The 72,089-nt window shown below is 43.7% G+C and overlaps 1 protein-coding gene across 1 annotated transcript; it reads left to right on the plus strand.

The window, feature by feature from the left end:
- The first annotated feature begins 1,684 nt into the window (after positions 1–1,684).
- On the plus strand, positions 1,685–35,136 carry LOC149443330 (early activation antigen CD69-like). The gene is made up of 5 exons (XM_089655670.1): positions 1,685–2,098; positions 6,971–7,088; positions 13,851–13,999; positions 15,279–15,388; positions 33,769–35,136. The coding sequence occupies exons 1-5, from the start codon at positions 1,997–1,999 to the stop codon at positions 33,866–33,868; spliced, it is 579 nt and encodes a 192-aa protein (XP_089511796.1). The 5' UTR covers positions 1,685–1,996; the 3' UTR covers positions 33,869–35,136.
- Positions 35,137–72,089: the final 36,953 nt, after the last annotated feature.

Here is a 72,089-nt window from a genome sequence, read left to right on the forward strand (position 1 = left end):
AGGTTCTCTTTAACGAGACATCTGGGGTCTAAAAGACCCCACATGCCTCCTCTGGGCTTCACTGGATGTATTGCAACACCTGCATTGCTAATTCGGATCAATTTATTACGATTAATGATCAGCTATATGTCAGTATATCCAATACATGATTTGTATAATATATTGATCTGTTTGCTGACATTCTGTATTGTGTTTGTTTTTCTCAATAAGCCTCTTTCTGGGATAAAAACAAACAAACAAACAATTTTGTTTTCATCATGTGATAATTTTTTAGGTGACAGGTTGGGTCTCTTAATGAGACATCTGGGGTCTAAAAGACCCCACATGCCTCCTCTGGGCTCCACTGGATGTATTGCAACACCTGCATTGCTAATTTGTATCGATTTATGTCAATATATCCAATACATGCTTTGTATAATATATTGATCTGTTTGCTGCCATGCCGTATTGTTTGTTTTTCTCAATAAACCTCTTTCTGGGGAAAAGAACAAACAGAAAAAAAATTTCTATTTATTTTTTTCATCATATGGGGGTCAAAAAGTCCATTATGTGATCATTTTTTAGTTGACAGGTTCTCTTTAATGAGATATCTGGGGTCTAAAAGACCCCACATGTCTCCTCTGGGCTTCACTGGATGTGCTGGATAGCATTGCTAATTCAGATCAATTTATTACGATTAATGATCATCTATATGTCAGTATATCCAATACATGATTTGTATAATATATTGATCTGTTTGCTGACATTCTGTATTGTGTTTGTTTTTCTCAATAAGCCTCTTTCTGGGAAAAAAACAAACAAAAAAACAAATTTTTTTCATCACATAGGGGTCAAAAAGTCCACTATGTGATAATGTTTTAGTTGACAGGTTCTCTTTAATGAGACATCTGGGGTTTAAAAGACCCCACATGCCTCCTCTGGGCTCCACTGGATGTATTGCAACACCTGCATTGCTAATTCTGGTCAATTTTTTTACGATTAATGATCAGCTATATGTCAGTATATCCAATACATGATTTGTATAATACATTGATCTGTTTGCTGACATGCTGTATTGTGTTTGTTTTTCTCAATAAACCTCTTTCTGGAAAAAACAAACAAAAAAAACACATTTTTATTTATTTCATCACAAAGGGGTCAAAAAGTCCACTATGTGATCATTTTTTAGGTGACAGGTTCTCTTTAATGATACATCTGGGGTCTAAAAAATGATCACATAGGGGTCAAAAAGTCCCCTATGTGGTCATTTTTTAGGTGACAGGTTCTCTGTAATGAGACATCTGGGGTCTACAAGACCCCGCATGTCTCCTCTGCACTCCACTGGATGTATGGCAATGCAGATCGCATTGCAATACATTCTTTCCTGGTTATGCTGTCCAGGGAAAGTGACAGCGGTGACCTGAAAGTGATGTCACACACGTCGCTTTCCGGGTCATAGCAAGAAGGGGAGAAGAGTGGACATACATCAGCTCTCCTCCCTCCCCTCCACCCACCATGTCAGCCCCGGGCCCGCAGACGGGCGAGGGGAGCCTGGAATACATAGCGGGGGCACGCACATGGGGGGGTGGTTTTACAGGGGGTGTGTGGAAGCGATTGGGCGTCAGCCAAATGCTTCCACCTGACGGGTAGGAGTCCTCCACCAGGACTGTGCGTACCCCCCCCCCCCCCCGCTGTCGGGTCAGTACAACGTACAGACCTGGCAGCGAAAGGGTTAAAGCTGATCACCACTGTGATGCTCCAGGGAAGAGAACGGGTGGACGTGTCAGGTACGTGTCATACTTCATGCCATGCGACTTGCAAATTGCAAGCCAAGTCGCACCCTATTGTCTGCTATTAGGATGGTCATATCACCATTTCAAAGTCAGGATCGATGTGCCCGGGGCTGAAAAATTCACTTGCTGAAAACCTCTGCGCTCCTCGCCACACCCATCACTACTAGGTGGGGGGAGGGGAAGTATATAAGGCACGGCAGGAGTCAGCAGAGCTCAGTTTCAGCATGACGGGGGACGAGGACGAGGAGAAGGGCGAGCAAGCCTTTCTGGAGGATGGCCAACAGAGCCGGGATATGGTGATCGAGCGCAGATCAGCACGTAGACAGGTAGGGTCCTGGGGGAGGGAGAGCAGACTCCATGCATCAGACGGACATGTAGGGACATGTTTCTACTCTGTTGCACAGTATGGCAATGCTAAATAGGAGCAGTGAGATTTATTGCAACTTTTTCGCAGATTTTTCGAGAAGGGTGGAGAAAGATCGTACCTGGGCTGACTTACTATACAGGTCTACTGATAACGGTGACCATACACGGAGTGATTTTATATAGTACTGGGGTCGTTGGTTCGAATCCCAACCACGGCATCACCTGCCTGGAGTTTGCATGTTCTCCCTGTGCCTGCATAGGTTTCCTCCGGGTACTTCAGTTTCCTTCCACACTACAAAGACATGCTGGGAGGTTAATTGGCTCCTGTCCAAATTGGCCTTAGTATGTGTATGTATGTATGTGAGTTAGGGACCTTAGATTGTACGCCCCTTGAGGGTTAGGGACTGATGTGAATGTACAATATAGATTGTAAGCTCCAAGGATCAGGCCTTCCTATCCCTCTTGTATTGAACTGTATTGTTACTGTATTGTCTCCCGTTATATTGTAAAGTGCTGAGCGCTATATAAATCCTGTATAATAATGTACAATATATGTGTAAAGTGCTGCATAACTTGACGGCGCTATATAAGTACCTGTAATAAATAAATATAAGAACGTAATGTCAATCAATTTATTGTCAGGTAGTGATGGGCTGAACACCCCCCTGTTCATCTCGCAAACATTCGAACCTAAAGTTCAGCCGCGAACTTCGAACAGAGGGGACAGTTCACTATTTATTTTAGGTACCTATATCGCGCCATCAATTTACGCAGCGCTTTACATATATATTGTACATTCACATCAGTCCCTAACCCTCAAGGGGTGTACAATCTAAGATAAGAGGTATCTTCCTGCATCTGTGGTAGGATGTGGTAGGATGTGGTAGGATCAGTTACTAAAACCCGGCATCTGTTCTATTATGAAGCCATGCGGTATTTTAGCAGTGAAACTGGTATAGCTGAATGTGGTTACATGCTCTGATACCTTATCTAGTGGCTCTGTCCTGAAATGACACAGGTCAGAGGGCACGGCAGCTATCTTGGGTAGTCAGGCAGTAATAGAAGAGAATGTACGCTGCTGTATTCCTGTGATGATACTTATAAACCTGATTATAAAGTAAGAGTGCAGCAATAAAGGAATAGTGCATCCAACAGCAAAGGCCTCATCTCTCCGCAGACAGAAAGTATAACAGAAACATTCATTCATGTTTCAGCTGTCAGTGGGGTGTAAAAAGGTTTGCTGGCATTTAAACATTTAAAAAAAAGCCCAAAAAACTGCATCTTTCCCCCCCTCCCATCCATACCAAGCCCTTCGGATCTGGTATGGATTTTGAGGGGAACCCCATGCCAAAATTTAAAAACAAAATGGTGTTGGTGTCCCCCTAAAATCTATACCAGACCCTTATCTGAGCATGCAACCCGGCAGGTCAGGAAAGGGGGGGTATGAGCGAGCACCCCCCCTTCTGAACCATAACAGGCCACATGCCCTCAGTATGAGGGGGGTGCTTTGGGGCAGGGGGGCTGCCCCCCTGAAAGCACATTGTCCCCATGTTGATGAGGACAAGGGCCTCTTCCCCACAACCCTGGCCAGTGGTTGTGGGGGTCTGTGGGTAGGGGGCTTATCGGAAACTGGAAGCCCCCGTTAACAAGGGGGCCCCCAGATCCCCCCCATGTGAATGAGTATGGGGTATATGGTACCACTACCCATTTACGAGAAAAAAAAAGGATAGTGTAAAAATGACAGAAGACAGTCTTTGACAAGTCCTTTATTAACCCCTTCACGCCGGCGCCTCCCGGCCCTTTAAGGGTTTCAGGAGGCGGGGTGGGGTTTAGGGTCACATGATCGGGAAAGGTCCCGAACGAAAGAGGAGATCGGGACCTTTCCGTGAGTACCGGACATGTGTGCTGGGAGCGCGCAGGGAGCGTGCTCTCAGCACATATATTCTTTTTTAATAGAACGAAAATGTGCCGCCACTCGGCGTCTAGGCGCAACAAAAATTTCAAATAATGCCCCCAGAAGTAGATCCAACGTCAATCATGAGCCGACCCGAAAAAAGAGAAAAAATAAAAGGCTCCATTCCCGACGTCTGACAGCTACGTTGGGATGACAGATCTTAAATACTGTGGTGACGTCACAAAGGGGCAGGGTCACCCCCCGCCCCTTGTGACATCACAATGCACTGTGATTGGCCAAAGCATTGCATTGGTCAGGTGTATTGCTTTGGCCAATCACAATGCACTGTTTGGGCGCAGTGCAATGTGGGGCACGGCAGGCGAACAGCCCATCAAACGCCCTTGGCGTTCGTGTGTTCACTAAGCCCAGCACTACTGTCAGGGAGTAAAGTACGATCAGACGATCGATAGGGCACCAATTACAATGCACTACCTAAAATGACTCCATATTGAATAGTTCGTCTACTCCAAATCAATGGAAAACATGCCTGGAATAGCTCATTAACCCCTTCCTTTACCTTAACAAGTAAAATCGATTTCACAACTTCGACGTGTTAGTATAACTGTACCTATCATCGTAATTACTTAGTGGATCCAGGTGGAATATAACGTGTTATTTTCAGGACAGATTGGGCTTTCATTTGGCATCCTGGTTCACACCGAATTCGATTTCAAAGTGGTGCGATTTGGTCCCGTTTAAAGCGTGACCTCAAAGTAGCGCTGGTATAGACACAGGTGCTATTTCAGTGCCATTTCCCTTCTAGTCTATGAGAATTAAATCGCACTGAAGTGGTGAAAAGGCAATGCGGGAACTATTTTTCAAATCGCGGTAATTGACATTGCGCCTATAAAGACCGTGACATAGAAATACATGCGACTTCAGGTACGATTTGTAAATCGCATGTTGCACCTGCAGTGTGAACCAGGGCTAAATGTTAATTATAATCTCCTGATTTTGTTTTATTATGAAAGAAAAACTGGGCCAAAATAATAATAATAAAAAAAAATTTACACCTTAGCCATTACCATGAACCACCACCAAAAAACCTGCAAAATAAAATCTACTCCTGACGACTGCTGCGATACTACATACACTCACCGGCCACTTTATAAGGTCCACTTGTTCAATTGCTTGATAACGCAAATTGATAATCAGCCAATCACATGGCAGCAACTCAATGAATTTAGGCATCTAGACTTTGTGAAGACGACTTGCTGAAGTTCAAACCGAGCATCAGAATGGGGAAGAAAAGGGATTTAAGTGACTTTGAACGTGGCATGGTTGTTGGTGTCAGACGGGCTGGTATGAGTATTTCAAAAACTGCTGATCTACTGGGATTTTCATGCACAACCATCTCTAGGGTTTACAGAGAATGGTCCGAAAAAAGAGAAAATATCCAGTGAGTGGCAGTTGTGTGGACGAAAATGCCTTGTTGATGTCAGAGTAATTTTATCATTGAGGCTGGTACTTTGAAACTGTCACCAGGAAGCCTCCTTAGATGTCAGAGATTTGTGAACCGCGATACCCAGGGGCTTATATACACTCACCGGCCACTTTAATAGTTACACCTGTTCAATTGCTTGGTAACACAAGCTGCTAATCAGCCAATCACATGGCAGCAACTCAATGCATTTAGGCATCTAGACGTGGTGACGTGCAAAACCGGGCATCAGAATGGGAGAGAAAAGGGATTTAAGTGACTTAGTGCCAGACGGGCTGGTCTGAGTATTTCAAAAATTGCTGATCTACAGGAATTTTCACGCACAACCATCTCTAGGGTTTACAAAGAACGGTCCGAAGAAGAGAAAATATCCAGTGAGTGGCAGTTGTGTGGAAAAAAATGCCTTGTTGATGTCAGAGGAGAATGGGCACACTGGTTCCAGATGATAGAAAGGCAACAGTAACTCAAATAACCCCTCATTACAACCAAGGTATGCAGAATACCATCTCTGAATGCACAACACATCCAACTTTGAAGCAGATGGGCTACAGAAGCAGAAGACCACACAGGGTGCCACTCCTGTCAGCTAAGAACAGGAAACAGAGGCTACAATTCGCACAGGCTCACCAAAATTGGACAATAGAAGACTGAAAAAACGTTGCCTGGACTGATGAGTCTCGATTTCATCTGCGACATTCAGATGGCAGAATTTGGCATAAAGAACGTGAAAGCATGGATCCATCCTGCCTTGTATCAATGGTTCATGGATGTGCAGTCGACAAATCTGCAGCAACTGCGTGATGCTATCATGTTAATATGGACCAGAATCTCTGAGGACATGTCCTTGGGGAAAAAAAAACAAAATCCCCCAAAGTGTATTAATTGGTTTGCGTGAAAGTGATAGCGTCTACAAATGGTGGTATTATACTGTAATTTTTTTTTATATACTAGTAATGGCAGTAACGGCGGGCATTCTGACACTAATTGATTCTGGGTGGGACATGCACATGCGCCCCCTACTCAGAAATGCAATATCTTGTATATATACCTGATTTTGCACAGAGTGGCTGCCCTGCAGCAGTAAAACTACTATAGGGCGGCTGGGAAGAGGTTATTACAGTAGATTGTAGTCCCTAACCCTTAACTGGGCCTTAAGACCAGGGGGGCTGGACAGACTTTCCAATTATATGACTATTGTGATAGTTTGTCATAGTGGTCACATAATGGGAAGCTCGTCCCACCAGCTCTCAATCATAACTAGAAACCATCTGCTGTCACTGACAGCCAATCACTGTGCTGGGATTACACAAATTACTATTTATCATGAAAAAGGCTATATAACTGTTCCATGCTGAAATACTTTTTTTTTTTTTTTTGCTTTTTTGTTGCCACTCAACATCACAAGTTTTGTTTTTCACCACATGTCTTGTTTTGCAGATCCAGTCCCGCTGCCCTGTGTGTTGGAAGAGACCTCTGTGCATAGGGGTGATAGCAGCCATTATTGCTGTAATACTCATTGTAGTAGCTGTGGTTATATGCAGAGCTACATCCCCTGGTAAGCCAAATATCTGAATAGTTCTGTTCCACTGCAGACACTTTGCTTGGCTGTGAAATCTGGAAGGTGCAGGGGTGTCTCTAGGGTTGGTGTCACCCGCTGTGGTAACACTTGGTGACACCCCCTCCGACGATCCCTGCAGGATGGTTTGGATCTGCAGATTGAGCATAATGGATCGGAGATCATATCCCCCCCTTATGTATTATACATGGAGATCATATCCCCCCCTTATGTATTATACATGGAGATCATATCCCCCTTATGTATTATACATGGAGATCATATCCCCCCTTATGTATTATACATGGAGATCATATCCCCCCTTATGTATTATACATGGTGATCATATCCCCTCTTATGTATTATACATGGAGATCATATCCCCCCTTATGTATTATACATGGTGATCATATCCCCCCTTATGTATTATACATGGAGATCATATCCCCCCCCTTATGTATTATACATGGAGATCATATCCCCCCCTTATGTATTATACATGGAGATCATATCCCCCTTATGTATTATACATGGAGATCAAATCGCCCCTTATGTATTATACATGGAGATCATATCCCCCCTTATGTATTATACATGGTGATCATATCCCCCCTTATGTATTATACATGGAGATCATATCCCCCCTTATGTATTATACATGGAGATCATATCCCCCCTTATGTATTATACATGGAGATCATATCCCCCCTTATGTATTATACATGGAGATCATATCCCCCCCTTATGTATTATACATGGTGATCATATCCCCCCCTTATGTATTATACATGGTGATCATATCCCCCCTTATGTATTATACATGGAGATCATATCCCCCCTTATGTATTATACATGGAGATCATATCCCCCCTTATGTATTATACATGGTGATCATATCCCCCCTTATGTATTATACATGGAGATCATATCCCCCCTTATGTATTATACATGGAGATCATATCCCCCCTTATGTATTATACATGGAGATCATACCCCCTTATGTATTATACATGGAGATCATATCCCCCCTTATGTATTATACATGGTGATCATATCCCCCCCCTTATGTATTATACATGGTGATCATATCCCCCTTATGTATTATACATGGAGATCATATCCCCCTTATGTATTATACATGGTGATCATATCCCCCCTTATGTATTATACATGGAGATCATATCCCCCTTATGTATTATACATGGAGATCATATCCCCCTTATGTATTATACATGGAGATCATATCCCCCTTATGTATTATACATGGAGATCATATCCCCCTTATGTATTATACATGGAGATCATACCCCCCCCCTTATGTCTTATACATGGAGATCATATCCCCCCTTATGTATTATACATGGAGATCATATCCCCCTTATGTATTATACATGGAGATCATACCCCCCCCCTTATGTCTTATACATGGAGATCATATCCCCCCTTATGTATTATACATGGAGATCATATCCCCCCCTATGTATTATACATGGAGATCATATCCCCCCTTATGTATTATACATGGAGATCATATCCCTCCTTATGTATTATACATGGAGATCATATCCCCCTTATGTATTATACATGGAGATCATATCCCCCTTATGTATTATACATGGTGATCATATCCCCCTTATGTATTATACATGGAGATCATATCCCCCCCTTATGTATTATACATGGAGATCATATCCCCCCTTATGTATTATACATGGAGATCATATCCCCCCTTATGTATTATATATGGAGATCATATCCCCCTTATGTATTATACATGGTGATCATATCCCCCCTTATGTATTATACATGGTAATCATATCCCCCTTATGTATTATACATGGAGATCATATCCCCTCTTATGTATTATACATGGTAATCATATCCCCCTTATGTATTATACATGGAGATCATATCCCCCCTTATGTATTATACATGGAGATCATATCCCCCCTTATGTATTATACATGGAGATCATATCCCCCTTATGTATTATACATGGAGATCATATCCTCCCTTATGTATTATACATGGAGATCATATCCCCCCTTATGTATTATACATGGTGATCATATCCCTCCTTATGTATTATACATGGAGATCATATCCCCCCTTATGTATTGTACATGGTGATCATATCCCCCCTTAATCTCCTCTTCTCAAGAGGGAATAAATTTGGTTATTCAGTTCAGGTATTCATTGTATACTGTATACTTTAATGTGATATTAATGACAATGTTTTTTTTTCTTAAATTGTAAGCTCCCAGGATCAGCCCTCCTAAGCCTCTTGTATTGAACTGTATTGTCCCCCACTATAATGTAAAGCTCTGAGCAAACTGTTGGCGCTATATAAATCCTGTATAATAATAATGTTTAAAAAAAGAAAATGTCATACTTACATGCTCTGTGCAGTGGTTTTGCACAGAGCAGCCCCGATCCTCCTCTTCTTGGGTCCCCCACCAGGGCTCCTGACCCCTCCCCCCTGCCTAGTGCCCTCAGAGCGAGCAGCTTGCTATGGGGTCACCCAAGCAAGCTCACACCCTAGCCACTGATCCATTTCCACACAGAGCCACCGTCCCCTGTTTCTCCTTGTTGGCTCACTGACTGTGATTGACAGAAGTTGAAGCTCTCCAGGAGGGTCCCCAGAGAGCCGAGGTTGTCATGCACATCGTTGAATTGTGATGGGGCTCAGGTGTTGGGGGGGATGCTGCACACAGAAGGTTATTTACCTTCATGCACAGAATGCATGAAGGTACAAAACTGTGACCTTTTAGAACCACTTTAACATCAAAGAGGACAATGCTAAATTGTTTACATTCCAAGATATATTTATTCTAAGTGTCTGGCAGCAATAGAGTTGTTAGTTTGAATCCCAACCATGGCACCTCCTACTTGGAGTTTGCATGTTCTCCCTCTGCCTGCTTGAGTTTCCTTCCACACTCCAAAAACATGCTGGTAGGTAAATTGGCTATAATATATGTATGAATGTGAGTTCAGGACCTTAGACTGCAAACTGCTTGAGGACAAGTACTGATGTGAATGTACATTATATATGTAAAGTGCTGCGTAAAATGTCACCGTTATATAAATGCCTGTAATAAATAATATTTTTACAATTTTGATTACTTATGGAAAGAAGTTGATTAGCATTCAACATACCCATCATTGATACAAGCCAAAACCACTTAGGTACCCTCCAGAACAACGGTGCTCAACATAAATCAGTACACCCCAACAGATTTGTCAGAAAACCTTTACTCTCCTTTCAGAATCAACATTTTCTATGGGACACTATACTACAAAATACTCCCACAAATGCCGGCCAAACAAGATTTGTTAATTTGCAAACACAAAGTATTTTTCCTAACAAATTCATTCACGACCATGTTGCAAAAATGAATATACCCCAATGAAAGTCTTAGGAGCAAAGCTAAATTTTAGACAACAAAATCCTAATTAATATGAATTAAACTCCAAGTGGGTCTAATTATTCATTAAACAGGCATCCAGCAGACAAGTGATTATAAAAGGGCGTTACTTAAAAAAGAAAACCCCTCCCATTTAATTCTGTCAGCAATGGCAACACATGGAGGAGAAATGTCACAAGGCCTGAGAAAGAAAATAATTTCTTTACACAAGAAAGGTGAAGGCTACAAGAAGATCAGCAAACCTTTACTTATCAGTGAGAATACTGGAGCAAAAGTGATGCAAAGATGGAACTGCAGCCATCTCACAGAGCCATCGAGGCTGTCCATGGAAGTTAAACACCTCTTCTGATGAGAAGGGTTGAACAAAATCGCCATGCAAGTTCACTGCAGTTAGCTAAAGAAGTAGAAAGCCAAACTGCGGTGATTGTTTCCCGTGACACAATATGGTGTACACTGCAGAGGAATGGCATGCATGGGTGTCATCCATGAAGAAGGCCTCTCCTAAAGCCCATACACAAAAAAGCCCGCTTGGAATTTGCCAGGGCCCATGCTGAAAAAGAAGACTACTACTCTATACTCTGGACTGATGAGACCAAGATAAATGTTTTTGGAACTGATGGCTTCAAAACTGTCTGGCGTCAAAAAGATGAAATGTAAAAAGAAAAATGCACGGTGCCTACAGTGAAACATGGTGGTGGCAGTGTCCTTCTGTGGGGCTGCATAAGTGCTGCTGGTGTCCGGGAGCTGCATTTAAATTGATGGTATCATGAATTCACAGATGTACTGCTCTATAATGAAAGAGAAGATGCTACCATCACTCCGTGTCCCTGGTCGTCGTGCACTTTTCCAACATGACAATGATCCAAAACACACATCTATGGCCACTGTTGCATTTCTGAAGAACAGGGTGAAAGTGATTCAGTGGCCAATATGTCTCCTGATCTGAACCCAATCGAACCCCTATGGGGAATTCTGAAGAGACAAGTTGGGCATCACTCTCCATCCAGCATCCAGGCTCTAAAATAGGTCGTTCTTAAAGAAAGGAAAAAGATGGATGTTGCAATATGTCGCCAACTTGTTCATTCCATTCCTAGAAGACTTGGTGCTGTCTTTACAAATCATGGAGGTCATACAAAATACTAGATGGAGTAATTTTTGTTATGGGGTGTATTAATTTTTACATCAACCAATTTGAGTAAAACTGAAGATTTTGTAATCTAAGTGTTATTAACCTTACTTTCATGTAATGAGCCAAACAAATGTTCTATAAAACAGTTTTGTCAAAATTTTGGAAATTGATCTTGTGTTGATTGAGATATTGATTCAAATCTTGCTTTTCAAAAGGGGTGTACTCATTTATGCTGAGCACTGCATGTGAAATTCCAGAAAAGAGTATCACTAGGCCTTAGCAAGCTCCCTTGGATCAAGGTGGCCCAGGGTCTCCCTTCCCGCATAAAACAAACAAACAAAAAACTATACTCCATCCACTCTATACAAAACTGGAGAGAAGAAGGTTAATGACATCAGGTCTGTAGTTTGACTGAAGCCATGTTTCATAATTTTGCAGCACAAACAATCATCTTCCAATTCCTTTTTTTTTTAAGATCCAGATGGATTTTGATGCTTGACATGGGCAACAATAATTCTTTATTATTATTAATATTATTATACAGGATTTATATAGCGCCAGCAGTTTGCACAGCCCTTTACAGCTTGAGGGCGGACAGTACAGTTACAATACAGGAGGATTTAGAGGGTCCTGCTCATTAGAACTTACAATATAAAAGGGAGGACCAAGTGATACAAAAGGTAATAACTGTGGGGGATGAGCTGATGGAGAAAATACATGTACAGTTGTTAGGTGAAGGCAGGATAGGCTTCTCTGAAGAGAAATATTTTCAGGGATTGCCTAAAAATTAACAGAGTAAGAGATAATCAGATTGGGGGTAGGGAAGACCATAGGATGGCAGAGACTCGGGAGAAGTCCTGGAGGTGACTGTGGGAGGAGGTGACAAGGGAATTTGAGAGCAGGAACTCTTGGGAGGAAGAGAACAATTTGGTTTGAATTTGAGACTAGATTGAGTCTTGTCTAATCTCAGACTAGACTGAGATTCGTGATGCATCTGGGTGCCGAGTTGTGGATGGCTTTGTGAGTTGTTCGTAATTTGAATTTAATTTGTTGGGTGAGTGGCAGCGAATGCAGGGATTGGCAGAGAGGGGTGGCAGACGCTGAACTGTTGGCAAGGTAGATGAGCCTGGCAGCAGCATTCATGATGGACTGGATGGGGCATAGCATATGTAAAGGTAAGTCAATGAGGAGGGCGTTGCAGGAGTCAAGGCGAGAGATGACCAGAGAGTGAAGTAGGAGCTTTGTGGTGTTATTGGTTAGGAAGGGGCATATTCTGGAGATGTTGAGGTGGGATGATTTGGACAGTGATTGGATGTGGGGCCGAAGGGAGAGTTCAGAGTCAAGTATTACTTCTAGCACCCTAGCAAGCGTGGACGGGTTGATAGTTTTGCCATTGATCTTCCCAGAGAAGTCAGGGGAAGGGGCATGTGGGAGAGAAAATATTAAGAGCCCAGTTTTGGATAGATTGAGTTTGAGGAAGTGGTGTGACACCCAGACTGATATGTCTGTCTGTAGGTCAGTGAGGAGACTGATGTGAGCTGAGGGGTAGGGAGATAGATTTAGTTTTTGTCGGCATAGAAATGATATCAAAAGCCATGGGATGTTACCAGCTGACCCAAGGAGGTGTAGATGGAGAAAAGGAGGGGTCCAAGAACAGAACTTTGGGGGACCTTGACGAAAAAAAAGAGGAGAGGAGGAAGTAGAATTGTAAATGACACTGAAGGTACGGTGAGATAGATAGGATGAGAACCAACAAAGAGCACAGTCACAGAGACCAAAGGACTAAAGTTTTTAGAGAAGGAGGGGGTGGTCAATCGTAATGTCCATTGGTTTTAGCTGTTAGTAAATTGTGAGTTTCGGATATGTTCATACATCAATGAGGCCCTCAGCAGTTTGGCAAGGCTGGAGAGTAGGCTACAGGAAGCTGTAGAGCTGAAAGTTCTGGATAATTGTTATATTTTTATGGATAATTGTTATATTTTTATAAATATTTGTTATATTTTTATGGATAACTGTTTTGGATAATTGACATCTATGGATAACATTATTGCCCTTTGACTGCAAAATGTGGCCAAGGTGTGCAAGACTGGATAAAGTTATACACAATTTACCAGAAAAGACTGGAAACAGATGTGTATTTTCAGTCTTATCTAGCTGTCTGTCTTTCACTTTAAGTCCATATCAAGTTGATTTTTTTTTTTTTCTTAGTGCATGAAAATTTGTTCTGCCCTGATAAGTGGACACGGCATGGACGTACCTGTTATTTTGTATCGAAGAATGCCACTGTTTGGAAATCTGCCCAGGAGTACTGCAAGGAGGAAGGGGGGTCATTGCTGGTCATGGACAACACCTCCCAGGTAGGTGAAAGCTCCTAAAACTAAGGGAGGTACAAATGAACTCAAGACACAAAAACTTTCATTGAAAAATGTTACTTAATAGCCACAAAGGATACAAGTCCATGTTACGTGTGCCAAATGTTGTCTGTAGGCAGTCCTTAAGGATGACACACTGAAGAAGGGACAAGCCCCCCAAAACATGTTGACTGACTTCTCTTCTTTGGTTTGAGTGCTCTCCAAGACTTCCACTTTGCCCTCATCAGCTGACATTCAGATTTCTTCTACTAGGTGTATGACATCGCATCCAATCTTGGACATGTGACTTCCGGCAGACTCACCATCTTGGTGACACCGGTGGTCATAAACCACACACTTCTCCCTCTGTCCTTAGGCTGTGGAATGTAGCCTACTGTTGGGTCTGGGATCATGTGTGATCCTTCAGCTTCTGGGATTATGTGTTTCTCCTCTCCACTGGCTTGGTGATATATCAGTCATACCTTTTTAATTTTACATTAAATTAAATGTATTTTATCTGTTCCTGGGCTTGTGTCTCTATTGACTTCCACAGGGTTGGCTGCACTCCTTTTATTTGTTTTGTGCTCATGCCTCATTGCTGGTTGAATGAGTAGTTGGAGATGCCCTTAGTGTGGTTATCTACATATCCCCTTGGAACCTCCATTGTGCTTGATACTTGCTTTGCTTTGCAGAACTGTGGGAGGGGCCTAACAGCTCCATCCACTTCAGGCTGCCTGCAGAAAACTACAGGGGGGGGGGGGGGCGGAGACAAGACCAGTCACTCTGCACAAGGAGAGAGAGCAGCAGTGACCGGTCTTTATTACCGGAAGCTCCCGCACAGAAGTCTCACACTGGATTACTGCACAGATTTGGAAAAAACACACAAAGCACACCAAGATTCAAGGAAGAATATACATGATGAATGGATTTAAACAAAATGTACTGATCCCTGAGTTCTGCTTTAACGCAGCAGCGTTAGTTCTTAGTCCACCCTGTATTATAGTTTTATTACTTGTTGATCCTACCAGTATATATTTTTCCACCAATTCTAACAGACCAAGCTGTCCAGGAAAAGGGGCAATGACCAAGTTGCTTGGCTGGCATTCTCCTAAATGAGCCCCTATAGTATGAATGAGGTTTGTATGAATTTGATAGTAAATTCCTTCAAAACACCATGACTGGGTCTCTGTATTCTGCTTACCAGGATCTCGCATTATCTTTATGTTCACATGAAATATAGTTTATTGAGCCATGTGAATGTCCCCATCCCTCCTTTGTATTACAGCGACACATTGCAGAACTGTGCATTCTGAAGGAAGATTATTGGATCGGCCTAAGAAAAGTCAGTGAGGAATGGAAATGGATAGACGGATCAGTCTACACAGGCCAAGTAAAGTAAGTGCTATAGACTGTGTGTGTGTATGTATATATATATATATATATATATATATATATATATATCTGTATAGAACATTTAATGTAAAAAAATTCATATAAAGACAACTGTGTATTTAGCTACTTGCCGACCGCATACTGTAGCTTTATATCTATATACGTGACTTTTATCATTTCCGGGTAGGGGGAGCGCGCCCACCTAGCCACACTGTCATTGGCTCCCTGATACGCCGTTCAGCAGGTCCTGGCCAATGATTCACAGTCACTGATTGTTGGACCTAGCTTCAGGAGAGATATCTGTGTATGGTAAACTACTATACTGATTTCCAGCTTCCTCAGCGGCCCCTCACAAGTATCCATACTTACATAGGTCCAAGCTGGACCGATGTAAGTATGCAATGCAGGTCATAGCTGGAGTTTGGCTTTAATGGACCAAATTCATCTTGTGGTTAATATTCAGTACATTTTTATTAAAATGAAGTTGCTGTGGATGTCATTTTCTGTGCAAAGGATTACCTATAATTTTGACATTAGGCACTCTTAGCAATAAAGCGTGGGTGTAATTTGGGAAATCCTATGTATAGACAAACTACTGCGACTAGAGGAAGAATTTTTTTTTATTCAATTTATTGAATCAGAAAGTTAATTGTGACAGCAATAAATTGCAAAGCAACAAGTCTGTACTCACAAATGTCTTCAGATGTTGGCTGCCTACGGCCAAAATCTTCCAGACACCTTTTCCCAGTGACTTCAGACTAGATCTTTGGACAACAGCCCCTCAGTCAGCTCTCAGCGACTTTCAGCATCCAGGCCCGTCAGCTAGCCCAGCCTCAATGAGCAGCCAGCACATGGCAGAGTTGCCTAATGGAACAACCAGCCCCCCTTATGCTGTGATCGCCTCCTTATTACATTATTGTACAGGATTTATATATCGCCAACAGTTTGCTCAGCGCTTTACAATATAAAGGAAGACAATACAGAAACAATACAGTTCAATACAAGAGGGTTAGGAGGGCCCTGCTCCTTGGAGCTTACAATCTAAATCCTTAAGGACAAGATACTTCTGTTCCAGGTCCCAGACTATTTAGACCCTTTCCCAGCAGCCATCTGTGTAGAGCCCACAGAGATTGACTGAGACGGTATAAATATTCATGCTGCCAATTTACATGGTTCCATAGCTATGCTCCATAACAGGTTTTTTGCCTTCCTCTGGATCAACTGTGAGTATAGGATTATAACTTTTTTTTTTAATGGTTGATGGCACTACAAGTGATGCTGGCTAGCTCTCAGAAAGAGACTGTGTTGCAGTTGTCCTAAGTTCATCGGTTCCATTGAGCATCCCATATTACCTCCCCTTACCCCATCCAAGTTGAAATCCCCCTAATATACATTAAAAAACAAGGTAAAATGACTGATTTCTGACACCTGGGTGGATGTCTGTGGAAAGTATGTGTTGCCTGGCTGTGCAGGACTATAGGGGGACCCAAATACTCAGCAACTCCTAAGGGGGTAGTGCTACATACCTATACCCTAAAAGTAGTGGAGATCAAACGTGCGTAGGTGTACAGCATCCCGGAGATCACCAGACCAGGGGCGGACTGACCATTTGGAAACTTGGGCACTGTCCGAGGGCTCGGGGTCAGTAGGGGGCCACAGGAGATGCCCCTGGTACCTTTTTCATAGGCTTTTTTGAGTTTGGGCAAGGACACAGGGGCCCCATGATCCCTATTGCCTGTAGGCCCCATGAGTTGTCAGTCCGCCCCTGCACCAGACTGAACAATCCGGATGTTATTCGAACACTTGATTGGCTGTGTGGATGGTAATAAATGAATTTTCTTTTAACACATTGCCTGTCTTACCTGTAAAAGAATATGCCACTATGTTCAGCCAGTCTTGTGATCCAGGCACTTCTGCCAGGCCGATGAGATCACTTTCCTCTACTGCAGTCAGGAACAGAGCTTATAATATGTATGGAGCAAGACTGTTATCATCAGCAGGTGTGTAGAGTGTAGCCAAATTCACATATCTTGCCACGACCACTCCAACAACAGCTAGGAAGGAGATGGATACTACATAAAGGTAGGTTGTCTTGGCTCTGACACTTTCCTGGTCAAAGACCCAGCAGCAGGACTGCAAAGACTGACACATCCCCACTCTCTCTGCATTCCTCTTGGGCTGCTTGTATTGGGAAAGTCCTCAGAACAGAGACAAGCTGCCATTAGGAAGTGTCCTTCCTAGCTGTTGTCGGACCTGCCGTGGCAGGAGGAGAGCAGGGCTGGCCAGAACTCATAGCTACAGCTAGAAAGCACCTGGCAATATGGGACAAAATATAACATGTACATTGATAGAGGAAAGAACCGTATCAAAAATAGAATGATAGATCTTTAAGAATATCATAGCTCTCCTCCTTCCTACCGTAAGAAATGTGGAGACACTTGACTGACAGCAACACAGCCTCATTGTCTCAGAGTATTGTCTTTTCCTCTTCCAATCTGAGTGCTGCTCTGCAAAGGATTATGGATGGCTGACATTTATTTTATTATTACAAATACTTTCTCTATATAGTGCTGTCAATTTTACACAGAGCTTTACAGATACGTATATTGTACATTCACATCAGTCCCTAACCCTCAAGGAGCGTAAAGTCAAAGGTCCTTAACTCACATTCATATATGCACATACACTGTATTGACAAAAGTATTGGGCCAGCCCTTCAAATCATGTGATTCAAGTGTTCCAATCACCTCCCTGGCCACAGGCCTATAAAATCAAGCCCCTAGGCATGCAGACTGCTTCTACAAACATTGGTGAAAGAATGGGTCGCTCTCGGGAGCTCAGTGACTCCAAGCGTGGTCCCATGATAGGTTGTCACCTGTGCAAAAAGTCCATCCGTGACATTTCCTGGCTACTAAATATTCCACGCTCAACTGTTAGTGGGATTATAACTAGAGATGAGCGAAGAAATGAAAAATTCGATTCGACTGATTCGGCGAATTCGTGGACAATATTCGATTCGAGTCGAATAAATTCGCTGTGAATTTAACTTAAAAAAGGGTGTTTCTAGGCTTCAGAGAGACTTAATATTAGTGCAGAACACTGTACCTTTAATTTAAATGCCCTTGGAGTCTGCTGGGGAAGAGAAATAATACTGTCTGTCAGTATGACATGCAGATGAGTGCCGTCGATCTTAGAATCACTGCACACTTCACTCCTTTGGCCAGTCACGGGGCCAAAACCAGTGTTTGGAGCCACAGTGTGGCGGTGGAGGCAGCAGCAATGGGAGGCCATACAGCAACCTATGACAAAATGGAAACCAGCAGGAGCGTGAGGAGACCTGAAAGTGGCACATGGCAGAGTGGGAGCAATGGGAGGCGGTACAGGGACCCAGGTCACACTGTGGGCCCAGCAGCAGCGTGACCAGGCGGTACGGGGGCCCATGGCCGATATGGGGCTTGGTGGCACCTATGGAAGGCCTGTAATCTGCCAGCAACCTATGACAAAATGGAACCCTGGGCTGGGGCAGGCAGAACCGCCGTATCTTTATCACGTTTTTCAAAGGCCACCGAATGGCGACGCTGCATATGCTGACGCAACGCTGTAGTCCCAACATGGGCCCCCTGGCCACGCTTGACTTTCTGGCCACATAGTCGACATACGGCTACGTTTACTTCCTCGGGCGGCTTGACGAAAACTTGCCACACCGCCGAGTAGGAAACTTTGCACCCGCTACTCCTCACTGGCTGACTGCTACTTCCTCCGTGCACACCGGCACCACTACTGGCTGTGGTGGTAGGCTGCAGTGGAGCTGCTGCTCTACTCCGTGGCCGTTTGCCTCCACTGACACAGCTGCGACCCTGTTGCCTCCTGGCAGCAGCAATGGGAGGCCGTACAGGGACCCAGGTCACACTGTGGGCCCAGCAGCAGCGTGACCAGGCGGTACGGGGGCCCATGGCCGATATGGGGCCTGGCGGCACCTATGGGAGGCCGCTAATCTGCCAGCAACCTATGACAAAATGGACAACCGCAGGAGTGTGAGGAGATTTCAAAGAGGTACATGGCAGAGTGGAAGCAATGGGAGGCCGTACAGGGACCCAGGTCACACTGTGGGACCAGCATCAGCGTGAACAGGCGGTACGGGGGCCCATGGCCGATTTGACCTCATTCATCCCATAGTCCTGCCGACTCACGAATAGCGTGGCCTCCTCAAAGGGCCTGAGCAAGCGCAGGTGTCACACATGAGCTGACAATGGCTGACATCTAAGTTACACAGGGAGTACCTTTATCCGCTTTTAACATCAGGAAATCTGTGATGGCCTTTAGCTGTTCGTAAAGGCGGTCTAACATATGTAGGGTTGAATTACACCTTGTTGCAACGTCACAGCATGAGGAGTCGGTACGGGGGCCCATGGCAGATTACATGTCTGGCAGCAGCAATGGGAGGCCCGTAATCTGCCAGCACCCTATGTCAAAAAATTCAACACACCAGCAGTGTGAGGAGACCTGAAAGTGGCACATGGCAGAGTGTGGCGATGGAGACAGCAGCAATGGGAGGCCGTACAGGGACCCATGAGAGACTCTGGACCTAGCAGCAGCATGAGGAGGCGGTATATAGGGGCCTATGGCAGATTAGGGGCCTGGCAGCAGCTATGGGAGGCCCGTAATCTGCCAGCACCCTATGTCAAAAAATTAAACACACCAGCAGTGTGAGGAGACCTGAAAGTGGCACATGGCAGAGTGTGGCGATGGAGACAGCAGCAATGGGAGGCCGTACAGGGACCCATGAGAGACTCTGGACCTAGCAGCAGCATGAGGAGGCGGTATATAGGGGCCTATGGCAGATTAGGGGCCTGGCAGCAGCTATGTGAGGCCCGTAATCTGCCTGCACCCTATGTCAAAAAATTTAACACACCAGCAGTGTGAAGAGACCTGAAAGTGGCACATGGCAGCAGAGTGTGGCGATGGAGACAGCAGCAATGGGAGGCCGTACAGGGACCCATGAGAGACTCTAGACTTGGCAGCAGCATGAGGAGGCGGTATATAGGGGCCCATGGCAGATTAGGGGCCTGGCAGCAGCTATGTGAGGCCCGTAATCTGCCTGCACCCTATGTCAAAAAATTTAACACACCAGCAGTGTGAAGAGACCTGAAAGTGGCACATGGCAGCAGAGTGTGGCGATGGAGACAGCAGCAATGGGAGGCCGTACAGGGACCCATGAGAGACTCTGGACTTGGCAGCAGCATGAGGAGGCGGTATATAGGGGCCCATGGCAGATTAGGGGCCTGGCAGCAGCTATGTGAGGCCCGTTATCTTGCAGCACCCTATGTCAAAAAATTAAACACACCAGCAGTGTGAAGAGACCTGAAAGTGGCACATGGCAGCAGAGTGTGGCGATGGAGACAGCAGCAATGGGAGGCCGTACAGGGACCCATGAGAGACTCTAGACTTGGCAGCAGCATGAGGAGGCGGTATATAGGGGCCCATGGCAGATTAGGGGCCTGGCAGCAGCTATGTGAGGCCCGTAATCTGCCTGCACCCTATGTCAAAAAATTTAACACACCAGCAGTGTGAAGAGACCTGAAAGTGGCACATGGCAGCAGAGTGTGGCGATGGAGACAGCAGCAATGGGAGGCCGTACAGGGACCCATGAGAGACTCTGGACTTGGCAGCAGCATGAGGAGGCGGTATATAGGGGCCCATGGCAGATTAGGGGCCTGGCAGCAGCTATGTGAGGCCCGTTATCTTGCAGCACCCTATGTCAAAAAATTAAACACACCAGCAGTGTGAAGAGACCTGAAAGTGGCACATGGCAGCAGAGTGTGGCGATGGAGACAGCAGCAATGGGAGGCCGTACAGGGACCCATGAGAGACTCTAGACTTGGCAGCAGCATGAGGAGGCGGTATATAGGGGCCCATGGCAGATTAGGGGCCTGGCAGCAGCTATGTGAGGCCCGTAATCTGCCTGCACCCTATGTCAAAAAATTTAACACACCAGCAGTGTGAAGAGACCTGAAAGTGGCACATGGCAGCAGAGTGTGGCGATGGAGACAGCAGCAATGGGAGGCCGTACAGGGACCCATGAGAGACTCTAGACTTGGCAGCAGCATGAGGAGGCGGTATATAGGGGCCCATGGCAGATTAGGGGCCTGGCAGCAGCTATGTGAGGCCCGTAATCTGCCTGCACCCTATGTCAAAAAATTTAACACACCAGCAGTGTGAAGAGACCTGAAAGTGGCACATGGCAGCAGAGTGTGGCGATGGAGACAGCAGCAATGGGAGGCCATACAGGGACCCATGAGAGACTCTGGACTTGGCAGCAGCATGAGGAGGCGGTATATAGGGGCCCATGGCAGATTAGGGGCCTGGCAGCAGCTATGTGAGGCCCGTAATCTGCCTGCACCCTATGTCAAAAAATTAAACACACCAGCAGTGTGAAGAGACCTGAAAGTGGCACATGGCAGCAGAGTGTGGCGATGGAGACAGCAGCAATGGGAGGCCGTACAGGGACCCATGAGAGACTCTGGACCTAGCAGCAGCATGAGGAGGCGGTATATAGGGGCCTATGGCAGATTAGGGGCCTGGCAGCAGCTATAGGAGGCCCGTAATCTGCCAGCACCCTATGTCAAAAAATTAAACACACCAGCAGTGTGAGGAGACCTGAAAGTGGCACATGTTTGAGGCATGATTCATGGCGGATTTAGTCAGTTGTGTCAGGAACTGGTGGTTTGAAATCCAGACTAATCCACGCCTGATTCATTTTCACAAACGTGAGTCTCTCCACACTTTGGGTGGACAGTCGTGTCCTCCGCGGAGTTACAATACCTCCTGCCGCACTAAACACGCGCTCCGATGCCACGCTGCTGGCCGGGCATGACAGCCTTTCAAGGGCAAATTCAGCTAGTTGGGGCCAAAGGTCAAGTTTCGTTGCCCAGTAGTCAAGGGGATTGTCTACCTCGGTTGGCAGGGTGCTGTCCAAGTAGGCCCAAGCCTGTTGTTTGAGCTCCTGCTCCAGGTCCACCTGATGCTGCTGCTGCTGCTGCGGCTGGTTAGTAGTTTCCTCACTGCGCTGGTGAAGAAAGCTACTCATCATCGACTGCAGACTGAGGCAGCCGCTGCTGGTGGAGCTGCCACTGCTCCTACCACCCCACCCCTCCCCTGCTGCCATGCCAGCGGAACGCGAGCGCACAGGGCCCACAGTGTCTGAGGATGGACGTTGGCGCACAAAGGCAGAGACCAACTGACTACATAGGTGGTTTTTATAGTACGTAATTTTGGCCTCCCTCTCAGCAGGTGTGAAAAAGGCCACCATTTTGGACCGGTAGCGAGGGTCCAACAAGGTGGACAGCCAAAAGTCATCCCTCTGTCTGATGGTTATTATTCGGCTGTCGCTACGCAAGCAACCGAGCATGCTATGGGCCATTTGTGCCAAGGAATGCGAGGGACTCCCTGCCTCCATCTCCACAGCATACTGCCACGGTGCGTCTGGGTCCTCTGTCTCCTCCTCCTCCTCCTCTACCAGATGCTCCTGCTCCTCCACTCCTGTCCGCTGAGTGGAAAAACCACCCATTTCACTCAATAATTCCTGAGCACAAATGTCCTCCTCTACCTCCTCCTCTTCTTCCTGTCCTGCCCCCACAGGGGTCATGTGGCGTTGACATCTGTGCGCCACGTCTACCGCACCCTGACCAGCCATTGTTAACAGCATTTGTTCCAGGACGTGCAACAGAGGAATGACGTCGTTCATCCCATAGTCCTGCCGACTCACGAATAGCGTGGCCTCCTCAAAGGGCCTGAGCAAGCGGCAGGTGTCACGCATGAGCTGCCAATGGCTGACATCTAAGTTACACAGGGGAGTACCTTTATCCGCTTGTAACATCAGGAAATCGGTGATGGCCTTTCGCTGCTCGTAAAGGCGGTCTAACATGTGTAGGGTTGAATTCCACCTTGTTGCAACGTCGCAGATCAGGCGATGCTGTGGAATTCCGTTCTGCCGCTGCAGCTCAATGAGGGTGTTCTTTGCAGTGTAGGAATGGCTGAAATGCATGCACAGTTTACGTGACATTTTAAGGATGTCTTGCAGTGGGATGGTGGATTTTAGGAACCGCTTGACAACCAGATTGAACACGTGAGCCATGCATGGCGCATGGCACAACCTTCCTTGACGCAGAGCAGACACCATGTTCTTTCCGTTGTCAGTCAACATGGTTCCGATTTTTAGTTTGCGCGGAGACAGCCATCTGTCGATTTCTCTGTTCATTACACTCAGCAGTTCCTCCCCTGTGTGACTACGTTCGCCAAGGCATACCAGGTGCAGCACAGCATGACACCGTTGCGCCCTGCACATGTGATATGCTGGTCGGGTAATGGGACTTGGCACGGGGGTGGCGGCTGAGGACACGGCGGAAAAAGAGGTGGTAGAGGCGGACATGCTTGCTGGACCAAGGACGTGCAAACGTGGAGGCAAAAGCGTCGTGACCTGTCCAAGTTGCTGGTGCGGCTGTGCCGGCACCACGTTCACCCAGTGGGCCGTAAATGACATGTACTGTCCCTGACCGTAGTTACAGCTCCACACGTCGGCGCTGCCGTGCACTTTGGCAGAGACCGACATGCTCAAAGACTGGCCCACCATCTCTTCTACATGTGAATGCAGGGCTGGCACTGCCTTTTGGGCAAAGAAATGACGGCTTGGCACTCTCCACCGCGGCGCGGCACAAGCCATCATTTCTCGGAAAGGTGCTGAGTCCACCAGTTGGAAAGGGAGGGACTGCAGCACCAGCAACTTGGACAGGAGGACGTTCAGCTTTTGCACCGTCGGGGGCGTGCTCGCAAACTGTTGTCTCTTGGATACGGATTCCAAGAAAGACTGTTGACGGAATCCGAGAAGAGGAGTAGCAGGAGAAGGAGCATCTGAACGAGCGGAAGATGCCAACGAGCGACAACTCCCCTCAGCAGAGGTGTTGGAGCCTTGACTGGCTGATAGAGGGCGATTGACGACGTCGGGTGACGGAGCAAGTAACGGAGCGGGTGATGGAGCGGGGGCTGGGGCAGGCAGAACCGCCGTATGTTTATCACGGTTTTCCCAGGCCACCGAATGGTGACGCTGCATATGCTGACGCAACGCTGTAGTCCCAACATGGGCCCCCTGGCCACGCTTGCATTTCTGGCCACATAGTCGACATACGGCTACGTTTACTTCCTCGGGCGGCTTGAGGAAAAATTGCCACACCACCGAGTAGGAAACTTTGCCCCCGCTACTCTTCACTGGCTGACTGCTACTTCCTCCGTGCGCACCGGCACCACTACTGGCCGTGGTGGTAGGCTGCAGTGGAGCTGGTGCTCTACTCCGTGGACGTTTGGCTCCACTGACACTGATGCGACCCTGCTGCTGTCTCCTGGGCAACCCACCGACTGTTTTGCTCGCTGCCAAGCTGCCACCCTCTTCTCCTGATGATGCGGAAGAAATTGCCTGATGACGACGAGGCTGCCAAGTGCGATCAACCTCCTCATCATCAAGTAGGGTCTCCGCCTCACTACTAGCCCCCTCGGCTGCGTCTGGGTCAGGAGACAGACCTGTCTCTAGACCGGCTACCGAGCCACTCTCCTCGCCAGTACTTGTTCGCTTGGCTGCTGAAAAGGCCGATGTCTCCCCCCGTTCCTGACCGCCCTCTGTTAGCTCTTCCTCACTGTACAGTGGGGCTGAGCCCACAGCATGCGATACTTCGCTTGGTGAGGGAACAGCAAAGGACAGGGGCAGGTAGAGGACACGTGATTTCAGTGGGCTTGCTCCCGGGCCATGCCAACTAACGGTTGTGTCTGACGTACCCACCGACCGTTGGCTGTAGGTGTCAGAGGTGACCTGGGAAGAGGAAGACGACCGAGCCAACCAATCAATGACGGCAGGGTTGTCGGTGGAGACACGACCGCTGGATGACACCGGGAGCACTGGCCTCTGGCTGCGAATACTGCTGCCTCGACCCCTTCCTCTGCTGCCACGTCTGCTCGCTCCTAAAACATTGCCTCCTCTGCCACTCCTCTGCATGTTGTCTGACATACTATTTAATTCAACGATTAGGTGTCCCTGAGTAACAATTCTCTGGCACTCAGTAACAATTCTGTCTGTCCCTGAGTATGAATTCTGTGGCCCTGAGTAACAATTCTGTGTCTGTGCGAGTAACAATTCTGTGTCTGTGCGAGTAACAATTCTGTGTCTGTGCAAGTAACAATTTTGTGTCTGTGCGAGTAACAATTCTCTGGCACTCAGTAACAATTCTGTCTGTCCCTGAGTAACAATTCTCTGGCACTCAGTAACAATTCTGTCTGTCCCTGAGTAACAATTCTCTGGCACTCAGTAACAATTCTGTCTGTCCCTGAGTATGAATTCTGTGGCCCTGAGTAACAATTCTGTGTCTGTGCGAGTAACAATTCTGTGTCTGTGCAAGTAACAATTTTGTGTCTGTGCGAGTAACAATTCTCTGGCACTCAGTAACAATTCTGTCTGTCCCTGAGTAACAATTCTCTGGCACTCAGTAACAATTCTGTCTGTCCCTGAGTAACAATTCTCTGGCACTCAGTAACAATTCTGTCTGTCCCTGAGTAACAATTCTCTGGCACTCAGTAACAATTCTGTCTGTCCCTGAGTATGAATTCTGTGGCCCTGAGTAACAATTCTGTGTCTGTGCGAGTAACAATTCTGTGTCTGTGCAAGTAACAATTTTGTGTCTGTGCGAGTAACAATTCTCTGGCACTCAGTAACAATTCTGTCTGTCCCTGAGTAACAATTCTCTGGCACTCAGTAACAATTCTGTCTGTCCCTGAGTAACAATTCTCTGGCACTCAGTAACAATTCTGTCTGTCCCTGAGTATGAATTCTGTGGCCCTGAGTAACAATTCTGTGTCTGTGCGAGTAACAATTCTGTGTCTGTGCGAGTAACAATTCTGTGTCTGTGCAAGTAACAATTTTGTGTCTGTGCGAGTAACAATTCTCTGGCACTCAGTAACAATTCTGTCTGTCCCTGAGTAACAATTCTCTGGCACTCAGTAACAATTCTGTCTGTCCCTGAGTAACAATTCTCTGGCACTCAGTAACAATTCTGTCTGTCCCTGAGTATGAATTCTGTGGCCCTGAGTAACAATTCTGTGTCTGTGCGAGTAACAATTCTGTGTCTGTGCAAGTAACAATTTTGTGTCTGTGCGAGTAACAATTCTCTGGCACTCAGTAACAATTCTGTCTGTCCCTGAGTAACAATTCTCTGGCACTCAGTAACAATTCTGTCTGTCCCTGAGTAACAATTCTCTGGCACTCAGTAACAATTCTGTCTGTCCCTGAGTAACAATTCTCTGGCACTCAGTAACAATTCTGTCTGTCCCTGAGTATGAATTCTGTGGCCCTGAGTAACAATTCTGTGTCTGTGCGAGTAACAATTCTGTGTCTGTGCAAGTAACAATTTTGTGTCTGTGCGAGTAACAATTCTCTGGCACTCAGTAACAATTCTGTCTGTCCCTGAGTAACAATTCTCTGGCACTCAGTAACAATTCTGTCTGTCCCTGAGTAACAATTCTCTGGCACTCAGTAACAATTCTGTCTGTCCCTGAGTATGAATTCTGTGGCCCTGAGTAACAATTCTGTGTCTGTGCGAGTAACAATTCTGTGTCTGTGCAAGTAACAATTTTGTGTCTGTGCGAGTAACAATTCTCTGGCACTCAGTAACAATTCTGTCTGTCCCTGAGTAACAATTCTCTGGCACTCAGTAACAATTCTGTCTGTCCCTGAGTAACAATTCTCTGGCACTCAGTAACAATTCTGTCTGTCCCTGAGTAACAATTCTCTGGCACTCAGTAACAATTCTGTCTGTCCCTGAGTATGAATTCTGTGGCCCTGAGTAACAATTCTGTGTCTGTGCGAGTAACAATTCTGTGTCTGTGCAAGTAACAATTTTGTGTCTGTGCGAGTAACAATTCTCTGGCACTCAGTAACAATTCTGTCTGTCCCTGAGTAACAATTCTCTGGCACTCAGTAACAATTCTGTCTGTCCCTGAGTATGAATTCTGTGGCCCTGAGTAACAATTCTGTGTCTGTGCGAGTAACAATTCTGTGTCTGTGCAAGTAACAATTTTGTGTCTGTGCGAGTAACAATTCTCTGGCACTCAGTAACAATTCTGTCTGTCCCTGAGTAACAATTCTCTGGCACTCAGTAACAATTCTGTCTGTCCCTGAGTAACAATTCTCTGGCACTCAGTAACAATTCTGTCTGTCTCTGAGTAACAATTCTCTGGCACTCAGTAACAATTCTGTCTGTCCCTGAGTATGAATTCTGTGGCCCTGAGTAACAATTCTGTGTCTGTGCGAGTAACAATTCTGTGTCTGTGCAAGTAACAATTTTGTGTCTGTGCGAGTAACAATTCTCTGGCACTCAGTAACAATTCTGTCTGTCCCTGAGTAACAATTCTCTGGCACTCAGTAACAATTCTGTCTGTCCCTGAGTAACAATTCTCTGGCACTCAGTAACAATTCTGTCTGTCCCTGAGTATGAATTCTGTGGCCCTGAGTAACAATTCTGTGTCTGTGCGAGTAACAATTCTGTGTCTGTGCAAGTAACAATTTTGTGTCTGTGCGAGTAACAATTCTCTGGCACTCAGTAACAATTCTGTCTGTCCCTGAGTAACAATTCTCTGGCACTCAGTAACAATTCTGTCTGTCCCTGAGTAACAATTCTCTGGCACTCAGTAACAATTCTGTCTGTCCCTGAGTAACAATTCTCTGGCACTCAGTAACAATTCTGTCTGTCCCTGAGTATGAATTCTGTGGCCCTGAGTAACAATTCTGTGTCTGTGCGAGTAACAATTCTGTGTCTGTGCAAGTAACAATTTTGTGTCTGTGCGAGTAACAATTCTCTGGCACTCAGTAACAATTCTGTCTGTCCCTGAGTAACAATTCTCTGGCACTCAGTAACAATTCTGTCTGTCCCTGAGTAACAATTCTCTGGCACTCAGTAACAATTCTGTCTGTCCCTGAGTATGAATTCTGTGGCCCTGAGTAACAATTCTGTGTCTGTGCGAGTAACAATTCTGTGTCTGTGCAAGTAACAATTTTGTGTCTGTGCGAGTAACAATTCTCTGGCACTCAGTAACAATTCTGTCTGTCCCTGAGTAACAATTCTCTGGCACTCAGTAACAATTCTGTCTGTCCCTGAGTAACAATTCTCTGGCACTCAGTAACAATTCTGTCTGTCCCTGAGTAACAATTCTCTGGCACTCAGTAACAATTCTGTCTGTCCCTGAGTATGAATTCTGTGGCCCTGAGTAACAATTCTGTGTCTGTGCGAGTAACAATTCTGTGTCTGTGCAAGTAACAATTTTGTGTCTGTGCGAGTAACAATTCTCTGGCACTCAGTAACAATTCTGTCTGTCCCTGAGTAACAATTCTCTGGCACTCAGTAACAATTCTGTCTGTCCCTGAGTAACAATTCTCTGGCACTCAGTAACAATTCTGTCTGTCTCTGAGTAACAATTCTCTGGCACTCAGTAACAATTCTGTCTGTCCCTGAGTATGAATTCTGTGGCCCTGAGTAACAATTCTGTGTCTGTGCGAGTAACAATTCTGTGTCTGTGCAAGTAACAATTTTGTGTCTGTGCGAGTAACAATTCTCTGGCACTCAGTAACAATTCTGTCTGTCCCTGAGTAACAATTCTCTGGCACTCAGTAACAATTCTGTCTGTCCCTGAGTAACAATTCTCTGGCACTCAGTAACAATTCTGTCTGTCCCTGAGTAACAATTCTCTGGCACTCAGTAACAATTCTGTCTGTCCCTGAGTATGAATTCTGTGGCCCTGAGTAACAATTCTGTGTCTGTGCGAGTAACAATTCTGTGTCTGTGCAAGTAACAATTTTGTGTCTGTGCGAGTAACAATTCTCTGGCACTCAGTAACAATTCTGTCTGTCCCTGAGTAACAATTCTCTGGCACTCAGTAACAATTCTGTCTGTCCCTGAGTATGAATTCTGTGGCCCTGAGTAACAATTCTGTGTCTGTGCGAGTAACAATTCTGTGTCTGTGCAAGTAACAATTTTGTGTCTGTGCGAGTAACAATTCTCTGGCACTCAGTAACAATTCTGTCTGTCCCTGAGTAACAATTCTCTGGCACTCAGTAACAATTCTGTCTGTCCCTGAGTAACAATTCTCTGGCACTCAGTAACAATTCTGTCTGTCCCTGAGTAACAATTCTCTGGCACTCAGTAACAATTCTGTCTGTCCCTGAGTATGAATTCTGTGGCCCTGAGTAACAATTCTGTGTCTGTGCGAGTAACAATTCTGTGTCTGTGCAAGTAACAATTTTGTGTCTGTGCGAGTAACAATTCTCTGGCACTCAGTAACAATTCTGTCTGTCCCTGAGTAACAATTCTCTGGCACTCAGTAACAATTCTGTCTGTCCCTGAGTAACAATTCTCTGGCACTCAGTAACAATTCTGTCTGTCCCTGAGTATGAATTCTGTGGCCCTGAGTAACAATTCTGTGTCTGTGCGAGTAACAATTCTGTGTCTGTGCAAGTAACAATTTTGTGTCTGTGCGAGTAACAATTCTCTGGCACTCAGTAACAATTCTGTCTGTCCCTGAGTAACAATTCTCTGGCACTCAGTAACAATTCTGTCTGTCCCTGAGTAAAAATTCTCTGGCACTCAGTAACAATTCTGTCTGTCCCTGAGTATGAATTCTGTGGCCCTGAGTAACAATTCTGTGTCTGTGCGAGTAACAATTCTGTGTCTGTGCAAGTAACAATTTTGTGTCTGTGCGAGTAACAATTCTCTGGCACTCAGTAACAATTCTGTCTGTCCCTGAGTAACAATTCTCTGGCACTCAGTAACAATTCTGTCTGTCCCTGAGTAACAATTCTCTGGCACTCAGTAACAATTCTGTCTGTCCCTGAGTAACAATTCTCTGGCACTCAGTAACAATTCTGTGTCTGTGCGAGTAACAATTCTGTGTCTGTGCAAGTAACAATTTTGTGTCTGTGCGAGTAACAATTCTCTGGCACTCAGTAACAATTCTGTCTGTCCCTGAGTAACAATTCTCTGGCACTCAGTAACAATTCTGTCTGTCCCTGAGTAACAATTCTCTGGCACTCAGTAACAATTCTGTCTGTCCCTGAGTATGAATTCTGTGGCCCTGAGTAACAATTCTGTGTCTGTGCGAGTAACAATTCTGTGTCTGTGCAAGTAACAATTTTGTGTCTGTGCGAGTAACAATTCTCTGGCACTCAGTAACAATTCTGTCTGTCCCTGAGTAACAATTCTCTGGCACTCAGTAACAATTCTGTCTGTCCCTGAGTAACAATTCTCTGGCACTCAGTAACAATTCTGTCTGTCCCTGAGTATGAATTCTGTGGCCCTGAGTAACAATTCTGTGTCTGTGCGAGTAACAATTCTGTGTCTGTGCAAGTAACAATTTTGTGTCTGTGCGAGTAACAATTCTCTGGCACTCAGTAACAATTCTGTCTGTCCCTGAGTAACAATTCTCTGGCACTCAGTAACAATTCTGTCTGTCCCTGAGTAACAATTCTCTGGCACTCAGTAACAATTCTGTGTCTGTGCGAGTAACAATTCTGTGTCTGTGCAAGTAACAATTTTGTGTCTGTGCGAGTAACAATTCTCTGGCACTCAGTAACAATTCTGTCTGTCCCTGAGTAACAATTCTCTGGCACTCAGTAACAATTCTGTCTGTCCCTGAGTAACAATTCTCTGGCACTCAGTAACAATTCTGTCTGTCCCTGAGTATGAATTCTGTGGCCCTGAGTAACAATTCTGTGTCTGTGCGAGTAACAATTCTGTGTCTGTGCAAGTAACAATTTTGTGTCTGTGCGAGTAACAATTCTCTGGCACTCAGTAACAATTCTGTCTGTCCCTGAGTAACAATTCTCTGGCACTCAGTAACAATTCTGTCTGTCCCTGAGTAACAATTCTCTGGCACTCAGTAACAATTCTGTCTGTCCCTGAGTATGAATTCTGTGGCCCTGAGTAACAATTCTGTGTCTGTGCGAGTAACAATTCTGTGTCTGTGCAAGTAACAATTTTGTGTCTGTGCGAGTAACAATTCTCTGGCACTCAGTAACAATTCTGTCTGTCCCTGAGTAACAATTCTCTGGCACTCAGTAACAATTCTGTCTGTCCCTGAGTAACAATTCTCTGGCACTCAGTAACAATTCTGTCTGTCCCTGAGTAACAATTCTCTGGCACTCAGTAACAATTCTGTCTGTCCCTGAGTAACAATTCTGTCTGTCCCTGAGTATGAATTCTGTGGCCCTGAGTAAGAATTCTCTGGCACTCAGTAACAATTCTGTCTGTCCCTGAGTAACAATTCTCTGGCACTCAGTAACAATTCTGTCTGTCCCTGAGTAAAAATTCTGTGGCCCTAATAACGTTTCTGTGGCCCTAAGTAACAATTCTCTGGCACTGAGTGAAAATTCTGTCTGTCCCTGAGTATGAATTCTGTGGCCCTAACTAGCGTTTCTTTGTCCCTAAATAACGATTCTGTGGCCCTCATTAACAAGTCTGTGTCCCTGAGTAATGGTTCTCTGTCCCTAAGTAACTTCTCTCTGTCCCCAATTCTCGTTTCTGTGGCCCTAACTCTGTCCCTGTCCCTAGTACAGAGCGGTCTGCCTCTGTTCAATGACTGCAGGCAAATGAAGATTTCCAAAATGGCCGCTATATATACCTCGACCATTACACAGTGCTGGCTGGCTGGCTGCTGATTGGCTGATGCGATCACATGTCGTTGAGGAATGCATTATGGGGCAGCGCACCTTGTCTGCGCGCCTTCCCCGACATCCCCGCTCCGTCGCCGCACATGTCAGCCGCCATTTTCGGAAAAATTTCGATTCGCGCGTCCGAATTAGGCTGTTTTTCGGATTCGGCACGAATCGAAATTTTTCCGATATTCGACTCGAATTCCACTTCGGATACTTCGATTCGCTCATCTCTAATTATAACAAAGTGGAAGCAACTGGGAACAACAGCAACTCAGCCACCAAGTGGTAGGCCACGTAACATGAGAGAGCGGGGTCAGTGCATGGTGAAGCGCACAGTGTGCAGAAGTCGCCAACTGTCTGCAGAGTCAATAGCTAAAGACCTCCAAATGTCATGTGGCCTTCAAATTAGCACAGCAACAGTGCGTAGAGAGCTTCATGGAATAGGTTTCCATGGCCGAGCAGCTGCATACAAGACTTTCATCACCAAGTGCAATGCAAAGAGTCAGATTCCGTGGTGTAAAGCACGCCGCCACTGGACTCTAGGGTATGGAGACATGTTCTATGGAGTGACCAATCACACTTCTCTGGCAATCTGATAGGTGTGTCTGGGTTTGGTGGTACTGGTCAGGAGAACGGTACTTGCCTGACTGCATTGTGCCAAGTGTAAAATTTGGTGGAGGGGGGATTATGGTGTGTGATTGTTTTTCAGGGGTTGGGCTTGGCCCCCTAGTTCCAGCGAAGGGAACTCTTAAGGCGTTAGCATACCAAAACATTTTGGACAATTTCATGCTCCCAACTTTGTGGGAAGAGTTTGGGGATGGCCCCTTCCTGTTCCAACATGACTGCACACCAGAGCACAAAGCAAGGTCCATAAAGACATGGAGGAGCCAGTTTGGGGTGGAGAAACTTGACTGGCCTGCACAGAGTCCTGACCTCAACCCCATAGAACACCTTTGGGATGAATTAGAGCAGACTTCCTCCCCCAACATCAGTGCCTGACCTCACAAATGTGCTTCTGGAAGAATGGTCCAACCTTCCCATAGACACCCTCCTAAACCTTGTGGACGGCCTTCCCAGAAGAGTTGAAGCTGTTATAGCTGCAAAGGGCGGGGCCAACTCAATATTGAACCCTATGACCTGAGACTGGGATGCCATTAAAGTTCAAGTGCATGTAAAGGCAGGCATCTAAATACTTTTGGCAATAGTGTATTATGGCCAATATAAACAGGAGCCAATTATCCTACCAGCATGTCTCTGGAGTGTGGGAGGAAACTGGAATACCTGAAGGAAACACACGCAGGCACAGGGAGAACATGAAAACTCTAGGCTGGTAGTGTCATGGTTTGGATTCCAAACGACAACCCTAGTGCTACTAGGCAGAAGTGCTAACCACTTAACATGAGGACAAATTTAGAGTTCTACCTAAGGTCTATGTTGGATATAATGAAGATCATGACTAAAACTGAAAAAAAGGCCGTTCTTTGCTTTTAATAAGTTTTCACAGCTTTTAAGTACTTTGTTGTATTCTTTCAAATTTTGTGGCCATGTAACCTCCTAAATTCCCATTGGTGAGAATTCTTTATAGTAAATGGCATTGTGTTAAGTCTACTGTAAATCTACAATTACTTGTTCTCTTTACTTACAGGCATGATGTGCCACAGATGGACTGTGCATACTTTAATGGTGGGATTGGTGCTCTAGAATGCTCTTCACAAAGGTCGTGGATATGTATGAAGTCACTGTAATGGGTCGGATATGTCCACGTTGGTGGGACTGACCAGACTGTCTCTTATGATGGGGCTGTACTCCGGAGTCCAGATATGATTTCCCAACCTGGGAAAGAAGAACACTGAAGGATATGTACTGTATCTAGAAGAGACTGGAACAATCAAAGAGCATTGCACTTCCCATTGCTTCCCATGAGCTTTTGCATGAACAAAAAATATGTTAAGATAAGCACACTAGAGAATGGAAGACATAAGGGAAACTTGAAATAATACCAAGCAAAGGAAGGCTAAATATGTGAGAATTGGGTGTACAGTGAAGGAAATGCGCATTTGATCCCCTGTTGATTTTGAATGTTTGCCCACTCACAAAGAAATGATCGGTCTAAAAATCGAATGTTCGGTGTATTGTAACACTGAGAAACAGAATAGCAACAACAAATTCAGCAGAAATGCGTGTCTAACAAATGATGACTGATCTGCATGTTCATGATGGAAATAGGTATTTGATCTCCTTCACAAAACATGACTTAGTACTTGGTGGCAAATCCCTTGTTGGCAATCACAGAGGTCAGACGTTTCCTGGAGTTGGCCACCAGGTTTGCACACATCTCAGGAGGGATTTTGGCCCACTCCTCTTGGCAGATCCTCTCCAAGTCATTAAGATTTGGTGGCTGACATTTGAAAATCTGTGGAGGGAGCTGAAAGTTCGAGTTGCCAATCAGATTAAGGTCTGGAGACTGGCTAGGCCACTCCAGGACCTTAATGTGCTACTTCTTGAGTCACTCCTTTGTTGCCTTGGCTGTGTGTTTTGGGTCATTATCATGCTGGAACACCCATCCACGACCCATTTTCAATGGGGGATGTACTAAGCCCTGTGCAAATAAATTATTTGAAAACAGTAAACTTGAATAAATGAGCCTACAGTATCAGCTAATTACTGGAAATTGTGAAAGGGGGACCTTCCAGCTTGGAACGTCTATGATGGAACTGTCCACCATGGTCCAGATATGACGTCTGTTTAGAAAAATAGGAGACTGAATGACACTAAGTGGACTTATTATTATACAGGATTTATATAGTGCCAACAGTTTGCTCAGCACTTTACAATATGAAGGGAGACAATACAGCAATACAGTTCAATACAAGAGGGTTAGGAGGGCTTGATCCTGGAAGCTTACAATCTAGGAGACCTCATTCAAGTTTTAAATTTTATAAGCCAATAAGTGTTCAAGATAGTTTTTTGCTTTTTTTTAATCATCTGAATAAAAATTTTTACTGTAAAAAAACATTTGTACGTGTTGTCATTACTTATATACATGACATGCAGTTATATTTGCTAGTTACATAGGCAGGCTGTTCTTCCTACTTAGAAGTGTTTAAAATCAAAGAGACCCTGAAAACAAAATAAATTGCCGGCCAGTAGGGAAATTTGGTAGAGGAGACTTTATAAGTAATTTTCTGACAAAATAAATTCTTTTACTTACCCACTAGCCATTTTTTTTTTTATTAAATCTGTACACTGACTGCTGAGCATGTGCAGTGCAGAGTATAGCCCTGGTATCTTACAGATGCTGAGAATGGAGCCATGTTCTCAGATAATGGAAATACTGGAAGGTATGGCCTACCAGTTGAGTGAAGCATTAGGACAGTGGACTCAGAAAAAGAGGAAGATAATAAATATGGCACCAGCAGGGATGAATATATGCAGGTAACTTGGACCTCTCGTCACCGAAGAAGAGCAGACCCAGAGGTAGGGCTTTTTTAGAATAGGCGCAGGAACTCCCCCCTTCTGAGTCACCCCTGGTTTCCACCCCCTACCCACCTCCGAGCACCATCTCTTGGCTCTACCCCCTACCCACCTCCGAGCACCGTCTCTTGGCTCTACCCCCTACCCACCTCCAAGCACCGTCTCTTGGCTCTACCCCTTACCCACCTCCGAGCACCATCTCTTGGCTCCACCACCTACCCACCTCTGAGCACCATCTCTTGGCTCCACCACCTACCCACCTCCGAGCACAGTCTCTTGGCTCTACCCCCTACCCACCTCTGAGCACCGTCTCTTGGCTCACCCCCTACCCACCTCCGAGCACCGTCTCTTGGCTCCACCCCCTACCCACCTCCGAGCACCGTCTCTTGGCTCTACCCCCTACCCACCTCCAAGCACCATCTCTTGGCTCACCCCCTACCCACCTCCGAGCACCGTCTCTTGGCTCTACCCCCTACCCACCTCCAAGCACCGTCTCTTGGCTCTACTCCCTACCCACCTCCAAGTACCATCTCTTGGCTCACCCCCTACCCACCTCCGAGTACCATCTCTTTGCTCCACCCCCTACCCACCTCTGAACACCATCTCTTGGCTCCACCTCTGAGCACCCTCTATTGGTTCCACCCCCTACCCACCTCCTAGTACAGCTCCTTTTACAAAGTATCAATATGTGCTGCTAAGTAAATTGTATGGAATTTGTTAATGATACCAAGGAAAGCAGTAAAATAAAGCCCCTGCAGCCAAAAGCAATAGACCCCTCCACAGAAAAATAGACCCACAGCAGCAACAAAAGATCTCCCAGTAGCCAGCATCAATAGACTCTCCAGCAGCCAGCAACAACAGACCCCACCCTTTCAGATTCCTTTCAGCAACCACTGCCCCCCCACAAAAGACAGACCCCCACCAGCAACAATAGACCTCCACACAAAAATAGATCCCCTCCAGTGACAATAGATCCCCCAGCAGCCAGTGTCCCCCTCTTAACTCCTGATAAGACATCTTGTGTGGAGTAATTCTGCACATGCTCAGTTTGGTGTATATTGCTAGAGAGGTTTTTTTTTTCTTCTTGGGAGAGTGCATGTGATCAGCACAGGGTCAATCAGTGCTGTCCAAACAGTGGTCAGCAGTTCTGCATCCTCCTTGAGCAGAATAAAAACTCCTATAAGCTTTAACCAATGCTCTGCTGGACACTGATAGAAGTCACAAGACTGCTCTATACTGCTGATGAGAAAAGGTATTTAGCAGTTTATATTTACTAAAATATTTGCATTTCCATGTTCTGTGTACTGTGAGAGAGCGGATCTAGTGAATGCAGGGTCCAGGGAGACCGGATATAGTGAATGCAGGGTCCTGGGAGAGCGGATATAGTGAATGCAGGGTCCGGGGAGAGCGGATATAGTGAATGCAGGGTCCGGGGAGACCGGATATAGTGAATGTAGGGTCTGGGGAGACCGGATATAGTGAATGCAGGGTCCTGGGAGACCAGATATAGTGAATGCGGGGTCCGGGGAGACCGGATATGGTGAATGCGGGGTCCGGGGAGACCGGATATAGTGAATGCAGGGTCCGGGGAGAGCGGATATAGTGAATGCGGGGTCCGGGGAGAGCGGATATAGTGAATGCAGGGTCCGGGCAGACCGGATATAGTGAATGCGGGGTCCGGGGAGAGCGGATATAGTGAATGCAGGGTCCGGGGAGACCGGATATAGTGAATGCAGGGTCCGGGGAGACCGGATATAGTGAATGCAGGGTCCGGGGAGACCGGATATAGTGAATGCAGGGTCTGGGGAGACCAGATATAGTGAATGCAGGGTCCCGGGAGACCAGATATAGTGAATGCAGGGTCCCGGGAGACCAGATATAGTGAATGCAGGGTCCGGGGAGACCAGATATAGTGAATGCAGGGTCCAGGATTTAATAACACTTTAAATAAGCTCTGACTGACCCAAGATGGCTGCCAGAGTCATATTGGGACGGCACCATCCAACCAGATAGTTTCCCCAGTGACCCAGGAAACCATGTTCCTCTTGACTTGAATGAACTCAGCTTTAATAAATATTGTTATAGCAAAATGGTAAATATTAGGCAGAATACATTGTTGTACAATTTGTTGTATATCCGTTGTCCTAACGAAAGCAAACTAGGAGGCAGGCCAAGAAGTGATGAAAGGGAAGGACATAAAACCCACAGAATAGCAGGCGATGCCCATAGGTGAGCACAGCCAAGCCACACATAACAGGAATCAGGGGAGGAGAAGCACTGCAGCAAGGAGGTAAGAATACACAGAGAGGAAACTGCAGACTGACTTGTGACAGTTTTATTTTACACATTTACTGGAATTACATTTTAACCTCTTTCCTGCCACCATATATTAGAAATACTGCTACAGGGCGGCAGGGCTGCGCAAAGTCACATGTATATATACGTGATTTGCATTTCTGGGTAGGGAGCACGCACGCCGCCCTACCCGCGCCATTGGCGGCTAGGGATGTCAATCACCAGGTCCCGGCTGGAGATTCCCCATCGGCAGCCTGCGATCATCGGGGAAAGCTGACAGGGTAGAGACCGGTATATAAACAATACAGCTCTCTCCTGCCAGCAAGGACATGCTGCTGTGTATTTCTCTGCACAGCTTCTCTCCCTAGTAAAACACACACAGCACACTGTTAACCCCTTCCTGCCCAGTGTCATTAGTACAGTGTCAGTGCTTTTTATTAGCACTGATCACTGTATTGGTGTCACTGGGGATGTCGCTGGTTGCCACCATTACTATAAAAAAATGAAAATAAAAATTCCAGTATCTATACCGCCATTTGTACATGATATAACTTTCAATTAATACACACTTATTGGGATTCTTTTTTTTATTTTATTTTTTTTATTTTTTTTAGCAAAGACATGCACTAGAATACATTTTAGCCAAAATTTATGACGAAATTAGATTTTTTTAAAAGTTTTTTTTATTGGATATGCTTTATAGTAAAAAGTCTATATATATATATATATATATATATATATATATATATATATATATATATATATATATATTTATTTATTTATTTATTTTTTTTTTTTCAAAATTGTTGGTTGCCAAAAATCAAAAAACGCACAGGCGATCAAATAACACTGAAAGACAGCTCTATTTATGGAAAAAAAATTAATATTAAAATAAAAATTCCAGTATATATACCGCCATTTGTAGACGATATAACTTTCACGTAAACCAATTTATATGCACTTTTTGGGTTTTTGTTTTTTTTTTTTTTTTAGCAAAGACATGCAACAGAATACATTTTAGCATAAATTTATGAAGAAATTTGATTTTTTAAAAGTTTTTTTATTGGATAGGTTTTATAGTAAAAAGTATCTATATCTATCTATATATATATATATATATATATATATATATATATATATATATATATATTTAATTTTTTTTTTTTTTTTTTCAAAATTGTTGGTTGCAAAAAATAAAAAAATGCACAGGCGGTCAAATACCACTTAAAGACAGCTCTATTTATGAAAAAAAAATTAACAAATTGAATTTATGTACAGCGTTGCATGACAGCGCAATTGTCAGTTAACCACTTAAGGACCGTCCTATAGCAGATACAGTATACTGCTGCAGGGCGGAACCTGTGCGCACAATCACGTGTATATATATGTGATTTTGCATTTCCGGGTAGGGGGAGCGCGCGAGCCGTGCGTGCCCTAACCGCGCTGCCATTTGGTTATCGTCGGTAATTACCCGCTGGCGCCCGGTGATTACCGAAATCACCGACGGGGGGAAGACTGTTTTGTTTACAAACAGTCTTCCTCTCTGTCAGCTCAGACAGAGGGCTTTGAGGAAGAGGCTGAGTCCTCGAAATGCGTTAGCCAGTTGGAAGTCCAGGGTTCCATTTTTTGGACTTAGATGCAGTGTGTATTGGACACCGCTGTTTATTGTGATGTGCGTTTGTCTTATATGTCCATTGTGAGTAGGATATTTACTTTTTATCCTTTTAATACATATTTTTTTATGATAATGCACTAGGCCGGTGCGCCCTCTTTTTGTTTTCTTTGTATTGAGTGACTTTGGACTACTCCGGTCCATTAAGGGCAGCAAGGAGTGCATATTCCAGGATATCGGAATTGTTACCGTAGCCTCTGCTGAGTCCATCCCCAGCGCAGGAGTACAGAGTACACTGCTTTGGATGGCTGTGCACAGCACAGCCATCCCGATCAGTGTGCTTACAGTGAAGCAAACCCCCCTCCTCCTAGTAAAACACACACAGTTAACCCTTTGATTGCCCCTCACATTAACCCGTCCTGCCCAGTGTCATTAGTACAGTGTCAGTGCTTTTTTTTTTTTTAGCACTGATCACTGTTTTGGTGTCACTGGGGATGTCAGTGACACCAAGTTAGTTCCCTCCCAGTGTCAGAATGTCTGTTGCAGTCCAGCTATAAGTGTCTGATTGCCGCCATTACTAGCAGGGGAAAAAAAAATCCCAGTATCTATAACGCTGTTTGTAAACTTTCACGTAAACCAATTAATTTACACGTATTGGGGTTTTTTTTTTAGCAAAGACATGGAGCAGAATACATTTTGGCCTAAATTTATGACAAAATTAGATTTTTTGAATTTTTTTTACTGGACATGTTCAAGGGCGGACTGACAACTCATGGGGCCCCCGGGCAATAAGGAATCATGGGGCCCCTGTGTCCTTGCCCACACTCAAAGCACACCCAAAAAAGCCTATAAAAGGTACCAAGGGCATTTCATGGGGCCCCTACTGACCCCAGGCCCTCGGGCAGTGCCCGAGTGCTTGAATGGTCAATCTGCCCCAGGACGTGTTTAACCACTTCCAGTCCGGACACTTTCACCCTTTTCCTGCCCAGGCCAATTTTCAGTTTTCAGTTCTATCACACTTTGAATGACAATTGCGCGGTCATGCAACACTGTACCCATATGCATTTTTTAGCATTTTTTTGAGACAGATAAAGCTTTATTTTGGTGGTATTTATTCACCACTGGGATTTTTATTTTTTTGCTATATAAACGAAAAAGTCCAAAACATTTTTCTTATACAATTTTGCAAATAAATAATCTTTCTTCATAAATCTTGGCCAAAATTTAATCTGTTATTTTCTTAGTAAAACAAAAAAAATAACCCGAATTAGTTTATAACCAAAAACTATAATTTTTCTTTACATTTTTATTTTTTTTTACATACCATCACCCTAGCAGTACAGTGTCACCATAGTGACACTGTACTACTTGTGGGAGGTGATGAAGATATTTTTTTTTACACTGATTGCTTTCACGCCCATAAAGGCTGTAAAAGCAATCATTTCTCCTCTCTGTCTGCATTCCTGCAGCCATTGAGAACTACTGTGTGAGCTGTGATTGGTCACAGCTTGTCACATGGTACAAGGCTGTTGTGAATAGCCCTGTACCATGTGATCTCGGTGATCATTTGCAGATTTCACACATAGTAAGCAATGATGTCACAAGTGACATCTTGCTTACTACTCTGCATGTGATCACTGATTGGCCAATCAGTGATCACATGATCGGGACCTCACACAGAGGTCCCATACAATGATCGGTATTCGCTGTGTCCGGGCACAAGATCGTGGCTGCCAGGGAGCGCGCACAAGCAGGAAAGAGGGGAGGACGTTTATAAATGGCCAGCCACCCCTGCACTGCTCCCGTCCGACTGTTTATATACATGGGCCGGATGGGAAGTGGTTAATAGCAAAAAGTCCAAAATATTGTTTTTTTTTTCTCAAAATTGTCTTTTTTTTGCTTACAGTGCAAAAAATAAAAATCGTACAGGCGATCAAATACCGCCAGGGGCGGACTGACCATTTGGAAACTCGGGCACTGCTCGAGGGCCCGGGGTCAGTAGGGGGCCCCATGAGATGCCCCTGTTACCTTTTTCATTGGCTTTTTTGAGTTTGAGCAAGGACACAGGGGCCCCATGATCCCCTATTGCCTGGGGCCCCCATGAGTTGTCAGTTCGCCCCTGAATACCATCAAAAGAAAGCTGAATTTGTGGGGAAAAAAAAGGACGTAAACGGGTTCATTTGGGTGCAGCGTTGCATGACCGCACAATTGTCAGTGAAAGTGACGCAGAGCCGTAATGCAAAAAATGGCCTGGTCAGGAAGGGGGGGGGGGAATCCTCGGGAGGGCCAGTCGGTTATTACAATATATGCATGCAAAGAATTGATTTTGTTTATGAAGATGGTCGGGTCTACACCGCGTTCCAAATTATTATGCAAATTCTATTTAAGTGTCACAAAGATGAAATATTTTGTTTTTCAGTGTAACTCATGGATGGCATTGTGTGTCAGGGCTCTTTTGATCACTGAAAACAATCTCAGACACATGTGATAATTAGATTGGCCGGTGAGTCCAATTTAAGGAAAAACTACTAAAGGAGGGTGTTCCACATTATTAAGCCGAGCACCATTTTCAAGCAATATGGGAAAGAAAAAGGATCTTTCTGCTGCTGAAAAGAGTGAAATAGTTCAATGCCTTGGACGAGGTATGAAAACATTCGATATTTCACGAAAACGTAAACGTGATCATCGCACTATTAAGAGATTTGTGGCTGATTCAGAGCACAGACGGGTTGGTGCAGATAAAGGCACATTGAGGAAGATTTCTGCCAGATCCATACATCGGATCAAGAGAGCAGCTGCTAAAATACCATTATATAGCAGCAAACAGATATTTGAAGCTGCTGGTGCCTCTGGAGTCCCACGGACATCAAGGTGTAGAGTCCTCCAGAGTCTTGTAACTGTGCATAAACCTTCTATTCGGCCACCACTAACCAATGCTCACAAGCAGAAACGGCTACATTGGGCAGAAAAATACATGAAGACTAATTTTCAAACAGTCCTGTTCACTGATGAGTGTCGTGCAACCCTGGATGGTCCAGATGGATGCAGTAGTGGATGGTTGGTGGACGGCCACCCTGTGCCAACAAGGCTGCGACATCAGCAAGGCAGTGGTGGAGTCATGCTTTGGGCCGGAATCATGGGAACAGAGCTGGTCGGCCCCTTTAGGGTCCCCGAAGGTGTAAAGATGACCTCTGCAAAGTATGTGGAGTTTATGACTGACCACTTTCTTCCCTGGTACAGAAGGAAGAACTATGCTTTCCGTAATAAAATCATCTTCATGCATGACAATGCACCATCTCATGCTGCAAAGAACACCTCTGCATCAATGGCTGCTATGGGGATGAAAGGAGAGAAAGTCATGGTGTGGCCTCCATCCTCCCCTGACCTCAATCCTATTGAGAACCTTTGGAGCATCCTCAAGCAAAAGATCTATGAGGGTGGGAGGCAGTTTACATCCAAACAGTAGCTCTGGGAGGCTATTCTGACATCTTGCTAACAAATTCAAGCAGAAACTGTCCAAAAACTCCCAAGTTCAATGGATGCAAGACTTGTGAAGCTGCTATCAAATAAGGGGTCCTATGTTACAATGTAACGTGACCTGTTCAAATGTTTACAAAGTTAAAATGTTGTTAAAAGTTTGATTGAAATAGCTTTTGATTTCAGTAAATATGCTGCAAACACAACAAATGACAATTTTCAGTTCTTTACAACCTATAAAGTGTTTTGAAACTTACTGTGCGGAATAATTTGGAACAAAAATCCTGTTATCAGGAGGTTTGTTCAATAAAATGTGAATTGTACTCTTAATAGTTGATAACATGAGAATTATGCTGACTGTTATTTACATCAATTATTTAGGGAAATGAGAAAAATTATTATGCAAATGATATTATTAACAGGGTGTAAACCACAAGACACTTTCGCCGTTTAATGTTCGCAGAAAGAACTCATCTAACCAGGACGTGCTTGCCTTCCCTTCTTGGTATTACAGTGCTCTGCGGCTGGTTTCATGTCTCACAAGCACTACAAATAAAGCTCCCTTGAATGACATATCGTCAGAAGGGTTTTTCCAGACACAAGATAAGAGGTTCAGTGATCATAACAATCTGTTGCAGATAATTTGTGGTAAAGGTGAAAGCAAACACCCCCCCCCGCGGTCATGAGTTATGTATAGTATGTGTTTGTTCTGCTTCATATTAAATTGCTGGAATTGTCTGTTAATGATTGATGTGTTCCGGTTCATTTTTTTTCTTCAGTTTAAACAGGGACATGTGCATTCTGATGCAGTGCAGTTGTGTATAGGAAAAATGCCGCCTGTTCTACTTTTTTTTCTGCAACTGGAACTGCAAGCTCTGATGTGAACTATGACACTGACCACCATATCACCTACTTTCTGTGCGTTTTGGATGCAGAAAAAAGCAACTGCAATGCATTCTGGCCAGCTCAGTGGATTGCTTTAACCGCCTCCCATCCGCCATATAAGGTAATGACGGGCGCAAGGCGGTTCTCTCATTGTGGGAGCACATCCTATGATGTCCTTTGCAAGTTAACCGCACATGCGTGCCCCAGCATGGCGATCAGTGGTGCGCTGTGTCCCCAGGACACAGCGGATCACCGATTAACGGAATGATGTCGGCTCTGTCATGTGATCAGCTGTGTCCAATCACAGCTGATCGCATGTAAATAAGGTTATCGGCATTCCTCTCCTCATGAGCTGTCATGCTGACAGAGGAGAGGAGAGCCGGTAATCGGCATTCCTTGGAGGGGACATGTACACTGATCATCAGGGCTCTGATGATCAGTGTAGCCCCGTCAGTGTCCATTAATGTCACCTGCCAGTGCCCATCAGTGCCACATATCAGTGCCTTCCAGTGCACATCAATGCCACATATCAGTGCCCATCTCACCTGCCTTTCAGAGCCACCTATCAGTGCCGGTCAGTGTCGCCTAACAGTGCAAGTCAGTGCCGCCAATCAGTGCCATATATGAGTGCTGCCTTTTAGTGCCCTTCAGAGATGCCTGTCAATGCCCATCAGTGACACCTACCAGTGCCTTCTCATCAATGCCACCTATTAGTGCCCATCGCTGCAGCCTCAGTAGCGCACATCAGTGAAGGACCGCGCATTCACTATATCCGCTCTCCCCAGACCCTGCATTCACTATATCCACTCTCCCCGCACCCTGCATTCACTATATCCGGTCTCCCCAGACCCTGCATTCACTATATCCGGTCTCCCCAGACCCTGCATTCACTATATCCACTCTCCCCACACCCCGCATTCACTATATCCGGTCTCCCCAGACCCTGCATTCACTATATCCGGTCTCCCCAGACCCTGCATTCACTATATCCACTCTCCCCACACCCCGCATTCACTATATCCGGTCTCCCTGGACCCTGCATTCCCTATATCTGGTCTCCCCGGACCCTGCATTCACTATATCTGGTCTCCCCGGACCCCGCATTCACTATATCTGGTCTCCCCGGACCCTGCATTCAGTATATCTGGTCTCCCAGGACCCTGCATTCAGTATATCCGGTCTCCCCGGACCCTGCATTCACTATATCCGCTCTCCCCGGACCCTGAATTCACTCTATCCGGTCTCCCTGGACCCTGCATTCACTATATACGGTCTCCCCGGACCCTGCATTCACTATATACGGTCTCCCCGGACCCTGCATTCACTATATACGGTCTCCCCGGACCCAGCATTCACTATGTCTGGTCTCCCCAGATCCTGCATTTACTATATCCAGTCTCCCCGGACCCCGCATTTACTATAACCGGTCTCCCCGGACCCTGCATTCACTATATCCTCTCTCCCCGGACCCTGCATTCACTATATCCGGTCTCCCTGGACGCTGCATTCACTATATTCGGTCTCCCCGGACCCTGCATTCACTATATCTGGTCTCCCCGGACCCCGCATTCACTATATCTGGTCTCCCAGGACCCCGCATTCACTATATCTGGTCTCCCAGGACCCTGCATTCACTATATCTGGTCTCCCCGGACCCCGCATTCTCTATATCTGGTCTCTCCGGACCCTGCATTCACTATATCCGGTCTCCCCGGACCCTGCATTCACTATATCTGGTCTCCCCGGACCCTGCATTCACTATATCCGGTCTCCCCGGACCCTGCATTCACTATATCCGGTATCCCCGGACCCTGCATTCACTATATCCGGTCTCCCTGGACCCTGCATTCCCTATATCTGGTCTCCCCGGACCCTTCATTCACTATATCTGGTCTCCCCGGACCCCGCATTCACTATATCTGGTCTCCCCGGACCCCGCATTCTCTATATCTGGTCTCTCCGGACCCTGCATTCACTATATCTGGTCTCCCCAGACCCTGCATTCACTATATCTGGTCTCCCCGGACCCTGCATTCACTATATCCGGTCTCCCCGGACCCTGCATTCACTATATCCGGTCTCCCCGGACCCTGCATTCACTATATCCGGTCTCCCCGGACCCTGCATTCACTATATCCGGTCTCCCCGGACCCTGCATTCACTATATCCGGTCTCCCCGGACCCTGCATTCACTATATCCGGTCTCCCCGGACCCTGCATTCACTATATCCGGTCTCCCCGGACCCTGCATTCACTATATCTGGTCTCCCTGGACCCTGCATTCCCTATATCTGGTCTCCCCGGACCCTGCATTCACTATATCTGGTCTCCCCGGACCCTGCATTCAGTATATCTGGTCTCCCAGGACCCTGCATTCAGTATATCCGGTCTCCCCGGACCCTGAATTCACTCTATCCGGTCTCCCTGGACCCTGCATTCACTATATACGGTCTCCCCGGACCCTGCATTCACTATATACGGTCTCCCCGGACCCTGCATTCACTATATACGGTCTCCCCGGACCCTGCATTCACTATATCCGCTCTCCCCAGATCCTGCATTTACTATATCCAGTCTCCCCGGACCCCGCATTTACTATAACCGGTCTCCCCGGACCCTGCAATCACTATATCCGCTCTCCCCGGACCCTGCATTCACTATATCCGGTCTCCCCGGACCCTGCATTCACTATATCCGGTCTCCCCGGACCCTGCATTCACTATATCCGGTCTCCCCGGACCCTGCATTCACTATATCTGGTCTCACTGGACCCCGCATTCACTATATCTGGTCTCCCATAGTACACACAACATGGAAATGCAATAATTTAGTAAATATAAACTGCTAAATACCTTTTCCAATCAGCGGTATAGAGCAGTCTTGTGACTTTTAACAGTGACCAGCAGAGCACTGGTTAAAGCTTGTAGGAAGAATTTGCATTCTGCTCTAGAGGATGCAGAACCCCTGACCTCTGTCTGGACAGTACTGATTGGCCTTGTTCTGATCACATGCACTCTTTCAAGTAAAAAAAAAACTTCTCTAGCAATATGCACAAAACTGAGCATGTGCAGAAGGGCTACAGGTTCAGTCTGTCTTATCAGCGTGGACATTTGAAGAAGAGGAGGATCAGAGAAGACAGGATCAAACAGCCTTTTTACGCAATGCAGAGGACTAACCCCTTAGGTTTCACAGTGAGTATTATAAGCATGCTTTACTGCATATACAGACTGATTGTACTGTTGTGGGTTTAGGAACATTCTAAGGTACAAAGCCGACACTTTACATTTTAGATGTTAGATGTATCATCCCCTTGGTATTTGCATTCTTACATAGCTGCAAATGGTACAGAATGTTCAGAGTTCCACAAACAAAAATTCTTTAAAGAACCTCTCTGGTTTTTCCTTACTGATCAGTGAAAAAGAAAGTTCTTTGAAACTTTGCGTTTTTTGGATAAATCTATCAATAATGTGTTTTGCCCCACAAAAATGTGCCCCACAGAAACCAATATTTTATTTTTGCTTTTTTTTTTTATAAAAAGACAGTAAAAAAAAATAGCAAATGAAAAATTTTTAACCACTTCCAGTCCGGACACTTTTACCCCCTTCCTGACCAGGGCAATTTTCAGCTTTCAGCGCTATCACACTTTGAATGACATTTGCGCGGTCATGCAATACTGTACCCATATGAATTTTTTCCCATTTTTTTTAGATAGATAAAGCTTTATTTTGGTGGTATTTATTCACCGCTGGGATTTGTATTTTTTTTGCTATGTAAATAAAATGTCCAAAAATTTTGAAAAAAAGTGTTTTTTTTTATAAAATTTTGCAAATAAATAATATTTCCTCATAAATCTTAGCCAAAATTTATTCCGTTATCTTTTTAGTAAAAAAAAAAAATCCAAATTAGTTTATAACCAAAAATTATAATTTTTAAACATTTTTATTTTATTTTTTTATATTATTATTTTTTATTTATTTATTTTTTTACATACTGTCACCCTAGCAGTACAGTGTCACCATGGTGACACTACTACTTGTGGGGGGTGATGAAGATTTTTTTTTTTTACACTGATTGCTTTTACACCCATATAGGATGTAAAAGCAATCATTTCTCTTTCTCTCTGTCTGCATTCTTGCAGTCATTGAGAAGTACTGAGTGAGCTGTGATTGGTCACAGCTTGTCACATGGTACAAGCCTGTTGTGAATAGCCTTGTACCATGTGACCTCTGTGATCATTCACAGATTTCACACGTAGTAAGCAATGATGTCACAAGTGACATCTTGCTTACTACTTTGCATGTGACCACTGATTGGCCAATCAGTGATCACATGATCGGGACCTCCATACAGAGGTCCCATCCGACAATCGGTGTTTCACTGTCTCGGGAGGACAGGGAGCGCGCACAAGCAGGGTGCGGGGAGGCTGTTTATAAATGGCCACCCGACCCTGCACTGCCACCATCCGGCTGTTTATATGCAACGGCCGGTCAGGAAGTGGTTAAAACAACAATTCATGAATACAAGAAAAACATTACAAATGCAAAGAACAGAGAGGTGTCCATTTCACAACCACTGATATTATGGACCACAAGCATACCACTGTATTAAAACAAGACCTCTGCAAATTTATAAAGCACAGCCAAGTCTGAAGCCAGAAGAGCGGGGATGTTTTTCTGCGGGTACGCGGGGGAAAGCAGGTCCAACCCATCAAGGGGTGCTGGGGGGGGGGGGGTCTATTGTTGCTGGCTGGAGAGTCTACTGATTATGGTTGCAGAGAGATCTGTTGTAACTGCTGTTAGGTCTATTGTTGCTGGGGTGGTATTTTGGTTTTGGGGCCCATTGTTGCTGGAGAAATCTGTTGTTGCTGGCTGCTGGGGGATCTATTGTCACTGAAGGGGATCTATTTTTTGTGGTGGTCTATTGCTGCTCAAGGTCAATTATCGCTTATATGGATCTACTGTCGAGGGAGGGGTCTATTGTCTATTGTTGCTGGCTGCAATAGACTGATAGACTGATTATGGTTTACAAGAGATCTGTTGTTTTTGGGGACCATTGTTTCTGGAGGAATCTATTGTTGCTAGCTTCTGGGGGATCTATTATCACTGAAGGGGATCTATTTTTGTGTGGTGGTCTATTGTTGCTGGGGGTCAACTATCGCTTAAATGGATCTACTATTCATGGAGGGGTCTATTGTTTATTGTTGCTGACTGCTGGAGAGTCTATTGATTATGGCTGCTGATAGATCTGTTGTAACTGCTGTGGGTCTATTGTTGCTGGGTTAATATTTTGCTTTTGGGGCCTATTGTTACTGGAGGAACCTATTGTTGCTGGCTACTGGGGGATCTATTGTCACTGAAGGGGATCTATTTTTTTGTGGTGGTCTATTGCTGCTGGGGGTCAATCATCGCCTAAATGGATCTACTGTCGAGGGAGGGGTCTATTGTCTATTGTTGCTGGCTGCTGGAGTCTATTGATTATGGTTTACAAGAGATCTGTTGTTTTTGGGGCCCATTGTTTCTGGAGGAATCTACTGTTGCTGAAGGGGGGTCTATTGTTGCTGGCTGCTGGGGGATCTATTTTTGTGTGGTGGTCTGTTTTTGATGGTGGGAGGTCTACTGTTGCTGGGGGTCCATTATTGCTGAAATGGATCTACTGTTGAGGAAGGGGTCTATTGTCACTTGCTGCTGGAGAGTCTATTGATAATGGTTGCCGAGAGATGTTGTAACTGCTATTGGGTCTGTTGTTGCTGGCAAGGCATTTTGTTTTTGGGGCCCATTGTTGCTGGAGGAATCTATCGTTGCTGGGGGGGTCTATTGTTGCTCCATTGGATTACTGGGCAAAGGTCGTTTTTTCAGATGAAAAATCATTCAGAATTCGAACCATGTATGACCTGCACAGGGGCGGACTGACAACTCATGGGGCCCCCGGGCAATAGGGGATCATGGGGTCCCTGTGTCCTTGGCCAAACTCAAAAAAGCCTATGAAAAAGGTACCAGGGGCATCTCATGGGGCCCCCTACTGACCCCGGACACATGTTTGGGGAGTTAGTCCTCATGCACACGGGACGTTTTAACAGCGGCTGTTTTTGGCTTTTGATGCTTTTTCCTACAGCCAGTAACCCCCCCAGCATGTTATCCTATCTGTCCATATACACATAGACTGGAATCAACGTTTTTTGGCTGGGAAAAAAACCCAGAACTAGTGGGCTTCTAGAGGAGTTTTTTTTAGCTGTAAAAACACTCTAACGCTGAAAAACTACGCAAACCGGAGTTTTTGGACTTTTTTTTACCAACAAAAATATTTTTTTGGTGAAAAAAATACAAACACATAAAATGTGGGAAAATGCCATTAACCAATTCAATAACGGGGAATTTTACCCCCTTCCTGCCCAGGCCAGTTTTCAGGTTTCAGCGCTCTCACACTTTGAATGACAATTGCGCGGTCATACAACTTTGTACCCAAACTAAAATTTTATCATTTTCTTCACACAACTAGAGCTTTCTTTTGGTGGTATTTAATCACCGCTGGGGTTTTTATTTTTTGCTAAATGAACAAAAAAAGACCAAAAAATTTGAAAAAAAACACGTTTTTCTTTGTTTCTGTTATAAAAGTTTGCAAATAAATAATTGTTCTTCATAAATTTAGGCCGAGATGTATTCTGCTACATGTCTTTGGTGAAAATAACCCAAATTAGGATGTATTATTTAGTTTGTAGGAAAGTTATAGAGTTCACAAACTATGGTATAGATCTGAATATTGATCAATCCTGAAGTACTGACAGCCAATCTAATTTCTTGAGGTCCAAGAATGTCAGAACAGTACAGATATCCCCCAAATGTCAGAACAGTACAGATATCCCCCAATGTCAGGACGGTACAGATATCCCCCAAATGTCAAGACAGTACAGATATCCCCTAAATGTCAGGACAGTACAGATATCCCCCAAATGTCAGAACGGTACAGATATCCCCCAAATGTCAGAACAGTACAGATATCCCCCAAATGTCAGAACAGGACAGATATCCCCCCAAATGTCAGGACATTACAGATATCCCCCAAATGTCAGAACAGTACAGGTACCCCCAAATGTCAGCACAGTACAGATATCCCCCAAATGTCAGAACTGGACAGGTACCCCCAAATGTCAGAACAGTACAGATATCCCCCAAATGTCAGAACGGTACAGATACCCCCCAAATGTCAGAACGGTACAGATATCCCCCAAATGTCAGAACGGTACAGATATCCCCCTAAAGTTAGAACAGTACAGATATCCCCCAAATGTCAGAACGGTAAAGATATCCCCAAATGTCAGAACGGTACAGATATCCCCCTAAAGTCAGAACGGTACAGATATCCCCCAAATGTCAGGACAGTACAGATATCCCCCAAATGTCAGCACGGTACAGATATCCCCCAAATGTCAGAACGGTACAGACATCCCCCAAATGTCAGGACGGTACAGCTATCCCCCAAATGTTAGTACAGTACAGATATCCCCCAAATGTCAGAACAGTACAGATATCCCCCAAATGTCAGGACAGTACAGATATCCCCCAAATGTCAGGATGGTACAGATATCCCCCAAATGTCAGCACGGTACAGATATCCCCCAAATGTCAGAACGGTACAGATATCTCCCAAATGTCAGCACGGTACAGATATCCCCCAAATGTCAGAACGGTACAGATATCCCCCAAATGTCAGGACGGTACAGATATCCCCCAAATGTCAGCACGGTACAGATATCCCCCAAATGTCAGCACGGTACAGATATCCCCCAAATGTCAGAATGGTACAGATATCCCCCAAATGTCAGAACGGTACAGATATCCCCCAAATGTCAGGACGGTACAGATATCCCCCAAATGTCAGAACAGTACAGATATCCCCCAAATGTCAGAACAGTAGAGATATCCCCCAAATGTCAGAACGGTACAGATATCCCCGAATGTCAGGACAGTACAGATATCCCCCAAATGACCCCTTTTTGCAGTAGACAGTCCGACGTACTTCATAAGAGGAATGGTGAGATTTTTGAAGTTGTATTTTTTTTGTCATAATTTTTTGGAAAATTAAAATTTAAAAAAAATTTGTTTCACTATATTTTTTTTACATACTGTCACCAGTGCAGTACAGCGTCATCATATAACTGGCATGGTGGTGATCAGGGACACTGACTGGTGACAGTATGAAAAAAAAAAAATATATTTTTTTTATTATTTTTTATTAAATTTTTTTTTCTTTTTTCTAAGATTTGTTTTTCATATTTTACTATGACCAAAGTAGTACAATGTTACCATAGTAACATTGTACTACTTTGGGGAAGTGATCAGTATTTTTTTTTTTTTTTTTTTTACACAATTTGCTTATAGCAAAGAATTACTTTGCTATAAGCAAGCATTTACCTGAATGACATCGATTCATTCAGGTTTTTTTTTTTTTGTGCTTAGCTGTGATTTGGCCACAGCTAAATCACATGACATGTGCATGTGATCGCTGTGACCATTCACAGCTAGACACTAGTATACAATGGATGGCATGAATGAAGCCATCCATTGTATACAACTGTCATGTGACCTGCTGTGATTGGTCACAGTAGGTCACATGGTACCGGCAACAGGGGCCGATACTCAGATCTGTCATCGGCTGTGTCCGCGGTACATGGCCGGTGACAGATCGCACCGCTGCGCCGCTCTGCAGGAGCGCAATTTGCGCATGTGCAGGACGCCATATGGCGTCTACCCGGAATGCTGATGACATTTGCTGGCCGCCATTCGGCCATAGGACGGGCGGCAAATGGTTAAACACGCATGCAAAAATGCTAAAAAAAAAAAGCTGAAAAACTCCGGTTTTTAACATGACTTTACACAGCTAACATTACCAGCGTTATCAAAACGTCCCGTGTGCATGAGGGATATATGTCCTCATGCACACGGGATGTTTTTACAGCGGCTGTTTTTGGCTTTTGAGGTTTTTTTCTACAGCCAGTAAACCCCCCAGCATGTTATCCTAGGTGTCCATACACACACAGACTGGAATCATGTTTTTTGGCTGGAACGTTTTTTTGGCTGGAAAAAAAAACCCAGGACTAGTGGGCTTCTAGAGGAGTTTTTTAGCTGTAAAAAGGCTCTAATGCTGAAAAACGCTGGAAAATGCGGTAAAACACCGCAAACTAGCGTTTTTGGACTTTTTTTGACCAAAAAAAGAAACATTTTTTGTGAAAAAAAAAACTGCTAAAGGATGCAAATGCGAAAAAACGTCGCTAAACGCCAATGCAAAAAAGCTATAAAAAAATCTAAAAAACTCAGGTTTTTAACGTGACTTTGCACAGCTAACATTACCAGTGTTATCAAAACGTCCCGTGTGCATGAGGGCTTAAACAATAAAAGGCCTCTTCCTATTGAAATCAATGGAAAATGCCTGGAAAACGCCTGAAAAGTGTCTCTGAGAAGTGTTTTTGTTGCAGTTTTTAAGTCACGTGTACTTTAACCGCATGCCGCCCAGCCACTGTACATATACGGCGGCAGGGCGGCACTCACAGGCAAAACCACATTTTAAAACGTGTGTTTTGTAAACAAAAAGGGGGCGCGCCGCCCTATTTGTCCCGCGGTTCACCGCCGCAGATGTCAGTCGCCGGGTCACAGCCGTTCCTTACCGGCTATTTCCCGGCGATCGGCGGCAAACAGTGACAGAGAGCACAGCTGCAGTAGCTGTGCTGTCTGTCACTTCCCTGTCAGCTCGAGGATGAGCTGATCGAGAAAGAACAGTTTCTCTTTCTCGATCAGCCTTGTCCCGCCCAGTACACACCCCCGCCCCCTAGTAAAACACTCCCCTCACTCCTATAACCCTTCCCTGCAAAATAAAGTTAACCCCTTCCTCCCCAGTGCCATTCGTACAGTGTCAGTTTTTTTTTTTTGCACTGATCACTGTATTAGTGTTTTTGGGGATGTCAGTGACCCCCAAGTCAGTACCCCCCAATGTCAAAATGTCCGCCGCAGTCCCGCCATAAGTCGCTGCTCGCCGCCATTATTAGTATAAAAAAAAACCTAAAAATCCCAGTATCTTTCCTGCCATTTGTAAACGCTATAACTTTCACGTAAACCAATTAATTTACACGTATTGGTTTTTTTTTTTAGCAAAGACATGTCACAGAATGCATTTTGGCAGAAATTTATGACTAAATTTGATTTTTGCATTTTTTTTTTACTGGACATGTTTTATAGCAAAAAGTCCAAAATATTGTTTTTTTTTCCTCAAAATTGTCAGTCTTTTTTTTTATACCGCAAAAAATAAAAACCGCACAGGTGATCAAATACCACCGAAAGAAAGCTCAATTTGTGGGGAAAAAAAGGATGTAAATTTCATTTATGTACCGTATTGCATGACCGCGCAATTGTCCATTAAACTAGCGCAGCGCTGTATAGCAAACAAATGGCGTAAATTGCAGTATCTATACCAGCAATGGGCAAACTACGGCCCGGCGGACCTTTTAATCCGGCCCGCGGAGCGTGATACTGTCAGGATGGCTGTCAGGATGTGTGTAGGCGGGACAGCGTGACGAACGCGAGGGGAGCTAGGCTCCTCTCACAGTCCGCCCTGAAGACCGGTGTAGCATGAAAATCTGTCTCCTATGAGGATCTGTCCCCCTCAACGTATCTGCGCATGTGCCGGAGATCGCCGATCGGCTGCTAATGCCTGAAACTGGCACATGCGCAGATACGTCGAGGGGGACAGATCCTCATAGGAGACAGATTTTCATGCTACACCGGAATGGCGCGGGAACACGGCGAGAGGAACGCGCGGAGCAAAGGTAAGTGAATTGACACAGGGGGGACTTAATATGGGGGATGAATTAATATGGGGAATGAATTACTATATGGGGGATGAATTACTATGGGGGATTAATTACTATATGGGGGATGAATTACTATATGGGGGATTAATTACTATATGGGGGATGAATTACTATATGGGGGATGAATTACTATATGGGGGATGAATTACTATGGGGGATGAATTACTATATGGGGGATGAATTACTATATGGGGGATTAATTACTATGCTTACTATGGGGGAATATTACTATACTTACTATGGATGACACATACACATCATTCATCTACTCTTGGTCGGGCCCCCGGGTCCAATATATGAACCCATTGCGGCCCTCAAGTCAAAAAGTTTGCCCACCCCTGATCTATACCATAGTTTGTAGACGCTATAACTTCCACACAAAGCAATCAATATACACTTATTGGGATTTTTTTTACCAAAAACATGGAGCAGAATACATTTTGGCCTAAATTTATAACCAACTTTGAGTTTACTATATATTTTTTATAGCTGAAAATAAAAAATATTGTTTTTCTTCAAAATTTTTGGCCTTTTTTTGTTTATAGCGTGAAAAATAAAAAGCGCACAGATGATCAAATACCACCGAAAGAAAGCTCTATTTGTGTGAAAAAAAGGACGTAAATTTCGTTTGGATGCAGCATTGCATGACCGCGCAATTATCAGTTGAATTAGTGCAGCGCCGAGTAGCAAAAAGAGGCCTGGTCATTAAGGGGGGTAAATCCTCTGGAGCTCAAGTGGTTAAAAAATGCTCAGAAAGTGCGGCAAAAGCATGCTAAAAATGCCTATGCGTTTTTGCTGTGTTTTTGCGGCAGATCAGTGTAAAAGTAGCCTAAGTGTACAAAAAGTGAAATTATTGACAGTGCCAGACATAGTATCACTTGTCAAGGTAAGATCCAGAAAACATTTATGAAGCCTTCCTTACACCAAGGATGGGATTGTGTAACTAGAAAAGGGTAGTTCTGTCTTTAGACAACATCATTCATCTTTCCACAGTGATTGGATCAAGCTGTCAGTACTCGGATGTCAATCTACAGTCATAGCCAAAAATATTATCCCCCCTGCATTTCTGTCAGATAATGCAGTACTTTACCCAGGAAATTGTTACAATGACAAATGTTTCGACATTCTCATGTTTGTTTCTTTGTTTGTATTGGTATGACACAAAAAAGTGGAGAAACAAAAAGCCAAATCTGACACATTCCACGCAAAACCCTGAAAATGAGCTGTACAAAATGATTGGCACCTTCTCAAAATTGTAATTAATAATTGCATTCCACGTGTGTGATGCTCCTGTAATTTGTAATTAAACTCACCTGTATCAATGACCAGGTGCTGACAATATAGAAATCACACCGGCAACCAGTTAAATTGGTGAAAAATGGCCTCCACCTTTCTGTTGTGTGTCTCTGTATGCCACATGGAGCATGGAGAAGAGAAAGAGCAGCAAATAATTGTCTGAGGATTTGAGAACAAACATTGTGGAAAAGTATGGACAATCTCAAGGTTACAAGTCCATCTCCAGAGATCTTAATGCTCCAGTGTCCACTGTGCGCAACATTGTCAAGATGTTTACAGCCCATGGCACTGTAGCTCATCTTCCTGGATGTGGACAAGAGAGAAAAATTGATCCAAGATTGCAACAAAGGATTGTTGCAATGGTGGCTAAAGAACCTCAATCAACTTTCAGACAAATTGAAGCTGACCTTCAGGCACAGGGTACAACTGTGTCAGCTCGCACTCTACGTTGCCATCTGAATGAAAAGGAACGCTGTGGTAGGAGACCCAAGAGGACTCCACTGCTGACACAGAAACATAAAAAATCCAGATTGGAGTTTGCCAAAACTTACCTGAGGAAGCCAAAATCCTTTTGGGAGAATATGCTGTGGACAGACGAAACAAAATCCCAGCTTTTTGTAAAGCCCATCATTCTACTGTTTTCAGAAAAAGCAATGAGGCCTTTAAAGAAAAGAATCCAGTCCCTACAGTCACACATGGTGGGGGGTCACTGATGTTTTGGGGTTTCTTTGCTACTTCAGGCACTGGATGTCTTGACCGTGTGCATGGCATTATGAAATATGAAGACTACTAATGAAATCTGGGGTGCAATGTAGGGCCCAGTGTCAGAAAGTTGGGCTTCCAACAGAGGTCATGGGTCTTCCAGCAGGACAATGACCCAAAGCACACATCAAAAATCCCCCAGAAATGGTTTCAGAGAAAGCGCTGGAGAGGACTGAACTGGCCAGCAATGAGTCCAGATCTCAATCCCATAGAGGTCCTGTGGAGAGATCTCAAAACAGCAGTTGGGAAAAGGAACCCTTCCAATCTGAGAGACCTGGAGCAGTTGGAGAAAGAAGAGCGCTCCAAGATTCCAGTAGAGAGGTGGAAGAAACTCATTGATGGTTACAGGAAGCCATTGATTTCACTTATTTTTTTCCAGGGGGTGTGCTATGAAATATTAAATAGTAGCTTTTGTTTTTTTGTGTCATACCAATACAGACAAAAGAAATAAACATGAGAATGCCGAAACATTTGTAATGGCAACAATTTTCTGGGTGAAGTTGTGTGTTATGACAGAAATGCAGGGGGGGGGGCAATAGTTTTGGCCACGACTATATATATATATCACACACATACATACATACACACACTAGTCTCGATTCTCTCCTCTGTCATGCCTCCAAAATCTGGTCTGGGGCCGATGTCAAACTGGCACCAGAATAATCAAGGTATAACTAAAGGCAAACCATTTCTGGGGGTTTTGGATGGAGTGGAGATGGATTTTTAGCCATGACTGTAAATGCTGGAGTATTTTCCTGTTACTCATTCGAACAGAAGTAAGCTGAACTGAACTCCCATGGACAAACTAGGAAATGTCTTCAACATAACACAAGTCCAGTTGAATGTGACTTACTACTGTTAGATATTACATAATACATTCTTTTTTGCTGTGGAAATCATGATTAGCTTCATAAACAATTTGGTAACATAACAGCATTGGTGGTAAAGGAAGGATATGAACAAGAAAACACTGCAGGGATTTGAACCCCGTCCTGAGTTTCAGGAGTGCCAGACAAGTGTTTTTTGCTTTTTTTTTTTCTTCCTATTTGGGCAAAAAGCAAAACCTAAGAGAACAGTAAAATCTCTTAGGAAAAGAAAAACCACACAATGCTTAAAAATAGTGGAAAAAACAGCAATACCAATAAAGGGATTAAAAAAATGACTAAAGTGGAATATCTCTTTGTGCCGAAGCAATGTTGCTGATGAGGTCCATCACATCATGGCAGACACGAGTGCTCGCTGGTGTTTACAGGATAGCTGCTCAGATGAAACTCAATGATACTCTGTTAATACTTTAGTAGTATTAGGCGGAGAAATTATGGTAGGTTTCTCTATTCCCAATTTCCATACTCTGACTACCAGGGCTTTTTTTCCCTTCAGAGATTAAAGTGCAGGTACTTGCGAGTCAGCACTCATCTCTGCCCCCTACCCACCTCCGAGCACCGACCCTTGTTCCACCACCTGCCTACCTCCTAGTACGACCCTTTTAGAAAATACGGAGCCAAGTAATTTGTATGGAATTTGTTATGGATAGCAAGAGAAGCAATAAAATAAATACCCTGCAGCCAGCAACCGTAGACCCCCCAGCAATAACAGATCCTTCCTGCAACATAATACCCCCCAGTAACAATAGATCCACCCCAACAATATTACAGTACCTCCTAGCAGCCAGAAATAGACTCCTTCCTCAACACCAACAATAGATCCCCCACCAGCAACAATAGGCTCCCCACAACAATAGATCTCCCAGCACACCCCAACATTCAGTAATGCAGGTGCCACAACTGCGTTCCCCCACATTCCCGCTGAAAAAGTCCTGCTGATTACCAATTCTTTACTTGTTGCTATAAGACACTACAGTTACATTAACCATGTAACGGAACCGGACCCCAACTGCACTAAGGTATTTCTGTTAGACTCCCGCTTCCCTGTCCGAACACAGATCCACGGACACCACCACTGGCCAACAAGACGAGACAGCACCGGACTTGTCTTAAAACAGGAAGTGGACTGCTTTTTTTAACATAGATACAAGATATATACACAGGGCAGGGAAATACATCAGCAGACCGTCCCATCAGGGGGAAGGGCTGCTGGAAACACCCCTCACCAAGCCAGTACAAACACATATATCCCATAATAGTTTGCTCCCAAGCAAGACACACAATAGAACAATGGGATGCAGCCGCATGGCAGTGAACAATGAACACCCCCCCCCACCCCAATATTAGAACATTCCACCCTGTACCCCTAACAGGCACAGGGTGACTTACACATAATAGGGATATGGGGAGCTGAGACAGGGGTCTCCTTACCTCTCCAAAGGGGGCTGTGTTCACCCAAAGTCACTCATGTCACAAACCACTTCAAGTCCGGACACTTCACCCCCTTCCTGTCCAGGCCAATTTTAACATTTCAGTGCTATCACACTTGGAATGACAATTGCGCGGTCATGCAACATTGTACCCATATGAAATTTATAGCATTTTTTTTTTTTGAGACAGATACAACTTTATTTTGGTGGTATTTATTCACCACTGGGATTTTTATTTATTTTTTGCTATATAAATGAAAATGTCCAAAAATTTTGAAAATGTTGTTTTCACAAGGTACACAAGAGTAATAGTAGACATATTGAAGAGGGTCTCAAGAACTTTTGTAACGCTTAAAAAAAGAAGTACGATGGGGGGGGGGAAAAGGCACAAAACACAGAAGTAGGACATCATATTATAAAATCAGACAATACAGGCAAACTAAGCTTCTCTTACATCATGGCTAAAGCAGAATGAAAAGACAGGACCAATTTAGTATGAAAAAATGGTGGACATATTGAAGAGAGTTTCAAGAAGATTAACACCTATTTTATAAAGCGCTGAGCAAACTGTTGGCACTATATAAATCCTGTATAATAAAAAAAAAAAAAAAAAAAAAAGAAGAAGAAGATGGGGGGAAAAAGGCACAAAACACAGAAGTAGGACATCATATCATCATTATTAACCATTTGCTGCCCGCCCTATGGCCAAATGGCGGGCGGCAAATGTCATCAGCGTTCCGGGTGGACGCCATATGGCGTCCTCCTGCACATGCGCAGATTGTGCTCCTGCAGAGCGGCGCAGCGGTGCGATCTGTCACTGGCCGTGTACCTCGGACACGGCCGATGACAGATCTGAGTATCGGCCCCCGTTGCCGGTACCATGTGACCTGCTGTGACCAATCACAGCAGGTCACATGACAGTTGTATACAATGGATGGCTTCATTTATGCCATCCATTGTATACTAGTGTCTAGCTGTGAATGGTCACAGCAGGTCACATGCACATGTCATGTGATTAGCTGTGGCCAAATCACAGCTAAGCACAAAAAAACCCTGAATGAATCGATGTCATTCAGGTAAATGCTTGCTTATAGCAAAGTAATTCTTTGCTATAAGCAAATTATGTAAAAAAATATAAAAAAATAAATACTGATCACTTCCCCAAAGTAGTACAATGTTACTATGGTAACATTGTGCTACTTTGGTCATAGTGAAAAAAATCTTAAAAAAAAGAAAAAAAATTTAATAAAAAATAAAAAAAATATATATTTTTTTTTCATACTGTCACCAGTCAGTGTCCCTGATCACCGCCATGCCAGTTATATGATGATGCTGTACTGCACTGGTGACAGTATGTAAAAAAAAAATAGTGAAACTAAATTTTTTTAATTTTTTAATTTTCCGAAAAATGACAAAAAAAATACAATTTAAAAAAACTCGCCATGCCTCTTATGAAGTACGTTGGACTGTCTACTTTACAAAAAGGGGTCATTTGGGGGATATCTGTACTATTCTGACATTCTTGGACCTCAAGAAATTAGATTGGCTGTCAGTACTTCAGGATTGATCAATATTCAGATCTATACCATAGTTTTTGAACTCTATAACTTTCCTACAAACTAAATAATACATCCTAATTTGGGTTATTTTCACCAAAGACATGTAGCAGAATACATCTCGGCCTAAATTTATGAAGAACAATTATTTATTTGCAAACTTTTATAACAGAAACAAAGAAAAACTTTTTTTTTTCCAAAATTTTTGGTATTTTTTGTTAATTTAGAAAAAAATAAAAACCCCGGCGGTGATTACATACCACCAAAAGAAAGCTCTAGTTGTGTGAAGAAAATGATAAAATTTTAGTTTGGGTACAATGTTGTATGACTGCGCAATTGTCATTCAAAGTGTGAGAGCGCTGAAACCTGAAAAATGGCCTGGGCAGGAAGGTGTAAAATTGCCCGGTATTGAATTGGTTAAATCAGACAAAACAGGAAAACTGAACATCTGTATACATCAAGGCTAGAACATAATTAAAAGGCAAGACCAATTTAGTATGAAATAAAAAAAAAAAAATCAGTTGTTCTAAAACATGTATATGCTAAAATGGCAACTATATACAAAGTACCTCTTCATCAATTACATGCTGGAATTACAATGCTGGAGCGTCTTCTGCAGGGGTGCGGAGATTTTTACAGATAATCCATCTTGAAATTGGCAAGGAACTGTTGAAATCAATCCAGAAAAATATCCCAATTTCCAAATGACAATTTATTCAATAGGGCCATTCCATAAACCATCTGCTGCTGTACTTGCCATCTCTGTGTGTTGTCAGTTCTTCACCTCGCAGTCATTTTCCTACTGCAGCCCAAATATCTCCCAGTGCAGTCTGAAACACGAAGGAAAAGGGGACAGAATACCTAGAAACTCACTGCAACTGAAGAACAAACCGGCGCTCAAATGGCTGATCCGAAACTTCTACTAGTGAAGACATCTATGAAGAAATGTAAAAAAAAAAAAAAAAAAAAGACTTTTCTGCCCCAAAAGGTACATTTACTTGCCATGGTGGTAATAATGTGATCCCAGTGAATAATATAAAGGTGCATTACAGGAGATAAAATTGTTTTGATAGTGGTGGACATACTGAAAGGGGCTCCAGGAATATGTCTAAAATCTGAAAAATTAGGTGGGGAGACAGAAAAAAAAAAAAAAAGCATAGAAATAGGACATCCTAAGATCATCACTTCAGACAATATAGGCAAACTGAACTGCTATAAACAGCACCTAAAGCATCAAGAAAGTTATACTAAACTACATCATGATAGGCTGAAATGACAATTCTAAACATAGTACTTCCTCATCCTATATTCTATCAAACAGGGCCATTCCATAAAGCATTTACCGAGTGTACTTCGCATTGCTGTGTTTTGCCCCTGATGACGTCACGTATGATGAAACATGTAGGACAGAGTTACGCACACCTTACCTCGCAGGCGCAACCCGTCAGCAGCCATCTTTGTTCCACTTACATTGTGACCATAACAGGTGATCACTATGTGATATAATATCTATCTATATATCTATCTATATATATTACAAAGATGTAAAAAAAATTGTCACTAACCTTGCAAATCTACTGTAGGTCCTCTGGGGAGAGCATTACAAAACTGTTCAAGCTTTAGAAATCTTCTGAAGGGGTGCTGACACTTTCATGGAAAATCCATTTTACGATCAGCAAGAATCTTTTGAAATCAATCCAGAAACAACTCCCAACTCCTTCCAAATGACAATTCTTTCGAACAGGGCCATTCCACAAAACATCTGCCTATGTACTTCACATCGCTGTGTGTTGCCCCTGACGATGGCACGTATGATGAAACGCATAGGACAGAGTTACACACACATTACCTCGCAGGCGCAATCGGTCAGCAGAAATATTTGTTCCAGGAAAGAGTTTTTCATTGGCAGTTTTTACATGCTTGTTTAATAGGATACAATGTAAGTATTTTTATTCAATAAATTCTCCATATTAGCTTCACGAAATGTATTCTACTGCAAGTTCTGGTTCCACTGATTAGAATCACACAATCAAAAAAATAAAAATGACGCCACTCATAACGTGGCGACGGTATCAAACAACCACGTAGGATGAAGCCGGCTCACCTAGAATTATTCCAAATAATTTGTACAATCCATGCAACTCACTGCTATAATCCAAACAGGGGCAAAAAGAAAGCCCGAAAGGAAGTTAAATGGCGGACCAAGTGGCTTATGAGTAAAAAACAGGCTTTATTATGTTCAAGAAATTCAGACACTTTAAAAGAGCACAGATACCCTCACACCATATATAAATACAAAAGACAATGTTGTCTGGTGAAAACAAAGGGCTGTATAGCTTGCACACCATACAATCATCATATTCATCCATACATGTCAGTCCTTTTCTGCTAACCACAATTATATTTATCTAACGTCCATCAAGATTGAATAGGTATCATCTGAAGGCATCTGAAGGCCTAATGCGAGTGTTGCTTCAGCTATCTGAGAATGTGGGTACTATGTCCATAGTTCTAGATCCAGACATGAACGAATGGAGGACCAAAGACTGAGTATGTGTGAAAGTTCATTACCTTAGTTCAGTCTGGTGAGTATCAGCAGTAAAGCCGTCACTGAGGTACAGCTGCTCTGCCATGTTAGTATGTTAACCGTAGGAAGGTATTCTGGTGGCCTGTACATCCAGTGGTGAACAAACAGGTCATATAGTAGGCTCACCCGTCCCAATATGGTGAATCTGTGGCAGCTGTCAGTCCATCCAGGGTATAGCAACATTCCTCTCCTCCACATGGCGGCAATCACTGGAGTGTCTTGTCCCTGGACGGATCACAAGGTGTGGACCTCAGTGGCTGAACATAGTAAAGGCTCTTCAGACCGTAATACATGGTGTGCTGGCTGACACCGTTGCCTCCGTGATGATGTCAGCTATGCCGGCGACGTGGTGACATACACTCCTACATGTTTCACCCAAAGATTTCGGGTTTCTTGCATCTCTGCAAGAACTGGAATGTTTTGCATGAAGAGTAGTGTTTGGATTCCCTTTATCCACCATCCAAGACTTATATTGCTCAAGTATCAGGAGAATTCAGGTTGTCTTGGATGCCAAAAGTGGTCCAACAGCATACGCTAACAAATTAGTTCCATAATTTTGTCTAACCCCTGTACTTCACCATGCATTCTGAAAAACACTGAGAAAATGGGGGGTAGAATACCTGAAAACTCACTGTAACTGAACAAACCAGTTCCCAACTTGTCTTCCAGAAACTTCTGCTAAGTAAAACAGTTGAAGAAATACAAAATGCAGACTGTCCTTTCTCACCCAGAAATTTCATTTCTCATCACTTGTTTAAAAGGTAATATTAATATTTATTCCAGAGAACAATATTAAGGTGCATTGCAAGAGATACATTTTTTTTTATGATAGTGGTTGACATACTGAAGGCTCTCCAGGAATATTTCTAAGTCTGAAAAAGAAGGCAGAAAAAGAAAAACACTGGCACAAATAGGACATCCAAAGATCATCTGCCTGGTCAGTTAAAAAAAAAATAATTACATGGGACTTCTCTATATAGCATCTGTTATACTTGCATGTTTATGTTTGCTCTGTTTCTGATCTCAACAGCAAGGCTCTTACTTTCCATTCATCATACATCTGCATCAGAGGCTGGTCATCAGCTCTGAGGAAAGGGATTCGTCCCCGAAACGCGTCAGTCATTTGACCGCAATGACAGTGAGGACACCTTGCCCGCCGTTGTGGCCATTGTCATTTTTCTATGCTTTTTAGATACATGCTTCGTCTGTGAGTATGTTTTTATTATTCTTTCACTCCTACCATAAACCTTGGATAATGCACTAGGTGTGTGTGCCACCTGTTTTCTCTCTATTTCTGATCTCACACTGTCCAAGGCACTCTGAAAAATACTGAGAAAAATGGGGAATAGAATACCTGTACACTCACCAAAGCAGTTATCAATGTGTCTTTCAGGGACATCACCTAGTTAGGATATCTGTAAAGAGATCCAAAAAAGAAAATGGTCCTTTCCCACACAACTCACTGCATTTGCCATCACAAATCAAGAAAATGTTGAAGTATATCCCATTGTATACGACAGTAAAGAAAATTCTTACAATATTGGATAGGAGCCAGGCGCTGTGTAGTTTTGTGATAAAAGTAATACACCTTGTATGGAGGTGTGCCTTTAATAAGTCATATGGTAAAAAATAAATAACCAGCCTGTGGCTTTAGGAAGCCAGGTTCCAAGATGGGCGGCCCGTCCGCTCAGAGAGAAGCAGTGGAGTAGAATGCCTGTCAGTGCAGGGACCACGTGTACCCGACGTCCCAGCGTCCTGGATGACGTCACCACGATGTGGCGAGACGGAGGGGGGGAACTCTTGCTGGAGCCGCAGCTTTAGAAGGAAGAGGCCGGTTGCCGGGACAACATGTTTCGCGCACATGCGCTTTATCAAACTTCCTTCCTTCTAAAGCTGCGGCTCCAGCAAGAGTGCGAGCGCTTACTGCAGCAGCTGATACACAAAAAAAGTAACCACAAACTTTCTCAAATGAACAACTCAAAGTGCAGCGCTAAACAAATAATTGCCAGTATAATACACAGGTTACTGTAAATTACTATTATATTATTATTATACAGTATTTATATAGCGCCAAAGGGTATGCTCAGCGCTGTACAGTAGCAAGGGGGACAGAACATGATACAAGACAGTAACAATACACGAGGGGTTCAAGGGTAAATTACAAATTTCCATATACTATATAATGTCCAGAATATAGCCAATAAAATGGTGGTGTTTTATTCACTGGTAAACGATGGACCGGTCTTAAATAACTCCCCGTGTGCATAAATCTGGAAATCCGGTGAAGTGCGATCACAGTGGATATAGAAAGATTGCCCACTCACAGGAAGCACAATCTCATTGCGCAAGAATCAGATAAACAGAAGCAGGGGTTCCCTTTATGGTACAGCCTGGAGCAGGAGCCTCTCCTCTGCAAATATGTCGGCTCTCGTATGGGTGGCGCCAACCTAGGCGGGCAGTCCACATGTAATAGCTCTTACTCCGTCAGCTTTTTCCCTGTGAGTTATCTATCCAATCTGCTATTCGTGATAATAACACCGAAAGATATTTCCTGAAATTGGGATTGCAAAGAACTCGCAAAAACCCTGAGCAATTAAATCCATCCAGGACCCCAGGTGCACTACCAGGATTAGAGGAGGGAACCAGTGACCAGAGCCTACCCATTCCGGGGCGTCTAGGAGGGACATCTCAATTACCCATATTTGCAGAGGAGAGGATCCTGCTCCAGGCTGTACCATCAAGGGAACCCCTGCTTCTGTTTATCTGATTCTTGCGCAATGAGATTGTGCTTCCGGTGAGTGGGCAATCTTTCTATATCCACTGTGATCACACTTCACCGGATTTCCAGATTTATGCACATGGGGAGTTATTTAAGATGGGTCCATCGTTTACCAGTGGATAAACCACCACCATTTGATTGGCTATATTCTGGACACTATATAATATATGGAAAGTTGCAATTTACAGTCACCTATGTATTATACTGGCAATTATTTGTTTAGCGCTGCACTACATTTCATTTACCATCACTTCTCAAGATATTATTGATGTTTATTCAGCAGATCTAAAAAAGGTGCATTACAGGAGATAAACATTTTTTCATTTAAAAAGGGCAATTCTACGAAGTATCTGCTGTTGTACTTGCATTCTCTGATGGTTGTTGAAAAAAAACATTCATTTGATTACAGTTGCCATTTTTGCACAACTGATTAAAAACACAAGTACCGCCTCATCAATACAATTGAGGTCATAACAGGAGATCACTTTGCTATCCAGGTAACTAATTGAATGAAGAATTATTGACAATAACCATACAGTATACCTAAATATGTATATCCAAAAATATGGAAAGTGGAAAGTGTCCAGAAGCTTCTGAAGTCTTCTGCAGGGGTGTGGAGATTTTCTTGTATAATCCACCTTGCAGTCGGCAGGGATCTTTTGAAATCAATCCAGAAAAATATCCCAACAACTCCCAAATGACAATTCATTCAAACAGGGCCAATCTATACGCCATCTGCCATTGTACTCGGCATCTCTGCGTGTTGTCAGTTCTTCATATCACAGTTACATTTTTTACTGCAGCTAAAATACTTCAAGAATGTGTTCTGAAAAATAAAGAAAAAAAAAGAAAAAAAGAAAAAAAGAGGGAGAGAATACCTGGAAATTTGCTGCACCTGAAGAAGAAACCAGATTCCAAATGGTCTATCCAAAACTTCTATTGGTAAAGACATTGAAAAACCAAACTGTCTTTTCCCTCCCAAAAGTAATTCCATTTGCCATTACTTGTTAATGTATTATTATTGGTGTTTATCCAAGAGAATATAAAAAAAGGTGCATTACAGGAGATAAACATTTTTTGTGATAATGATTTTGTAACGCCTACAAAAGAAGTAACATGGGAAAAAAGGACAGAAATAGGACATCACATCATCATTATTAAATCAGACAATGCAGGCAAACTGAACTTTTATACACATGGCTAACATAATTAAAAGACCGGAACAATTTTGCTAAAAACATCCATCAGATCAGTCATACTAACCTGTATGTTGATGTGCTAATATGGCAACTATTGGTTAGCACTTCTGCCTGGCAGTAGTAGGGTCGTTGGTTCGAATCCCAGCCACAGCACCACCTGCCTGGAGTTTGCATGTTCTTCCTGTGCCTGCGTGGGTTTCCTCCGGTTTTCTCCCACACTCCAAAGACATGCTGGTAGGTGAATTGGCTCCTGTCTAAATTGTCCCTAGTATGTGTATGTATGAATGTGAGTTAGGGCCCTTAGATTGTACGCCCCTTGAGGGTTAGGGACTGATGTGAATGTACAATATATATGTAAAAGCACTGCGCAAATTGACGGCGCTATATAAGTACCTGAAATAGACTATACCTCCTCATCAGTTACATGGTGGCATTACAGAATTATGGTGACTATCCGAACTTCAGAAGTCTTTAGCAGCGGTGCTGAAGTTTTTATCAATCCATCTTACAATTGCTAGGATCTGTTGAAATCAATCCAGAAAAGTATCCCAACAACCCCAAAATGACAATTCATTAAACAGGGCCACCCCATAAACCATCTGCTGTTGTACTTACCCCGTCTGTGTGGTTAACGCCTCAGTTTACAGTTATTACCACGGCTCAAATATATCACAAGACTTTCTGAAAAACACTGAGGAAAACAGGGACAGAATACCTGGAAACTCACTGAAACTGATGAACAAACCAGTTGCCAGCTTGTCATTTAGAAACTCCTGCTAGGAAAGACATCTGTAAAGAAATCCAAAAAGCAATTGTCAGTCCTTTCATATGTCATCACTTGTCAAGGTATCATTATATTAATAATATAAGGTGCGTTGCAGGAGATAAAAACATTTTACAATAATAGTGGATATACTGGAGGGGCTTTAAATAGGTTTCTAAAGTCTGAAAATTAAGATGGAAAAAAGGCATAAAACACAAACAGGACATCCAAAGATTCAAACCCAGAAATCATTTCATATGTCATCAGTTGTCAAGGTATTAAGGTTTATCCAAGATAATATAAGGTATGTTACAGGAGATAAAAACGGTTTAAGATAATGGTGGATATACCGGAGGGGCTTCGACCAGGTTTCTAAGGTCTGAAAAATGAGATGGAAAAAAGGCCGACACAAACATGACATCCAAAAGAACATCATCATGTCAGACAATATAGGCAACCTGAACTAGCATGTCTAATGCATCATGAAATGACAGGATCATGTTAAGTAAAACACCGATCCAATTAAAAAAAATGACATAGAACTTCTCAATATAGCATCAACCATTGTACTTGTGCTCTACACATATGCTTCATTTCTCATCTCATGTTTTTAAACACATTCTGAAAAACACTAGAAAGCAAAAAAGAAAAAAAAATACCTGGCAAATCACCAAAACTGAAGAACAAGGAACTTCCCAATGTGTTTTTCAAGAACTGAAAGTAGAGATATCTGAAGAACCTTAAAGAAGAATGTCCTTTCCCACCCAAAATCTCATTTTATTTTCCATCACAAGTCTAGGAGAATGTTGAAGTATATCCCAGTAAAAGAAAATCCTTATAATTAATGGTGGACATATTGAGAGGGTTTGAAGTCATTCTCTAACTACAAAAGAAGAAAGATGGGGAGAAAAAAGGCAGACAGAAACAGGACATCATAACATCATTTACAAATCAGACACTGATCTCCTGTATACATCATGGCTAAATCATCATGAAAAGGCAAGACTAATTTAGTAAAAAAACACATCTAATCAGTCATATTAAACTACAAAATAATATTTGAAAATGGCAAGTATAATTACATACAAAGTAAGTTCTCATCAATGAAATCCTGGAATTGCAGAAATATGGAGACTGTTCGAGCCTCTTAAGTCACCTGCAGGGGTGCTGAGATTTTCTTGGATAATGCATCTTATGATTGTCAAAAATGTGTAGAAATAAATCCAGAAAAATATCCCAACTCCTCCCAAATGACAAATCTTTCAAACAGGGTCATTCTATACAGCATCCGCCATTGTAGTTTCAGTCTGAGTTGTCAGTCCTTCATCTCACACTTTTCCTACTGAAGCTGAAATACTCCACAGTGCATTCTGAAAAACACTGAAAAAAACAAAAAAACAGAATACCTGGAAACTTACTGCGGCTGAAGAACAAACCAGTTTGGCTGGTCATACATGATACAATTTTCTGTTTAATTTCTGCCCAAATGCCTTTAGATTTACCTTCAACTATGTAATGCAAGGGCCTGCCTAAGTGGATACAATTGAAAGTGTTGTTTAGGTTTGACCTCGTATTATATATTTTTTGGTAAATTTAAAGTAAAATTCTCAAAAAAAATTGTATAGTGTATAGCGAGCCTTTCCAAATGGCTTATCTAAAATTTCTACTAGTGAAGACATCTGAAGAAATTCAAAAAGACTGTCTTCCCCCTCCCCAAGATTACATCACTTGCCAAGGTAATAAGGTTTATCCCAGTAAACAGGAAGGTGCATTACAGGAGATCATGATGGTGGTGGACATACTGAAGGGGCTCCACGAATGTTTCTGAAATATAAGAAAAGTGGAAAAAAAATGCAGACAAACCGGGCATTCTAAAATTGTCACTTTAAACAATATAAGCAAATTGAACTGCTAAAAGCACCATGGATAAAGCATCAAGAAGAGGCGGGGCCAACTTAGTAAAAGGAAAACATCATCTGATCAGTTACTAAATTACACTAAAATGGCAACTATAAACAAATTACCTCCTCGTCAATTACATTGTGACCATAACGGGTGATCGTTATCCTGGTAGATGAATGAAGAACTATTGGCACTAACCATACAATAATACTGTATATCCTCTGAAGGCATTACAAAAACATGAAAACTGTCCAAGCTTCAGAATTGTTCTGCAGGGGTGCTGAGATTTTCAAGGAAAGTCCATCTTACAGTCAGCAAGAATCTGTTAAAATCAATCCAGAAAAAAAATTCCAACTCCTTCCAAAAATAAGAAGAGTGGAAAAAAACCAAAAAAAACAGCAAAGACACAAACAGGACATTCTAAGATTGTTATCACTTCAGACAATATAGGAAAACTAAACTGCTAAAGGCACCATGGGTAAGGCATCAAGAAGAGGCAGGACCAACTTAATAAAAGGAAAACATCCATCTGATCAGGGGCGGACTGACAACTCATGGGGCCCCCGGGCAATAGGGGATCATGGGGCCCCTGTGTCCTTGGCCAAACTCAAGAAAGCCTATGAAAAAGGTACCAGGGGCATCTCATGGGGCCCCCTACTGACCCCGGGCCCTCGGGCAGTGCCCGGGTTTCCAAATGGTCTGCATCTGATCAGTTACTAAACTACATATTGATACACTAAAATGGCAACTATAAACAAATTACCTCCTCGTCAATTACATTGTGACCATAACGAGTGATCGTTATCTGGGTAGCTGTAGATTAATGAACAATTGACACTAACCATACAATAATACCGAATATCCTCTGTGAAGGCATTACAAAGATATGAAAACTGTCCAAACTTCAGAATTGTTCTGCAGGGGTGCTGAGATTTTCACAGAAAATCCATCTTACAGTCAGCAAGAATCTGTTGAAATCAATCCAGAAAAATATCCCAACTCCTCCCCAATGACAACTCATTTAAAATGGGTATTCCATAAACTATCTGCTGTTGTACTTGTGGTCTCTGTGTGTTGTCAGTGCTTTGTTTCACTGTAGTATTTTACCGCAGTTACAACACAATCTGAAAAACACTGAGAAAAGAAAAAGGAACAAAATACCTGGAAGAACAAATCTGTTCCCAAATATATTATAGGAAACGTCTACTAGTGGAGACTTGTGAAGAAATCCAAAATGTAGACTGTCTTTTCCCTCACAAAAGTAACTTAATTTGCCATCACTTGTCGAGGCAATATTAATATTTATTCAGGGAAACAATACAAAAGGTGCATTACAGTAGATAAAAATGTCTATAATGTGGACATACGGAAGGGACTCCAGGAATGTTTCTAAGTCTGAAAAATAAGTAAGGTGGAAAAAATGCATAGACACATATAGGACATCCTAGATCATCACTACTTCAGACAATATAGGCAAACCGAACTGCTATAAAATAGTACAACTAAAGCACCAAAAAAACCCAGGACCAACCAAAGGAAAAGCATCTGCCTGATCAATTGTTACAAAAATACAATGTACTTTACATGTGCTCGGTTTCTCATCTCATGCTTTCCAACGCATTCTGAAAAACACTTAGAAAAAGTGGAACAGAATACGTGTACACTCACCAAAGAAGCTCTCATAGGTATTTCAGGAGCATCTACTACTTAAGATATCAGTAAAGAAAACCAGAAACAAACCTTTCCCACCCAACAATAAATTCATCTGCCATCACACGTTGGAGAAATATCGAAGTATGTCCCAAGGTATGCAAGAATAAAAAGAAGATTCTTACAATAATGGTGGAATACTGGGAGGGCTTCAAGAAGTTTTCTATTGCCTAAAGAAAGAATTAAGACTGCAAAAAAGGCAAAAAACACAGAAATAGGACAACATATTTACCAAATCAGACAATACAGGTAAACTGAACATCTATACATCATGGCTAAAATACAATAAAAAGACAGGACCAGTTTAGTAAAGGAAATAAACATCCATGTGATCAGTTTTCCTAAAATGGCAACTTTACTGTAAACAAAGTGCCACCTCATTACATTGAGGTCATAACGTATGTATATAAATAAAGAACTGACATTAACCATACTGTACAACCAAAAATATGGAAAGTACCAAGTTTCTGAAGTCTTCTGCAGGGGTGCTGAGATTT

The sequence above is a fragment of the Staurois parvus genome, unplaced genomic scaffold (genome assembly GCF_062004578.1).
Source record: "Staurois parvus isolate SC_StPar_1 unplaced genomic scaffold, SC_StPar_1.0 ptg000860l, whole genome shotgun sequence".
NCBI lineage: Eukaryota > Metazoa > Chordata > Amphibia > Anura > Ranidae > Staurois > Staurois parvus.

Coding starts and splice junctions, on each gene's coding strand:
- LOC149443330 (XM_089655670.1), top strand. CDS start 1,997: ATGACGGGGGACGAGGACGAGGAGAAGGGCGAGCAAGCCTTTCTGGAG. Junction 7,089..13,850: donor ATGCAGAGCTACATCCCCTG/GTAAGCCAAATA, acceptor TTTTTTTCTTAG/TGCATGAAAATTTGTTCTGC. Junction 14,000..15,278: donor TCATGGACAACACCTCCCAG/GTAGGTGAAAGC, acceptor TTTGTATTACAG/CGACACATTGCAGAACTGTG.